Source organism: Syzygium oleosum, unplaced genomic scaffold (genome assembly GCF_021117445.2).
Source record: "Syzygium oleosum isolate NSW1041296 unplaced genomic scaffold, Sole_v2.1 Sole_v2.16, whole genome shotgun sequence".
Classification (NCBI taxonomy): Eukaryota; Viridiplantae; Streptophyta; class Magnoliopsida; order Myrtales; family Myrtaceae; genus Syzygium; species Syzygium oleosum.
The window spans coordinates 2,318,533-2,389,740 of record NW_026607500.1 but is presented as its reverse complement, the minus strand read 5'-3'; the positions used below and the strand labels follow the sequence as shown (position 1 = coordinate 2,389,740).

Genomic DNA, 71,208 nt, shown 5'->3' with positions numbered 1-71,208 from the left:
TGACAGATTTGCTGACATAGTAAACGGTCTTGCATATCAAGGATAATCAGTCCCAGATGCGATGAAAGTCAACAAACTACTGATAAGACTGACAAAGCAGTGGGATAATATCAAAACATCTCTTCGAGAGACATAAAGGATCAAGCCTCTATCAGTGAATGAGTTAATTGGAACTCTTCAATCATATGAGACTGAGCAACGGAATGAGAAAAATGAATCCAGAGGTAATAAGTCAATTGCATTAAAAACTAACATTGATTCTGATGCAGATTCTAAAGATGAAGATGTTGATGATGAAGAACTGGCCCTCTTCATAAAGAAGTATAAGAAGATGAAAATCAAAGGAAGAAACCTCAAAGGGAGGAAGCCTTTTGAGAAGAAGAAGACTATTGATGAAACATAAAAGTCAAAGGAGGTGATTTGCTTTAATTGCAGGAAACGTGGACATATTAAGCCAAATTGTCCACTTCTGAAAAAGAAGACCAAATTTGAGAAAGCAAAGAAAGCCTTAAAAGCAGAAACCTGGAGTGATACAGAGTGTGACGACAGTGATGAAGATATCTCAAATTTATGTCTAATGGCTAAGTCGGACTCAGACTCAGATTCAGATTCTGATCCTAAAGTGGAAATTGAGGTAAAGCATTCTGATATGCCTATTGAAGTATCAAATTACATTGATGAATTATGCTTTGAATTTAAGACTGCTCTTAAAAGAATCTCTTCTTTGAAAAAGGAAAATTCATCACTAAGGCAACAGGATGTTTCTCAAAAACAAAAAATCGATTTCCTTCAAAAAGAATTTCATCAAGTCAAGGAAAGTCGAGATTTTCTTTCCAAAGAAAATGCTGTTTTGAAAAAAGAAGTTTTAGAAATTACTTCCAAGTTCTCAAAAGGTTCAGAAACCTTGAAGCATATCCTTTCTTTCCAAATTCCTTACTACAACAAATCTGGTCTCGAATTTGTGAAGGAAAGTGATAGCTTAATTGATTTTCCAAAGGTCAAGGAGAGACTAAGACAAAGACCTCCTCGACAAGCTTATAAAAATCATTTCAAAAGGAATTTTGTCAAACCTGTTGGCCGAAGTGCTCTTAAGTGCTCAAAATGTGGAGATCCACAACATTTTAAGAATGAATGTCCTAAGGTCTGGAGACCTATTCGAAGAGACTTTGTTAAGACAGCCTATACTAATGCTCAAGGACCCAAACAAATTTGGGTACCAAAGAAAACTTGAGATGTTGTGACTTTTGTAGGTTACCACAAAGAGAAAAAGAAAGTGGTACCTAGACAGTGGATGTTTTAGACACATGACAGGAGATCCAAGCATATTCGTTGAACTACAAAGCCTGAATGGTGGAAAAGTTTCCTTTGGAGGAAATAACAAAGGAAAAATAGTTGGCAAAGGAACGGTTGAAATTGGAGGACTCACAATCAATGATGTTTCATTGGTAAAAGCACTCAACTACAACTTGATAAGCATAAGCCAACTATATGATATTTTCATAATCAACTTTCAAGAAGATACATGCTCAGGAACAAGCAAAGATTCTTCTCAAACATTCACAGGAAGAAGACATGGAAATATTTATCTTCTAGATGTCAATCCAAACTCCACTCATTGCTTGATCTCAATCAAAGAGGATGAAGATCTATGGCACAGAAGATTGGGGCATATCAGTATGAAACAAATCTCGAAAATCTCAAACAAGAATTTGGTTCGAGGTCTGCCAGATTTGAAATACAAGAAAACAGAGTTATGCAATACCTGCACTCTAGGAAAACAAGTAAGAAACTCTTTTAAGTCTATACATCATGTATCCACTAATTTGCTTTGCAGCTTCTTCATATGGATCTATTTGGACCAACCAGAACACAAAGCATTGGTGGCAAGAAATATTGTTTAGTTATTGTTGATGACTTCACAAGATTTACTTGGATGTTCTTCCTTGCTCATAAAAATGAAGCATTTTCATATTTTTCAAAATTTGCAAAAAGAATTCAGAATGAAAAGGGCTATACCATTTCTTGCATTAAAACTGATCATGGGGGAGAATTTGAAAATCAAAGTTTTTCAGAATTCTGTGAGGAAAATGGTTTTCAACACAATTTTTCTACTCCTTATACACTAGAACAAAATGGTGTTGTGAAAAGGAAAAATTGTTCTTTGCAAGAAATGGCAAGAACTTTGTTGATTGAAAGCAAGATTCCTTTTCATTTCTGGGCAGATGCAGTTTTTACAGCATGTTATATCATTAATAGAACTTTTCTCAGACCCATTCTTGAGAAAACCCCCTATGAGCTTTACAAAGGTAGAAAGCCCAATATTTCATATTTTCGTGTGTTTGGTTGTAAATGCTTTATTCTCAAAAATCCAAACGATCGCCCTGGTAAGTTTGATGAGAAAGCAGATGAAGGATTTTTCCTTGGATATTCTACTACAAGTAAGGCATACAGAGTCTTCAATAAGAATTCTCAGGCTGTGGAAGAAACAATGAATGTAAGGTTTGATGAAAATATTCAGACTCACAAAAATGAATCTGAACCATCTCCCAACATTCAAGAGCTATCAGAAGCTCAACAAGAATCTCCAAAGATCGTAGAATCTGTAGAAGAAGCAAAAGAAGATACAATACAGACTCAACCAGAACCTTCAGAGTCTGATGATATTCAGAAGGAAAGATTTGACAGAAACTGGAAACATAAATCCAGTCATCTGAAGAACCTCATCATTGGAGAAATAGAAGATGGCATCAAGACAAGATCTAAACACAAAGAGAACATCAGCAACTTGGCGTTGATATCAGAAATAGAACCAAAAGAAGTTGGTGAAGCATTATCATATGAAAGCAGGATCGAAGCTATGCAGGAGGAACTTCAGCAGTTCAGAATCAACAAAGTATGGGAACTTGTGCCAAGACTCAAAAATCATCCAGTAATTGGAACAAAATAGGTATTCAGAAACAAACTGGATGACAAAGGAAAAGTCACAAGAAACAAAGCAAGACTGGTTGCAAAAGGCTATTCTCAAGAAGAAGGCATAGATTATGATGAAACATATGCACCAGTTGCAAGGTTAGAAGCCATTAGGCTACTATTAGCTTATGCTTGTTTCCATAACTTTAAATTATTACAGATGGACGTGAAAAGTGCCTTCCTGAATGGATATATCAAAGAAGAAGTATATGTGGAATAACCACCTGGCTTTGAAGAACCAAGGAAGACTGATGATGTCTATAAACTCAAAAAGGCCCTTTATGGTCTGAAACAAGCACCCCGTGCTTGGTATGAGAGGTTAAGTAACTTCCTTATACAAAATGACTTCATAAAAGGTAAGGTTGATACAACGTTATTCATTAAGAGAAAAGGTAAGGATTTTTTACTTGTTCAAATTTATGTTGATGATATCATTTTTGGATCATCTAACGAACTGCTTTGCAAAGAATTTACTAAGAATATGCAGAATGAGTTCGAAATGAGTATGATAGGCGAATTGATATTCTTTCTCGGCCTACAAGTGAAACAAACCAAAGGTGGTACATTCATTTGCCAAGAGAAGTATGCAAAGGAGATTGTTAAGAAGTTTGGATTGCAGAATTGCAAGAAAACAGATATTCCTATGTCTCATTCATCCAAACTGGACAAAGATGAAAATGGTAAAAAGGTTTATCAGAAGGTATATAGAAGCATGATAGGATCATTGTTATATCTTACTGCATCTAGACCTGACATATTATTTAGTGTCTGTATGTGTGCAAGATTTCAATCAGACCCAAAAGAATCACATCTTTCTGCAGTTAAAAGGATAATCAAATACATTGGAACTTATCCAATGTTAGGTCTTTGGTATTCCAAAGATTCAGATTTTACTCTTACTGGTTATTCTGATGCTGATTTAGCTGGATGTAAAGTGGACAGGAAAAGTACTTCAGGAACATGTCAACTACTTGGGAATATGTTGGTGTCCTGGTACTCAAAGAAGCAAAATACAGTTGCACTTTCTACAGCAGAAGCAGAATATGTGGCTTTGGGAAGTTGCTGTGCACAGATTCTGTGGATGAAGCAACAGTTGCGAGACTTTGCTATTGAAGATTCAAATGTTGCAATCAAATGTGACAACACAAGTGCTATCAATTTGACCAAGAACTCAATTCTTCATTCACGTGCTAAGCATATTGAAATTAAGCATCACTTCATTAGAGATCATGTTCAGAATGGTGATGTGAATATTCAATTCATTGATTCTAAGAATCAATTAGCTGATATATTCACAAAACCTCTTGATAAGTCTTCATTTGAATATATTAGAAATAAATTGTGCATTACTTATCCATTTTCTTGAAATATTTATTAGACAGGAATTTTTCAGACTCAAATGTTCTGAGTCTGAATGTCTATCTCAGACTCACAAAAAAAAAAGGTACGTCCTTAAATTCAAATTTTGGCGGGTATATTTTTTTTTGGCATTTCTGGCAGGATATATTGGTACATATTTTTTTTGGAAGCAAGTCAGGTATGTACTCTAATTTTATTTCATTTATTGAAGTGTGCTCAAAATATCTTCTTTCTCTCCTTCCCAAATTCCTAAATATTATGATCCATTTTTATAATTTCTAAAAGTGTCTTTTCTTTCTAAAAACTGTACTCTACTTTTTCTAAAACCCTAACAGTACGAACCTTTTCACTTCCGACTCATACCTTCTCAGAACGGTCTCCTTCTCCATCTTCCTCCTCACAAAGATCAAAACTTTCTGTTCCAAACATTCTCGCTCGATCATCTATGGCTTCCAAAAGACGTTCATCGAGAATTCAGAACAGAGTTTCACAGTACTCAAGGCCACCAGAGCTCATGGAAATCACTGATTCAGAGACAGAATCGGAGCAGAAGACTTCTTCGAACAATACTCCTCCAGCATCATCACAAAGGACTACTGGTAAAACAGATTTCTTTTTTAAAGATCTGAAACATGTTTGGAAAACTTACCAAAGATTGAAAAGGGGTAATGCTTCAGAATCTGTTTTATGTGCCTGTTTAAAGGACAATGGCTTTAGGTCAGAATTGCAACTTGTGGAAAAATATTCCTCACTTCAGAATGTATCTACTTCTGAACAAAGGAAAAGTTCTTCTGAAAAAGGGAAAGCAAAGATTGGTGAATCTTCTCAAAAGAACACTTCTGTCTCAAGCCCTAAGTCACCGAGCCGATTTTCTAGTTTTTGGAGAATAAGGGAGGATGATAATGCCCGGCTTGTTCATCATTTTGAAAAGAAACTGGGGATTGCTTATGGAGTGAAAGGGAAAGGCAATCTTTTTAGGAATCGACAGCATAATGATTTTTATAAAACGTTGCTGTCAAGAGGAATAATGAACCATCGAAGCGTTGATTTCGATTCTCTAGAAAAGACTGGCATTTTTGTCAAACATTATTTTGACAGGTTGGGATTGACTGAATTCTGTCGTCAATCTGCGCATATGAATGCAGAAGTGACTACATATTTCTACTCTAACTTGTCTATTTTGTCCCCTGATTGCATCCAATTCTCTGTTGGGGATAAGAACTATACACTAACTGCTGCTCAATTGGGTGATATTATTGGAGTTCCACATCGTCAGTTTCTTCCTATAGAGGTCAGTGAAGAAGAAGCTTCTAAAGTTGCCTCAGAAAATCCAAATTTTTCCAGAGATTCAAAAAGGCTGATTTCTTATCCATATTTGACAAAGAAAACAGTGATCTTACATAAGATCATCATCAATTGCCTTCGGCCCAAAGCATCATCAAAGACTGATTTGTCCAAATTTGAAGTCAAACTTATTTGGGCAATTCTGAATGAAGTCTCATTCTCTCTTCCACACACAATTATTCTTCATATGTACAGAACTGTGCTAAAGGACAAAGGTCAGCTTCCATATGGTGCATTAATATCCAGAATATTTGTTTATCTACACATTTCTGTTCCTGATGAGTTGTGCAAGACATTTGTCCCTTTAATGTTTGTTGGAGAGAAAATGTTGGCCAAGATGAATTTTCAGCAGTTTGCTGTCAGAGACAATAGAGAGATTCCAGGACAAAGACCAGTCAAAACCCTTGGATATCATTCTGAAGCATCATCTCCTAGAGGAAGACCAGCAAGGAAGAAAGAAGGAAGTAGCAGAGGAAAAGAGAAAGTCTAGGAAGACTCCATTTCAACAAGACCTGTTCAAGTGTACAGAAAACGTTGAAGACTTGTCCTCATAGATGAAGAGGATGAATCAGAAAATTTTAACCTAGGACAGAATGCTTGTCAGGAATATGTTCAGAGACAACAAGTTTCTTCGGAACCTGCTACTCATATGTTAAAACCAACATCTGAAGACTCTAATCTGCTTCAGATAGTACCATACATTGCTCCTCCACGGACAAATGTAAGTCAGTCTTCTCTTGGCACTGAAGAACATGCTTCTGCAGATCATGCACCTTTTCAGGGGGAGATTCCAACAGAAGCGGAAACTGGGTTCGATCAGATTGAACAAGTCAATGTCCAGGAACAGCCCTCAGAAAATCAGACCATTCTCACTCTTCTGCTCGAAATCAAAGATAAGCACGCTGCACTTGAACAAGATGTAAAGAATCTACAGAAAATTGTTGAGGAAAACAACAAGACTCAACATCTTCAGGCAGCAAAAGACAAAGCAGAACTTGAGGAAGCTATTGCTCTATGCTCAACCAACATGGACAAAGCTATGGGTGAATGTTCTTCGAAGATTGAGGAAGCTGTCTCCATATTGGAAAATTTTCAACTCATTCGAACCTCTTCCAAGAAATAGCCTGCTTTTTTAACATTTTTCTCAAAAACTATCTTTTTCTCACTTGGTCTGTAATATTTTAACAATTCTTATTGTTAGACTGTTTGGTTAATTTATATCAATACTTTATTCTATCTATTATTATTTTTGCTGATGACAAAAAGGGGGAGAAATTATATGCAGATTTGCCATACTAACATTAATATGTAGATCATATGCAGGTTATATACAAAAAAAGAAAAAGACACAGATCTCAATGGAGTTTGCTCTTTCAATTTCAATCTGTGCTTCATGCGCTTAATATGCTTATTTATTTCAAATTAATTTCAAATTGATTCAATCTATAAGGAAGTTTTGTCACCGTCAAAAAGTGGGAGATTGTTGAGGAAAACTCCTATTGATTTTGAAGTTGACAAAATTTTCCATGTTATTGTAAATCTGATACTTATTCTGAACTATTTTATTCTAGGTATGTATATATATATTCTGGAAGCTCAGAAGGAAGTTTTTCAGATTTTACAAGCTGGCAAAATAAAAAGTTCATATCTTATTGAAGACCCACATAATCTTAGTTTTGAGAAGCAGACGCAGAAGTTATTCAGATGCAGATGCAGACGCAGACGCAGAAGTTATTCAGACGCAGACGCAGAATTTCTTTAGACGCAGAACTCAGAACGAAACATAACAGCTAGTAATCTGGTATGGATTTCACAGAAGGAAAGTTTTGATTGTTTCAATCTAAGGCTATAATTGATTGACAATCAAATACTACGACAAGTATGCATTACAACGGATAAAGCTCTACTTATGGAAACCAAGATTCTGATTGTATGGGCGACCAGAATCAGCGGGATTCAGAATCTGTCATCCAACGGTTACTCAATCCTTTTTATACAAATCTGTCCAAGGTGAAAATTGGAAGGTGATCCTCTGAAAGCTGTCCAACGGCTAGTTTGGAAGTAGAGAAGTATTTAAGGAGATCAACGAGCAGCAGAAGGAAGTACATAATCAAGAATCAACAAGTCCAAAGTCTTAGCATACTCCGATCATTTCTCTTGTCTTTCTGAGCCTAAAATTAAGATCTTGAGGGACACTTTGTAAGAGTGATTGTGTGAGATAGAGAGTCCTATCATACACAAGAGTGCTGTCACTCAGAAGCTGTAATTCCTCTTGATTACATAGTGAAATCCAGCCGGTAGGCTGTCAGCGTGGGAGAGTGGACATAGGCTTGCTATAAGCCGAACCACTATAAATTTGTGTGCAGTTTTTCTATCCCTTATCTCTTATTTTACATGCTGTACATCAAGAGCACTGTTTATAAACTGACTTGAATCTGAATTTTATTCAGACTCAAGTGTAATCTTTCATTTCCGCATAAATTGTTTAAGATCATCTATTCAACCCCCCCTCTAGGTGATCCTTGCTAGCTACATCACTCGTCTTCACTTATGGTGGGCTTTACTTGTGAAGCAACAGCTTTCCATCTCTGAGCATAGGCTCTGAACCCTTTATTCTTCTGTTTCTCGATTCTGACGAGATCCTCTCTAGTTGGGAGTACTTCAACATTGAACTTGTACTGGCGAAGAAATTCTCCCGCCAAATGATCCCATTCAGTAAAGTCTTCTATGTCGAGAGCTGTATACCATGCAAGGGCCGCCCCTTTCAAACTATCTTGAAATGTGCTGATAAGAAGTGGCGTGTTGTCCGAATATCTTGCCATCTTACGGAGATAATACTTCAAATGGCTTTTGGGACAACCAGTGCCATCATACTTGCTCACGAACTCTGGTTCCTTGTAATTTTCTGGAACAAGCACCTTTGCGTATGGTGAGAACTTGTCGAACCTTTGAAGCTCATAACCTTGACTTGCTAAGCATTCTTCAATTTTGGCCAATCTCTTGGCCTCTTCTTCATCCTTTGTTTTGGATGTCTTTTTGGTTTGATCATCCTCTTTCAAATTCACTACCTCAGGTGTAGTCTTTGGAGGATTTTCTTGAACTAGTTCTTTGTTTCTGACTGGGTCTTCAATTGGTGTTTCGGTAGCGTTTGAAGTTCCTACATTTGGAGTAGTAGGATAAGATCCTCGAGATGCGAGAATAAAAGCCTTCATTTCCGCCATCATTGCAACCATTTGGGTCATTTGATTCTCGACTTCAACTAGTCGAGCACGGGTTTCTTCTTCCGCCATTCTAACTTGTAGGCGAGTTCGAGGTCTTTTACCTTCCGTTGCTAAACAACCTGCTTTATAAAAAGACCCAATATTAGCATAGCAAAATGATCACGAAACCCTACATTCTTTTAATTGTATGGTTTTATGAGATTGTCAAGGATAAGAAATTCTATACAAGTCTTAGCCTTGTATAAAATTTTTCATTAATGTCTTTCTCAAGGAATCATATAATTCAAAGAATTGCAATCCATGGTGATTCCTTTATGTTTTGAAATCGTGTTCTGAAATTATCTATGCATGTTTAGAAAATGATCAATCCATCATTGCATATAAAATTTGAAATTGTTTGACATCATGATCTTAAACTCAAATGGGAATCTAAATCATCCAATCATAGGCTTCTTGCTAGTTAAGATAGCTTCTGCCTTTTGGTATTCTTCCCATTCCTTGGCTCGAGACTCCCATTCTTCCACATCGATCACGACCTCTTCAGGGACGTAGGGTTCCACTCCAAGCATGCTTGGAACAATGTATTCCGAGACATACTCATCTACAGGATCTGGTACTACGCTCAATGGGACATATGGCTCGACATCAATTGGACGCTTATTTTCTATCCATTTGATGTATTCTTTAGAGGCCATGCAAATCTTCATGTCTTCTTCCAAGCTTTTTGGCCACTCGATTATTTGTTCGAGTGGGTTATCCAAAGATAAGATGATCTTGTGAATTTTGGCTTGAAGGACATTCTTCTCCTCTTCGGGTATAATCCCACCTGGGATGTCAAAGGTGAACTCTTCGGACTACCATACCGGTGGTACTTGCTGAAGTATCCCAAATTGTCTAATAACCCTTAGAGGGCAATAAGCTGCTCCTCCACTCAAACCAAGCAATGGTACCGCATTTCCCTCTCGGCTCATGATCTTTACCTTATTAATCTTTGGCCAATTGATCCGCCATTGGATTTTATCAGGAGTTAAGGCTCTAATGAAATTGGCCCAATCTAAGAAAGATTATTTGGATAATTTGCTTTGGAGACGAAGATATCGTTCAATTGGATTTATCCCCAAACAAATTTCGCGAATGTTCATGAAACGACACCACGGTCAAATGTGTGAAATGAACCATAATGACAAAAGACCAGTAGAAGCTTGAAAGATACCCTTCCCATGATTTTGGTATGTGTTTAAGGAGATGACGGTTTGGGCAAGAAGCATATTAGAGAAGTCCCATTTAAGACATGCTTGTCTTGCGATCACAGCTACTAAAGGGTCTAACCTCGTTCTAGACACAGGGAATAGAACAAAGTCGAAGAAAGCTAGAATGAATATCCGGGCTGAAGTGTTTCCCATTTCCTTAGGAAGTTTTGAAAAGTTGTCTACTATGAAGGATAATGGAAATCTACCCGTGTTTGATTTGATTAACTTTTCTATTTTGGAAGTTTTAAGGTTAAGAAATTCAGCTAAAAGGCTCACAGGATTAAGTCCAACAGGTGGCTCTACGACCCTAGGTTTAGAATTAATTCGAATGGCGGCTTGATATTCTTCTAATGTTGGTACCAATTCATGCTCTCCAAGATGGAATGTGGCGGTGGAAACCTCCCAAAATGCACCAAAGCTTGGACTAAACTGACTTGATTTTCCACATGCATAAGTTCGAGAAGGTATCCAAGCCTTTCTTAGACATAAGTTTGATTGTCCTTGGACATGCCTTTCCACCAAGCAACAAGTTCCTTTCAAGGAATGGGAATTTCTTGGATGTCTAGTTTTCCCATTGAGCCTAATCATACAAAAAGATTTGTCATTAATCACCATGGATTGCGAATCAATTTTAATGCCTCCATTTCAATCATATGTCCTTTTGGGGTAAAACGGAGGTAAAGTACGCTTGTATGCCTCGAAAGTAATGCAAATGTCATTTTGAGTTCGTTTAAACCTTAAAAGAGCATATAGTTGAAATTATTGACAAATTCAATGTGTGATGTAAATGCCCATTCTGTCATACTCCATTTAGACCATAAAGTCCTAAACTATGGTTTACAACTTCGAATACATGGAAATGAACAAATAAACATTTGAATTACATGAGAAATCCGCCATGGACCTATACACTTCATCTAAAAACGAAAGAATGGTCAAATGGAGTATGATACCTTAATCATGCATTCTAAAATGAAAGGGCATTTAGACCAAGCATTGAATGTTATTTAGACATTTTTTAAGAATGTGCCAACTAACATACATAATTGTAAAAGAATGGAATGGAACGATACTTGCTTACCATGATATTTTGGTTTGGTTTTAGGTATACCAACCACAAAGACAAGCGAATGCAACTAGTGAAGTTTTGACGCCTAAAAGGGTAGGATATACTAAAGGTTTAAGGTCATCACCTTAATGGACAAGGGATTCCATTCCAATAGGCAATCGGCCTAAAGTTATGAAACATTATTCCACCTCAGTGATCGGCATTGTATTTAAACGATCCCATGAGCAATCGGCCCATAGTTTCGCCTAAACACATACCTCCTAAGGGTAATCCTAAATGTAGCCGGGGTTGGGTCACGGGTGGTGTGTGCTAATGGTATAGTGCTAAAGCAATTTAAAGACATGCATAGCAATTAATGATCAAACAGCACTTCTAAAATTCATTCAAAACACATTCAATCCCAACACCATCTTGCAAAACAAGAGTTAGCAAAGACAACACCCCTTATAACACCCGCCTGCAAAATTATTTAACACTACCATTAGCGGGACGTACCTGGGATCCTTGCAAGCACAAAACACAAGCATATCGTTCTATCTAGGCCTAAGTCCACTTAGAAAAGGTTCTTTGGTCCCTAGTGGAGTCGCCAAGCCTGTCGCGCCGCGCCTTTTATTCTTTTTTTTTTTGGGTTCCGGGATTTGGCGCTAAGGAGGTATTTATGTATAAAGGTCTCTCCCAGACCATACCTCACGTGACAGTAGAAGGTGATTTCTTATTTAGTCTAGGTTTGTGATTTTGGAGTCGCCACTACTTATTATTGGTAGGTAAACTAGAAACCTAATCGAGGTACGGGAGAAATACCACGATTCTACGAATCAGAGATTCTGAGTACAGGGACTTGGTTACATTATTGATCCCAAATCGAGATCCCTAATGCCCTTTCGGTACCTAAGAACGATACGATGTCTAACGTGTCATGCGAATTTTCGAGGCTTACCCACTAATCCTATCCGTTCTAATCGCAGGAAAAACCAAACAAGTATTAAATGCACAATCAAAGTCAATCAAATCAATCAATCCTAAGTGGTCTCTAAAACGAAAATCAATCAAACCACCCAAACCCTAATGAAGCTCTAAAAGCTTGTTCATTTCATAATTTGGAATTTTCTAAAAATGTCACTTGGGCACTTCCAAAAATTCAAATTTCACTTTTTATGGCTGGCCACGATGTTTTTGGACCATTCTGTGAATTTTCAAAAAAAAAAATTTTTTTTTTGGAAATTTTATTAAAAACGAGAATTGATTTTTTATGATTTTCTGAAAATTTTTATGAATTTTCCAATTTTTTCAATTTTTTTATTGATTTTCCAAATTTTGTATATTTTTTATTTTTATTTTCTGAATTTTCTGAATTTTTATGAATTTTTTGAAATTTTTTGAATTTTTATGAATTTTCTATTTTTTTTTTGAATTATCTGTTTTTTTTCTGCATTTTTTATTTTCAAAAAAAATTTATATTTTCTGATTTTTTTATTTTTGCTGTTTTCTAGGTTTTTATTATTTTTTTTTTTTTGAATTTTTTTCCGCCAGAAGGCGAACCGGCCCAGTTCGGCTTGGCTGAATCGGGCGTCGCCGGCGCCGGCGCCGATTGTCCTCTCCGGCGGGCACGACGCCAAATGGAGCCGTTTTGCCCCCTGTTCATTGGGGCATTTCCCCGAACAGGTGATGGGCATGGTCAAGTGTTTATAGTTCTCTATGTCGTCGGTTTGAGCTTGCCGCCAATGACCTTCCGGTGAGTATTTTGCCATTCCTTTTTGCTCTGATTAAAGTCCATGTTATCTAACATCATCATAACCTATTCGGAACACCGCCGGACATTTGCCAGCCGGCGAAAAATCGACCTAAACAACCTAACTTGCAAACTGTTCTTAACTAGCTATTCAAACTTCCAAATCACAATACAGAGCGCCCTAACTGTCTATCTCGATCAAAACAGGTATCAAATCATCACATAAGGTAAGGGAATGCTAACTTGACTGGCCTATGGCCACAGTGACGCTCCGGCGAGGACCTCCGAGCTCCGGCGAAGTGGTTTTCATGCATGGCCGACTCGGTTTATGCAAGTTTAACACCCCAAATGCAATGAGACAACACCAAATGTGATTAGAAGCAAGTTTTTAACACAAAAATGCTTAATATCATCAACGAGATCGCATGAACATTCACTTTGGAACTAAACGCAATTCTAGAAATTCTGCAAAAACAATGACCATGAGCGATATTTACCTGCTTCGTCGGACAGTCAAACGAGGTTTCTGAGTTGATCTGCAGCTGTGGAGAGTTTCTTCGACACCCAGGCTTCAAGTTGGTGGTCTTGGGATCACCGGAAAGGCTCCGGATACGCCGGCCGAGCTCAAGTTTCAGGCCTTCGCGATCATGCTTTCCCGAGGAGGAAATATCCTTGTTTGATCGATTTGCCGTCGCCGTTCAATCAACCGGCGCCGATCACTCGATCCAGGGATCTCTACTCCTCTCACTCTCTCTCAACCTCGCGCTCTTTCTCCCTGTTTCTCTCCCTTCTTTCTCTCTGGCAATCTGTCGAACACCTTCCTTCCAATGTTCAGTTTTTCCTTCATTTTTGTTGATCAAAAATCCCGCCCAAAGTTTGTTGGAACCGACCTTGAATCAGTTAGGGTGATTATCTGGTGCCAGCCGGATATTTTCCGGCTGGCCAAATCGATTAAAACGTGCTAATTTGATCGGGAATGATCGGTGAAGTCGCGGGCACAGGAGTTATTTTCTGGGTTTATTGTGCTTTGGCTGAGTCGGGTAACGAAGATGAGTAACCCGGGTCGGGTCGGGTCGACCTGGCAAACCCGGGTTGGTCTAAATTCGCCAATTAAGCTCAATTTTGATCCAATTTTCAAAATTAAACCCCAAAATTGAATTCCCCATCACATTCCAAATCCAAATATATGATCTGCCCCAATTTTTATTATAATTGTGTCCAAGATTTTCTAATTTTTATATTCGGGTTAATAGGGTTTTGTTCAATTTGATGTCCTAATGACTTGATTAGGTGAAATTGATGCTAAAATTGAATTACCCACATCTGATTAACCCTAGGAATGATGGTCTCATGTTTCAATAATTTCATATTGGGCACGATTCCCAATTTGGGTTCAAAATTCTTAATTTTCAATCTAATTTTGGGGATTTTTTATTTTTTATGCCAAATTGTGCGATTGGACCAACCATTATGAAATTCAAGGTCCCAGAATCATTTGTTGTGAAGACACTATGACTTAAAAATGACCAGAAAACATTGAATTGGATTTTTTGTTCAATTCGGGTTTAATTTTGCCCAATTTTGGGAAAAACATATTCCCGATTGATATTTTTCAAAATTGATGATGTATTCATGAAATTGGATTTAAAATAAGACTAATGACTATTTTTATGGAATTTTCTGATTCCATTTGCTATTTTTCTTGATTTTCTTACTTATTTTGACCAAAAGAAATTAAGGAAAAATGCAGAAAAATGCTAAAAAAACATTTTTTTGGTTTAGAAATAGGTTTCTAAGCTTGGCCAAGATTCCTAGTCCTAATTTTGAAATTTTTGAAAATATGAAAAAAAAAATGAGTTAAAAATTAGGTGTCAACAGTGAGTCATTGACTTAGTAAGTAAATCCTCTAATTTCAAGTGAGGAGAAATCAATCGTCGCCGAATACGCGTCCTACCTTATCGCCCCGGTTGTCGATGGCAGATCAATAGCAAATGTGTTTCTTACCTCACATATGTACTATTCATGGTGCGTGCAATAGCCAAGAGAACATCAAGCATGATATTTACATGATGCATGCTAAATATAACACACGGGATTTATTCATTCATTCTTAATCGAAATCCATCGGTTCTTCCGAAATCCATCGGGCATTTGAAATCCATCGGGCATCCGAAATACACTGGGCATCCGAAATCCATCGAGCAACGTCTCGAAATCAGCAAAAGGACACTATAAATGCCATAACTTATGTACAGCGCTCACTTTAATGCCAAAAATTTTCGCCGACTCACTTAAGTGCCAAAAGTTTTTTTTGGATCACTTCAGTGCTAAAATTTTTGAAAAACGATCACTTAAGTGCTAAATTTTTTGAAAAACGATCACTTAAGTGCCAATCTCCGGCGACCCATGTCAACTTCAGAAATTAATAAAAAAAAATGCCACGTTGGATTTCCGGCGAAAAATTGTGTACAGCACTAGAGTTGGCACTTAAGTGATCGTTTTTCAACAATTTTAGCACTTAAGTGATCGTTTTTCAAAAATTTTAGGACTAAAGTGATTAAAAAAAACTTATGGCACCAAAGTGAGCGCCGTACACAAGTTATGGCACTTGTAGTGTTCTTTTGCCTCTCAAAATCCATCATAGACGGCTTTAGTCCTACGTGTGTTCATGCGTTGCAAGCACCAAGCAAATCGATTTTTATCTTTCTTTTATAGCCATACAAACAATATTGCCTGAAGGCGTGGGTGCAAATGTGAGACTCATGATCCTTGATTCTAAATTTTCTAATATGTCGGCTATGGTCCAAGGCCCGTGACTTGATCCGACATGCCAAGCGATAAACCAAACCGACTTAGTTCGGATCCAATACGCCTCAATAGAGAACCTTTGTCAAGCAAGTTTCGGTCCGTGCACCATAGCGTGCATACAAGACATACGTTCCTTATTTCGTGGCCAAGTCGTGTATCAACTCAAGCTTATAGCATGCAAAGAATGACGCGACCAGCAAGCATCACGCAAAGTCCAAGCACGGATCGAGTATAAACACTAGCCAAAAACACATTTTATCATCCTATCCCATGATTTATCCCATGATTAGAGAATCTACTTACGCTACTTGACAAAAGCGAGATTTAGTGGGGACCAAGATGAGAAAGTGACGTGAGGGAGAAGACGATGATCGGCGTGAGAGAGAGAGAGTGGCGAGAGAAGAGAGCGTATGGCGTAAGCAAGAAGGGAGAGGGGCTGGAAGGTGGGGTAGGCAAGGGAGAGGGAAAGTGGCGTGAATCATGGTGGTGTGAGGAAAAAGGAAACTAAGTGGGGACCAAGCTTATTTATAGTGTGGTCTACTAAAGGTCCTTAATGAAGATGAAGCCAAATGTAATAATGGATGGCCCTAAAAGTCTAAGTTGATAATGAAGAGGTCTTGAAAGTTTTTGGCCTTTTTGGCCATCATTAAGCTTCCTTATCAAGCTTTCAACTTGGACCACTCATTTTCAACTTGGTTTCCAAGTCTCTAATCTAAGGTCATTATGTTCTAGTTTTAGGGCTTGTAACTCATCTTCTTCATTAATGTATAAGAAGACATCTAAGCTCTCCTAATAATGGCTCTTCACTGATTCATTGTCTTATTCTTCCCTTTGGGCGTGAATGACCTAGTCTTGGTCTCCAAGACATAAATTATTGGTGTTTTTCTCTAGACACCTCAATTATTGTCCCTCTCTTCATTATTGGCGCTTTCTTGGATAATCTCCATTATTGACAACTTGCTAAGGCTCCATTATTGACAACTTGCGAAAGAAGTTGTCCATTTGTCTCTTGTTCATGAATATCCTCTCTAGACATGGACCACTCCTTAGGATTCTAACATTATTGGTTCAAGTAAAGACAATACAATTATTGGTACCAAGGTTCCATCATTGGGGTTGGTCTTCATCATTTGTGCCAAGGCCCTATTATTGGTAACTTAGTCTTATCAAGTTGTCTCCTTATGCAAAGGCTCCTAGGCATGAATCATGTGCCCAATTGCAAGGACACTCTATCATTGGGGTCCTTACTAGTGCTAATGACACATTATTTCTTGAACATCCAAATTTTCACTAAAACTTGGCTTAATAAGAAACTAAGGTAATTTAGGGGTTCTAAAATGCCATAATCGATTGGAACCAAAGTTCGGTGTAAAAATGTCCTAATATGCTTGGACACAACCAAGCCAAAGACCGGGCTGAACGGCGAAAAGCTGAACCAGCAAAATTATCCTAGCACATGGCCTAGTTGGTCGAGTTTGACCGGGGCACAAGGTCTAATACAGGGCCGAGCCACACGAGCACAAGGCCAAGCTCATGGCGTGCCACACAAGCGCCGAGCCTGCTACACTGGCTTAGGGCCGAGTGCATGAGCAAGATTACCGGGCTACACGAACGGTACACCGAGCACAAGGCTAGGCCACACGAGCGAGGGGCCGATTCTCGGGCCAAATACACACCTTGGCTCATGGACGTGCACAATGCACGGCCCATAGCCAAGTCCAATGGACACGAAACTAGGTCTGGGCCGGAACTGACGAGCACAAAGCCTGGCACAAGTATCAGGCACAATGACTGGCACACGGACGGGTACAAGGCCGACTCATGGCTTGACTAACGGCCACACTGCTGGTCCATGGCCGGGCGCAAGGCTTAACACATGGCCTATTCATAGTCTACCCAATTCAACGCAACGATCCATGGCCAATTCGCGATCGATCCATGTTCGAGCATCAACGATCCGCGGTCAACCCTCGGTTGTCATGTAGCCGTGTAGAATAGAGTACCACGGGATCGATCCATGGTCACCCGCGACTGGTGCATGGCCGTGCGGAATCACCCACGACTGGCACATGCCCGCACGACACCAATCCACGGTCGTCCCAATTCATCCCACTAACGACCCTTATAGTCGAAAGGTTGTTCCATGGTCGAATCACTCTAATCAATTACGTGACTGGGAAGTCGTTTCATTGTCGAGCCCTTGGCCTATCCATCATGGACGATCTTTCGATCGAGCCATGATCGATCCTCTAAATACTCGTTCCGACCATACTAGCCTATCCATAATCGACCCTCAAATGGTCCTCACACTAAATCGATGGCCATCTTCCCTTGGTCGTTTCGGTCACAATTGAGGATATCACATCTTACTCCTTTGAAGTTTGGCTCATTTGGCATCAACTTCATTATTCTCAAATTCTGATTTTCTAAATCGCTTATGAGATGATTCACCCTGATTTCTTTTTGCAGGATATATATCCTCAAGAAATTCAGCACCCCTTGATTCTAGGATAGTATTGGCATAAACTTCCGCATTTTTATATTTGGGAGCCAAAAATCTATATACAATACTATTTTGAGCATAACTGATGAAAATGCAATCCACCGTTTATTTAGGAGAAGGAATTGCCACCTTGGCTATGCATCCAAACACTTTCAAAAAAATTTAGGATGGTAACTTTCCATTCTACAACTCATACGAGGTATTACCCATCTTCCTGTGGGGCACTTTATTAAGAATATAGTTCACAGTTAGTACTGCCTCCTCCCACAAGTTCTGAGGTAAATCCGAACTTAAAAGCATAGCATTAGCCATTTCCTTTAGAGTTATGCTCTTCCATTCAGCAATTCTGTTTTGCTATAGAGCATAAGGTGCGGTTATTTAAAGAACTATCCCCAAACTAGCACACAATTCCTTTAAATTGGAAGAATTATATTTTCCTCCTCTGTCAGGCCTAAGCACTTTCATTTGTCTATCAAGTTGGTTATCGACCTCATTTTTATACTTAATAAACATGCTCATAGCCTCATCTTTGCTGGTTAACAAATAAACATAGTAAAATCGAGTACAGTCATCTACAAAAGTAATGAAATACTTCTTTCCACCTCTACTTTCTATAAATTTCAAATCACATAGATCACTATGGATTAATTGTAGAGGTTCACTTGTTCTTTCAACTGATTTGAAAGGTTTTTTAGTAAACTTAGCCTCAATACAAGTCTCACACTTGTAACAGGCATCCGACTCAAACATTGGAATTAACCTCAAGTTTGCAATTTTCTTCATTATATCATAATTTACATGTCCTAATGTACCATGCCATAGATAAGGAGACACAACAGTATATACTAAAGGCTTCTCTTTATTAATAGTCTTTGGGTACAAGAATTTCGAGTTTACATCAATGACAGTCCCATTGGCTTTAAACAGGTCATTATACAAGTACACTTTCCCCACATACATACCCCCTTTAGAAAGTACAAACTTGTCAAACTCAAAAACAATTTTGAAACCCTTCTTAACAAGTATGAGACCAAAAATGAGATTCTTACAAATCTCTGATACATGCAGCAAATTTAACAGGGTAATCTCTTTGCCAAAGGTGAACTTCAAGATCACATTTCCTCTCCCAGCAATCTTTGTTGACGTAGAGTTAGCCATGTAGAGCTTCTCTTTTTCCTCGACTTTCTCGTAAAACGAGAACATGTGTTTATCCACACAAATGTGATTTGTGGCGCATGTATCCAACCACCAATCGGTATTATTCAACACCAAGGATACCCCATACACCACCACAGCAGTCAATCTCTCATTATCTTCCTGCTTTATCAGATTCAGCTGCTTGGCTGCATCATTACCCCTGTCTTTGTTTGGGCACTTCTTGAAATCCTTAACCCGATAGCCAAACTTATTACAAACAAAATATTGTCTCTTGGAATTTCTGGGACTGTTTCTTCTGCTTGCCTTTTCCTTGAAAAAAATTCTTCCTCTTCCTATTTTGCTGGGAATTGGAGGACTCAATAATGTTGGCCTTTGGTTCAGTAGAAGGGTTAGCATTCCTCCTATTGTCCTCATCGATTCTGAGGTGCGAAATGAGATCTTCAAAAGCTTATCTTTCCGTTTGTGCTTCAAATAATTTTTTAAATCTGACCAGCCCGGAGGTAGCTTCTCAATAATAGCTGCCACTTGGAATGATTCACTAAGTAACATACCCTTAGCAAAGATGTCGTTATTTGTAATTTCTTAACTTGATTTATGACAGATTTAGAATCCACCATCTTGAAGTCTAGGAATTTGGCAACCACGAATTTCTTGGTGCCTGTGTCCTTAGTTTTGTATTTCTTTTCTAAGGACTCCCATAATTGTTTAGCAATTCAATATTACAGTATATATTATATAAGGAATTCACTAAACAATGAAGGATATAGTTTTGGTATAGAAAGTCCCCATGCTTCCAAGCGTCCATTGCCCCAAGCATCGTGACATCTTGCTCATTTGGACTAATTATCGGGCACATCTCCAATAAGTACTCGACCAGATTCAGCGTGGTCAAATAAAAGAACATCTTCAGTCATCACTGCTTAAAGCCCACACCAGTGAATTTCTCCAGTTTCTCATTCGATGTTACTAGAGGCGGCAACATCAAATTAGGCAAAACCCATTGAACCATCCCTCCAGGAATTGAACCTTATGCCATTTGGCCAATTCTATTTTGAAAAACAATCCCTAGTATATCAGTCAAGCGACTTGTACCCATTCCACCATAGATGGTTTTGGCCCGAAGGCATGCAGCATTTATTACCACAACACCAGATCACGAAGTCCGAACCTCACCGGTCAAAACAACCATAGGAACATCTCCAGCAATTCTGTACATCATTGGGTACTTAATTGTTATTAGCCATCACGAATTTCTAAAGAAAAATAGTAAGTTAATCGCCTTAAGATTGTTAAAAATAACGTAATATTCATAATAAGATATTGTTTGTTGTAATCAGAAAATATAAAAAAAGATAATAGCGACACCAATTTTAATATAATAATGACCAAGTCAATGTTTATATAATCTTTAATATGTTGAATTGTTTGTTTTTAATAAAATTGACAGGAAATTCAATAGGATGTGAGGTACTGCTAATTGAATCTCCTTAAGGCGATAGTTCCTGCCAATGATGTTAAGCAGTTTTACGAACTATGCCTCCCAAGATACAACACCTCAAACCCATTTGTATTAGTATTATACGAACGGGACTCTATCGAATACTTTTCAAAACAGGCACAATTAGAGGTGTGAATTTCTAAAGAATTCTTGTCCTGAATAACTCTCTCTCATTGGGTATTGAAGAAGACTTCAAACTCATTATCGCGAACTAAAGAAATCCTCTAAAAAAAACTATATCACTAGAGCGGAAGAGATGCGTCCTTTAATGCATCCATTAATTAGTCCAGTATTGCATCCACAAAAATGTTGCACGAGGGAAAGAGTGACGTCCATTAACTCGTTCATTAATTCATCCATTAATGCGTCCATAACACTGCTACATGTGAGTTGAAGAGAGGCTGTGACATTCTGAATTTCGCATGCAACGTCAGATCATCATCTTAGTCATCAGACGCAATCATCTGACAACAACTTACATACAAGTTTGTAATTAGCACGTGACATTCTGAATTTTGACCCACTTTTGGGATAAATGAAATGTGTACATTCTTCAATGATTTGTAGTTAAATCTCGTTCGAAACCGATCATTCTCGGGATACTAACCTTTAGGGAATGGCTACCTAGGGAAATGTACGTGGACCTAAGAACTCAACCATGAGTCGACCTTCGGTGACGATCGAGGTCGCCATGACTTGAGTAACCGTAGGTCGATACGCGTAAACCCTAAAAAGCCGTCCGTTAGTCAAAGATACACTAAAGTCGCATTTCAATGAAATTGGCCGTCATTTGAATCCGAACTTGGATGTCGAATTTTTCGAAGTGTCACGACTTATTTATTTGGACGATGTCATATAAGAGTGGCCAACCTTAAGGTTTATTAGATTTGTCGGAAATTTGGAATTTGGACTGGGAGTGGAATATGACCGTTTTACCCCTTGGATTATTTGAATTCATTTGAAAGGTTGAAGGGCAATTTGGACTTTTGAACTTTCCCTCCTTTGGCCGAAATTCTTGGACAAGTTTGCCCCTCCCCATCTTGCTTATTTATTTTTGTTGCCATTTGTAATTTTGGGAAAATAATGTGAGGAATTATGTGACCCTTGGATCTTGACTTGGAGAAGGGGATGGAATGTGAGCCCTTGGATGTGTGAGTTGGGGTGGGTGATGGGGTTTTTAGTGGGGTTAGTAGAGAAAAATCTAATGAAGTCTTCTCTCTCTCTCTCTCTCTCTCTCTCTCTCTCTCTCTCTCTCTCTCTCTCTCTCTCTCTCTCTCTCTTCTTCTTCTTCTTCTTCTTCTTCTTGGCTTCTGCTGCTGCTTCCTCCGCTGGTTTCTGCTGCTGCTTCCCCCACCGGCTTCTGCTCCGCTGCTACTGTTCTAAACCTTGTGTTGCCCTTCTTGCTTGGTCTTGCTTGCTTAGGCTTTTCAGTAAGTGACATTCTAAACCTTGTCTAAGCTAAGGGGTTACCAATGGGCATATTAGGGGTTGATTAGTGGCTGTGGTTAGTTGGTTTAAGGGCTAGACAAGTAGATTTGCTTGTTGGTTGTGTTCCCGGATTTCGTTACTGCTATGTCGCCGAGTTTTGTTATTTTTTTGGAGACCTATGTGGGCTGAATCTGGGGTAATGTCATCATTAAAGTTGCTCAAAACGTCTTGAAGTATAACATAATTTAATTTGGGAATTTTTGGAAGTCATTTAAGGCCATTCGGAAGTCCATCTTTGGACCGAAATTAGTCTGCCGGAAATATTGTTCCTCCGACCTTCGGGTCTGTTCGAATTTTTATAAATTTTTCCAGACCTATTTTCAAAATACTTCCTTCACAAAACTTGTTGGGGACATTTTTCGATACGACATATAAAAATTTCAAAGCTTTCTAAGGAGATTTGGTTACTGCTTGAAATGCATTTTGAAAGCCGAATGGCCAGTCCGAATGAAATATTTTATGTCCGACTTGGGATGACAAAAAGAGGTGGTTCTAGACAGAATTGGGTTTTGTGTTCTTCATGAAAAATGTTCATCAGGATATTTTCTAAGACATATTCGAAATTCATAATTTTTGGAGTTGATTTACTATTTATTTTAAAAGTAATTCCAGAACTGTGCACTGGCCCAGATTTGCTCCGAATCTGTGTATTTGGTTTTCCCTTGTTCCTTGTGGCTGAGTTGTGGTGCTTGGTGGCTGAATTGAATGTTGAGATGTGTGGATTTATGTCATTGAGTGTATAGCTTAAATTGTGGATTGAAAGGTGTTGGAATAATTGGGTGATATGGTTGAGCTACATTGCTACCCTTATGAATGGATTGGCTAGGCTGAGTTGTTGATTTGGAATTGAGCATGTTTGTGTGTGATTAGGGCATGTGGATGTTGTGTGAGGGGAATGAGATATGTATCGTGTATGATTGATAGGCCCTGAGGCGTGTTGACGCGAGAAAAGGCATGAAATTAAATGAGAATGTACGTTTGATCCTATAATCCTTGAGGCGTGTTTACGCGAGGAATTGGATTTGTCTTGAGGCATGTTATGCGAGACAATGCCCGGATAAACCGGAGGACCGTCGACTTGATGCGTCTTTACGCGAGTCATGCCGTAGACTTGATGCGTGTTACGCGAACCGTACGATGAGGTGGGCCTGAGGTGTGTTACGCGGGTCGGTATTGATCAGGGTGGATACATGTGCGTGTCGGAAGTTGAAAGATGTGAGCATGTGTAGGGATTGAGATTGGAATAGCTTGGAATGTTATTGTGAATGCATGTGTAGAAAATTGATTGTATCTTGGAGGGCATGTGCATTGAGAAGTTGGCTATGTTTTTGCGATCCAACTAACGTGCAGGGTTATATATGCATCGAGGTAAGGCTAGAGAGTGCCTTTGAATGTTATCGCATGTTGATTAAATGTGTTGGGTGTTATTCTATTTGTTTGGAGGTACACGTTAGCCTAGGTGGGGTTTAGGATGCTTGCTTATTGAAACTCGTTCTCATGATTATTATATAACTATTTCAGACCCCTGACCACGACCATGAATGGTCCGTCACAGCGTTTTGGGATCCCGAGGAAGAGCCAATGGAGCGAGACCCCGAAGAGGAGCCCATGGAGTTGGTGGGCCCTTTTTGTATAGCTAGGCTAGCCTACTCGACCACTTGTCCATTTTTTATGATGGTGGTTTTAACCTTAATGGCCTTTTGTACATAAGGTTGGCTTTTGTAAGTACGTGCCGTTAAATGAAGTATGTGGTTGATTTGTTCAAGTATTCTCCTACTACCCTTGGTCTTTAAAACTTGTATGGGTGTTATAATTGCTTCCGCGTGCGTTCTATGCTTCAAGTTTCGTTTGGGTCGACGACAAGTCCTGGGACGTCGCATTCGAAATACGACCATGGAGGGATGTCGCAGGCTCGATGGGGTCCGGGGTGTGACAGAGGCATCCATTAACGGATCCATTAATTCTATCCATTAACGCGTCCATTAACATGTCCATCAAAACCGCCGCACAAGAGTTAAAGAACGTGAACTAATGTTGAGCCATTAATAACGCATAATTTTCAACACCTTATGGCGAATTTCCGTTTGATATACTTGGCAAATCTTCTTGACATTTGGTGTTGAACTACTCTTTCCAATTTGGGGGATATTGTCAATTTACTACTGAAATGCATCATTCATTTTACTAAAGTGTAGATTCTATGGAACTGCTCCATTTTTCTCATCCTAACTATTACACCTTCCTAAGAAAAACCTCTATATTAGATATTTGACAACTCGATTTTAATCAAAGACTTTATTAAAAGTAAAATTTTCACGAAATTTTTAGTAAGTTGAATTGCTAAAACCCACCTTTCCTTTCTCATCCTCAAGCTGGATTTGTTTGGGAAAATGGCACCGGACATCCCATATCTTATTATATGCAATCGAATCATAAGACTTTCAATTGGTACAAATAGGTCCTAAACCTTTTGTGAAAAGTACAATTGAATCATAAAATCTTATATCAAGTTATGAACTTTTTACAAAAAAGAAAGATACACAATCAAGTCTTAAATCTATGATGAAAAAGTACGACTCAAAACTATTCAAGTGTCGCATAGGCAATTTCAAAAGCTGTACAAGGACTTGATGATCAAATTTTTAGAAAGATTTTGAACTTTTTACATTGATTAAAATGTTTTGGTCTCGATTGCGCATTGTACCAAGAACATGCTGAAGCTTGTGAACCAACATGGTTGATTTCTGTGTTAAAAAAACAAAAACATGGTTGATTTCGGGCGTTTCTCCTATTTAAGTCCAACTCGCGGTGAATCCAAAGGCCAAGCCCCGCTAAAGATGTCTCGTGAACCTTTCGGTCTAGTCATAGATAGCCCACCCATCATTTTGACAAATAACTCTAATAACTGTTGTAATCTCATATACACACCTGGCTATCAATGACTACCCTTAGGAAAATAAAAACGTTGGTACCAAAATTTGGATTTTACTGAAAGAGGTACTTTTGCTATCAGAGTTCTGCTTCTTTCGCGAAAAATGAATAACTTCAAATACGATTTCCTAAAAAGATAATTATTTGTATCGCTTAGGAAAATTAACCGATAGAAGATGTTTTCATTATTATCGACGGTCTTTGTCTAAACATTTTCATTAATTAAGGAAATATTATTTCTATTAATCTTAGCCGGTGACAATAGCCGATTGTCTTTAGGAATATATTTTGAGTAAGGCGGCTTGCTCATACCCCTCTACTTGGTGGTGATCAAGGTTAATTAACCCTCCACCAGTTACTAAATAGAGTTTTATTTATTACATACACGTTGCTGATGTTCAAATTTCATCAACATTTCTTTTTTGAGTCTCTTTAATATTTTTTATATTACTTTGATTATTTCTTTGAATTAAACTCCTTGAGCTTCACAGATGTCCCGAATTCTTCAAAAGTTGAGCTCAAAATACGTGGGATTAGTCAAAGCCTAAAAGGGTGAGAAGATTGAGCTGATTATATTCCCTTCGGCCCGAAATAATCACAAATTAATCAAATCAGCATACTTCTTTTTTCTTTGCCATGGAGATACTTAGTTTACTATTTTGATGTAATACGTCGATTACTATTTATGTATGGAAATAATTATTATATAATTCATAACCATAGATTCGTAGGCAAAATAACAAAGAAATGCACAACATTCAATTACAAATTTAACGTGAAATTTCAAATTTATTATATATTTACTCGATATTTTACCACTAATAGGACTTTTTTATATGTGACCAAAAGAATATGTACAAAAAATATACACAATCTTTTACCATTCCGGCAAAATAGCATAATACACTTTCATCTTAATATTTATTTCATGATTTCTCTCCATCGTTCTCTTTTCCTAAAATCCAGAGTAGGACCTTTCAATTAAAAGTCACTTATATAGAATTGTTTTGATATGTGCAAACTTTTTCGTGATAAAAAAAATGAAGAAATTTCCAAATAAAGGCTTAAAATGTTCTCGTTTTCTCAAATAAGAACATGAAATGAACATTATCTCAAATAAGAGTCTGAAATGTCCTAAATTTTTCAAATAAGGGCCTGAAATTAATTTTATCTTAAAAAAGGGCCGGAAGTGAAGTGGTCACATATTAATATCAAAAAAGGGCACGACCTTACTGGCTAAAGGGCATTTTCGTCCTTTTATTTTTTTGAATTTTTTTCTTTTTCTTTTCCCTCTTTCGAAGGTCACCAAACTCATACGAGGGCCAACCAGGCATCCGACGTCGGCGTGGTCGTGCCGACCCAACCCAGGCGAGGGCGACCCTCTCCCGAACTAGCAAGGCCAAGGGTTACCCAACGCCGGCAAGGGGTGAGTAGTCAGATGTGGCGAGGGCAACTCTCGCCCGACGCCGGCAAAGGCAACCTCACCCTCTCGTCCTTACCTGAGCTAAGTGCGGCTCTTGCCTCGACGCCAGCCTCTCTTGCCTCAACGCGAGCAAGGACAGCCCTCACCTGAGGCAACAAATTAAACAAATATACTTCAAAAGAAATTTGCCGCGCCGACGCTAGCAAGGACAGCCCTCACTTGAGGCAACAAATTAAACAAATATACTTCAAAAGAAATTTGACTAAAATATTCCTTCTCCAATGGCCGGGTGAGCAAGAAGTCCTTTGGCCACTTCAACTTATCCCTTATTTGAAATTTTTGTCAAAAAAAAAATGTATTTTCTTGAAATGTAACCAATAAGAATCTAGTTAAAATACAACAGAATCATCAGAAAATTATATTCGCATAGCAATCGAGGCTAGTCATGGCCACGGTTCGAAATCGGCCGGTTCCGGTTCGAAACCGGCGGTTCTGGTTCCGGTTCGAAACCGGCGGTTCAAGTTCGTGGCCATGTGTGAACCGGAACCGGAACCGACCGGTTCCGGTTCGTAATTTAAAAATTAAAAAAATAAATTATGAAATAAAAAAATAATTAATTATAAAAATATGAAATAATGAATTATTCAATATAAATTATAATCAAAATGAAAATTATAGGGGTGATCGGTTCCCTGTCGGAACCAGGAACCGAACCGATAAGACCGTCCTTTTAATTTTAGAAATAGGAACCGGACCGGCAAACCATAGAACCGGAAACCGGACCAATGGTCCGGTTCTAGGCGGTCCAATGGAACCCTTTGCTCTTAACTAGCAAAGGATCGTAGCCACAAAAAGCATACAACTTCACATGCTCATGACTTGGCTTGGATTTTATAAACATCCCCTTTGATGGTCTCTTCATTCCCATTCGATGTGGGACTCTCTTGACATTTGCATGAAGACAAGGCAAGAGTCTCATATTGAAGGCGTTCAAGACAAACCGAAAGTCCCACATCGAATGAGAATGAAGAGACCATCAAAAAAGTTATTTATAAAACCCAAACCAAGCTTTGTAATTAGAGTTCAATACACCCAAGCCAAGCATTGCAATTGGAGATCAATGCACTTACAATGCATGTCAATTAGAGTTCAATTTGTTTTATAAAAAAATTTATTAATTTTTTTTAAAAAAATTTCATTATTATTTTTTTAAAAAAAATTAATTTGGAACCAGAACCGGAACCGTGCCCATAGGGCACGGGCCGGTTCCGGTTCCGAACCACGGGCCCGGTCAACAGGTCGGGCCCGGGTTTGACCGGGCCGGTTCCGGGCCAAAACCAGCCCGTGGCCATGACTAGTCGAGGCTAATTGAATTGCAAGAGAAGAGAAAATGCAGAGCAAATAATTCAGATGCAAAAGAAGAGAAAATACAGGGCAAATAATTCAGGAATCGCTCGCAGAAAACGCGAAATCCCAAATCGGAAATCACCCTCCATGACAAGATCGGAGATGACCGGAAAACTTTTGCGTCCAGATTTCAGGCCAGGAGAAGAAGCAAGGAAACGACATTTTCTCAAACATGTAGGGGGTCGAAAATTCCCAGGAAAAGACGCGAGAACAGATCCCATTCGATCGGGTAAAACGTTAGCCTCGGGTCCGAGAAACTTGCGGCCAGCTTTTTGTTTGTATCTCCGAGGATGTACTTGGGCTTACTAGACCGGCTTCAGAGACATGGCTGTCTCAGCGAGTCTGAAGAGCGAAAGGCATCGATGTCCGAGCAGTTAAACGCCCCTCTCGGCGCACCGCCGTACCAGAGAGGCTGCCTGAATCACCGCTCGTTTGTTCCCTCCCCAAACAAAAACCCAAAACCCGAAACCCAAAACAAACAAAATACGAAAAATTAAAACGGAGATTTCAGAAGAAGGGAGTGGGTGCGTTTTGCGTGCGAGCATGTCAGCCTTCCTCCCCCCAAGAAATCCGCCAGAGCAAACGAATCGTAGCGAACGACGATCGGGGGGGAGCGAAGGTTGTGTGTATCTTCGGTTTAGGAGCTGTATTCATCTCGAAGGCACTGGCGAATTTTGATTCAGCCCAAGAGGCAAACTTCAGCTCCCCACCCACCACCACCACCATCGATTGTGGAATCACCCGGTGAAAAAGAGAAAAAAGAATCGAACGAACCAGCGAAAAGGCATCGAAGCTCGCGCTCGCAGCCGATCTTGAAGAGGAGGAGGAGGAGTAAATCCGCCGCGCTGCAAAACCCTAGAGCGAGAGACACAGGAGGAGGAGGAGAACGGAGGGCTATTTATACAGGCACTCGGGGGATCCGGACCGGGCCCGAGGTCGGGTCGGGTCGGGTCGGGTCGGGTCGTAAACCGGGACTCGACGTGTCGGGTCAGTTGGTTGGAAAAAGGAGGGAGGGAGGGAGGGAGGGAGGGAGGGGGGGGGGGAGAAAATTGAGTTGAGGAAATTTTACGATGCGAAACAACGAATTTTCCTTTTTCTTTTTAGGGAAAAAACCACCAAAAATCCCAAACTTTGTCATGTGCACATTTATCACGAACTTTTTTATGGCCTCCACTTTCTTTTTGTGACATTTACTCTAATGTATTTAGTCCATGGGCATTTCGTCTTTTCTCTTTTTCTTTTTTTTCTTTTTTTTCCTTTCGTGAGGGGCTCGCCGGATCCGGCGAGGGCGCCCATCGCGGATCCGGCGAGGGGGCCTCGCCGCGTCAGCGAGGGCGGCCCTCGCCGATCCGCGAGGCGGCCCTCGCCGGCGTCGGGCGAGGTTCGCCCTCGCGCGAGCGAGGAGGGCCCTCGCCCGACTCGAGCGAGGTCGACCCTCGCCGGCGTCGGGCGAGGTCGACCTCGCTGAGTCGGCGAGGCCGCCCTCGCTCGCCCGAGCGAGGGCGACCCTCGCCGGCGTCGGCGAGGTCGCGCCTCGCTCGCCGAGGCGAGGCGAACCTCGCCGACGCCGGCGAGCGGCCCCTCGCCGGATCTGGCGAGGGCCGCCCTCGCTCGGGCCGGCGAGGGTCGACCTCGCCGGATCGGGCGGAGCCGCCCTCACTCGCCCGGGCGAGGCGGACCTCGCCCAGACGCCGCGAGAGTCGCCCTCGCTGCGCGAGCGAGGCGGCCCTCGCCCGAGCTCGAGCGAGGTCGACCCTCGCCGACGCCGGCGAGGGTCGACCTCGCTTCGAGTCGGCGAGGGCCGCCCTCGCTCGTCCCAGCGAGGGCGAACCTCGCCGACAGCCGGCGAGGCCGCCCTCGCCGGATCCGGCAAGGGCCGCCCTCGCTCGACGCCGGCGGGGCCCCCTCGCCGGATCCGGCGATGGGCAGCCTTGGCCGAATCCGGCGAGGCCCCCCCTCGCCGGAAAGGAAAAAAAAGAAAAAAGAAAAAGCAAAAAAGACGAAAATGCCCATGGACTAAATACATTGGGGTAAATGTGTCACAAAAAGCAAAGTTCGGGGTTTTTGGTGTCACAAAAAAAAGTTCGGAGTAAATGTGTCACAGATGGCAAAGTTTGGGGTTTTTGGTGGTTTTTTCCCTAAAATTATAAATCACAAACATAATTTTTGCAAAGGCTCCGTTCGTTTTGCAGAAAAAGAATGATTTGCAATGAACTTCTAAACTTGTAAAATTTTTCTAATCAAGTGACGCAAATGCGGAGTCGACGAATAGGTTTTCAGTGATTATGGATCAAATGTTATGAGTGGGGATGGATAAATATAAATACATGATAGGTTTCTATCACTACCAACTCGAGAGTCTCGATTATGAAACTACTGAAAAAGCATATTCAACTCGAGACCCGAATCATATTCTTCAGCTGTCTAAATTTGAGATCTCAGCTTCGAAATATAATCCTCAAGTTGGACACGAGTCTTTTTCAAAAAGTATGTTTCAGAATTTTTTCCAATATCATAAAAAGAAATTTATCTTATTTGCAAACGGATAATAACCAAACCCAAGAAAATCAAATGTTTCAGTGCTTTTTCATTGTTGAAATTGAAAATAATAGTTGAGGTACTAGGATAACAAAACCCGAAACGAGAGAAACCTTCTGTCATGCATGCTCGGTTTTCCTCATCCCCTCTTCCCGCACGGGTCGTCAAGCTTGCGACCCATCCGTAGATTTCGAGAAATGACCCTGAGGATTCTTTAAGATTCGAAAGCAAACGCGCCGGAAATTGAGACTCGGGTTTTCTGTGCAACGGGAAGGAACCAAAGAGGGACTGTTTGGATCCTTCAATTCTTGCTCTTTCCAAGCTGATCGGTTGGTTTGATGGGTGAGTTGCTATTTTGTTCTCCCTTTGAATCATGGGTAATTGTTAAGAAAGCGAAGTAGATTGAAATTCGGAGGCTTTTGTTATGCTTCGGATTCCTAGCGTGTTCTGTGTCGTTCAGTTTGTTTTATGTAGGCTCTGTGAATGGGGTACAATGTTGTGGTTGTGTTCCCATGATGTTGAGTTGTGAGATATTACAAGAAAGTGATTGTGCAGTATTAATTGAACGTCAAGATTGTTGAAGTTGACGTTGGATGGCTATTGGCCTTTCTGTAATAGTTCCTAGGGAGAAAGAAAAGATTGAAAGTCTTTGGATGTTTTGTCTTGAAGCTTCTTTTGAATGATCTTCTTCTGTTCTAATCCTGAAGTCCATATTCTATGTAGCCTGAACATAGTTCAGCTGTTTAGATTGCAGAGGCTAGTGACTTCTTGTTTTATAAGCGAACGTCGTTGGATCGGTACCAGCTGTAATGCCTAATCCCGTTTGTGAGTTGGTTGATGAGTAGGGGTGTGAATGAGTTAATCTACTTGCGGGCTACTTGAACTTTGTTCTCCAAATACTCAAGCTTGACTCACCTATATGTGGAACTCAACTCAACCATTTTCGAGCTGGAGCTACTTGAGTAGCTTCTTGAGCAGAGTTTCGAGCTAATAATTACTTGAGTCGAGTGGCTCGGTAGCATAGTAGAGCTTCCAAAGATCTGTTCCTCATCTTAATTTTGTCTTGGTAGAACCATGACCATGAAATCTAAGAGTTTTTGAAACTTAACCCCTTTCAAGAAGGTTGTTTCTTGCCCTAATGAAAAAAAGTCGTCTCTCTCTCTCTCTCTCTCTCTCTCTCTCTCTCTTCACACTTTCGCCTATTGTTTTTCTTTTGTCTTTCTCAATCTGAAGTTTATTTTGTCTGTGCATCTAATGCATAAGGTAAGTACCCAGTTGAAATCTTGGATCCCTGTCTTGTATATGTTCTTCCACCAACAGTTATAATTTTTTTCCATTCATTTGTTATATCTAACGGCATAGCCCAAAGTATTGCGCAATCCAAGTGGGGAATAGATGTCCAATGTCGTGCCTCAACTTGTTACTTTCTTTCTCTTTGGGAATAATCAAACTTGTTACATTCCTCCATCTTGAAATGTTCAAGATCAAAGCTGCCATTTCTTCCTAAATATACACTTATAAAGAACAGATGTTTGTCCGAATTAAATGAATTTTGTCGTTTTGGTTCATTGTGCATCAATGCTAATTTTGTTCTCCAGTGCGGTGATGCTCTGAAAATGAGAGTGTCTTTCAGTATGTAGAGGCCAAAGAATTCGTATATTTAGGTTTTTTGGATAGAACTATCTTGCAATTTTGGAATGATACTGGCAAGATGATCTGGATTGAAATAATGCATTACGTATTGATGACATCTAATAAGGAACTGTATATGCACTGGGGAGCCATCAATTAATGATATGCAATTGATTATTGATGTAGAAAGGTGCCTTTGGCCCCACTTCTTGATTAATGTTATCTGTAGATAGTCCTTCATTTTGGTACATCAGGGTTTACCATGTATCACTTATATCTGAGTTCAAATTCTGGCCTAATTGCATGCCCTTTGTTATGTATCAGGACCATATGTGCTTGGCTTCTTAAAACACAGTACAACTTCCTTAGTTATATTTTGGCCTTGTAACTAAATATGAATTTGTTTCACAAGATGGACGTAAGATTTAGCTAGCTGTAACTTAACGCTTTTCCTTGCCAAGTTGTATCTTTAATCAAGTTAATTGTACACTTGCAGGATTCTTCAGATCGTTGTTCAGATTGCTGGATTATGTAGAGTCATCAATCTAATAATGGGATCTTTTATTCATGGAAGGGGAAAGTTGGATGGCTGCTCATTTTGCTCAAGGAATGTACTTATCCATATCTTCTAGCGACTGAGTGGAAGAACATAATTTTGTTGTTGGTCAAGAATTCACTGATGTCAAGGCATTTAGGAATGCCATTAAGGAAGCTGCAATTGCACAACACTTCGAGCTTCGCATCATCAAAAGTGATCTGATACGATACTTTGCAAAGTGTGCATCAGAAGGTTGTCCGTGGCGAATACGTGCTGTGAAGCTTTCCAATGCCCCAACCTTCACTATTAGAAGCCTTGAAGGAACCCACACTTGTGGAAGAAATGCTCACGACGGTCACCATCAAGCTTCAATAGATTGGATAGTGAGCTTTATAGATGAAAGGTTGAGGAGTGACATAAATTACAAGCCAAAAGATATATTGCATGACATCTATAAACAGTATGGGATAAAGATATCTTATAAACAAGCTTGGCGTGCAAAGGAAAGAGGGCTTGCAGCGATTTATGGCTCTTCTGAAGACGGATATTGCTTGCTTCCTGCATATTGTGAACAAATAAAGAGGACTAACCCTGGAAGTGTCGCCAAAGTATTTACAACTGGTGCTGATAATCGCTTTCATGGGCTCTTTGTTTCTTTCTATGGATCCATATGTGGATTCCTTAACGGTTGCTTGCCCATTGTTGGACTTGGAGGAATCCAGCTCAAAAGCAAGTACCTTGGGACCTTGCTTTCAGCTACTTCTTTTGATGCTGATGGGGGTTTGTTTCCACTGGCCTTTGGTATCGCTGACGTAGAAAATGATGAAAGTTGGATGTAGTTTCTGTCAGAGTTGTACTCAGCACTAGAGATGAACACTAAGACTATACCTAAGGTCACATTTTTGTCATATGGACAAAAGAGCATTGTGGATGCTGTGAGAGAGAAATTCCCAACTTCAACCCACGCATTTTGTGTGCACTATCTTAGTGAAAAGATTGGGAAAGAGTTTAAGAATATGAGGCTCGTCCATCTTCTTTGGAAAGCTGCATATGCCACAACTACAATAGTTTTCAAGGAAAAGATGGCTGAAATCGAAGATATCTCTTCTGATGCTGCCAATTGGTTGCATCTATTCCCTCCTCAGCACTGGGCTTCAGTATGCTATGAAGGAATACGTTATGGTCATCTCTCTTCAAATATTGAGGAACTGAAAAGGTGGATTCTAGAAGCTCAGGAGTTGCCTCTTATTCAGGTAATCGAACAGATTCATGCTAAACTGATGATTGAGTTTGAGGAAAGGCGATTGAGGAGTAGTTCTTGGTTTTCTGTACTTGCCCCTTCACCGGAAAAGCTCATAGTAGAAGCAATTGCCCTATCCTCTACTTATAAAGTCCTCCGTTCGGATGAAGTAGAATTCGAGGTTTTGTCCACTGAGAGATCAGACATTGTGAATATTGGTATGCGTTCCTGTTCCTGTCGTGATTGGCAACTCTATGGAATTCCCTGCTCACATGCCGTGGCAGCTCTCGTTTCATGTCAAAAGAATGTGTATGCCTTCACAGAAAATTGTCTTACCATTGCTAGTTACCGTGAAACATATGCACAAGAAATGTACCCAATTCCTGGAAAAATTGAGTGGAGAAAACCAGGTGATGCCCCGCAGGCTGATGGCACTCAAGTTGTCCGACCACCCAAGTTCCGTCGACCACCAGGACGTCCAGAAAAGAAAAGATTATGTGTGGAGGAATTCAATTGCAAGAAACATACCGTCCATTGCAATCGGTGTAACCAAACTGGACATTATAATAAGACCACTTGCAAAGAAGGAAGAGTGACTAGTATACAACAGTTTTAGGTTTCTAATTTTGTACTACTCACATGTTTTGTTGTTGTAAAGTAGATAATGTGCCATTCTTATAGGATTGTACTTATAAAAACAAAACAGTGGCTAGGTGAATATTCAACTTCAAGTTCTTGGTTGGTTATTCCATCTTTGAATATAAATTAGTCTTGTTACATTAAGGACCACGATAATGAAATCTAACTTCTTTCACAACTTTACTCCTTTTAAGTAGGATTTTCTTTGGCCTGTGACTTGAGTTAAATTCTTGTATCTTTTGTTTTGACTTATATATCTTCTTCCACTAACCATGATATTCTCTCTCAATTCATTTGTTAGATGCAGCGACATAGCCTATAGTATTCCCCAGTATATACATGAAATAATAAATTCGTTTTGGGAAGATTTTTTAGTCATTTCTTCGTTTTTGGCTCTATTTTTCTGGTTGTCATAGCTCTGCTTTTCCTACGATTTCTTAACAGTAGCACATCGGTTTTCATAGATTTTGAAATTCTACTCTGTTGAATCTCTTTAAGTTCAAAGATTCAGGCTTGAGTTTTTCTTTCCTTTTGTTTTACTCTCAGATTTGTTTTGATTGGACCGTTGGCTATATGTATCAATAGAGAAAGTTTGATTTCTTGTTTGAATGGGGACACAATGAACAAAGCCCAAGACTTTGGAGTTGGGATAGGCACGGTATTGAAGAGAAGACAAGGATATTTTTGTTTTTTTATTTTATATTTATTTTGAGATCAGATTTACTTTTCCTGTCTGAGATTTGAGCATGTTAGTTTGACAGTATTATAGGTCAGTTGAATCTGACTTCGAGCATGCCGGGTATCTTTCCAAAGCCAAGTTGAAGCCTTAAAACTGGTACTTCAGAGTTGTAAGTTTGTTAATCAAGTTGAGTTCGAGCTTTGCATGGTATTTGCTCGACTCGACTCGACTCGATTACACCCCTATTGATGAGCTTATAGGTTAATGTATTACGATGAGGAAACAGAATATCTGAAATCATATATATTTGTGGATCTGAACTTGCATTTTTATTTCTGAGGTATATGATTATGTCACTTAAGAAGCATCCAACTATAGACAGAATGATGAAGTTGTGAATAGAGATGGCTTTTTGCTTCTGGAGCACATGTATTACTATAATCAATTTGTATAGTTGCAACTAATGAATTTGTCAATCTGTTAGTGCAACCAATAAACCAGGAATGTCATTCTTGGAGATCTTTCTCGTTCGTTTTATGGAGGCCCTCTATGCTTGTGTATCATTGCATTGCATGCTCTATAGGTTTTTTAATCTTGATATTGTGCTTTCTTTCCTTTTTTTCTCTCCGAGAATGGTGTCATCTCTTATTGTATCCTACTCAAAGTACAAATGGAACTTTTCTGGACAAGGCAAATGATGCCATTGGTGTGATGTGATTTCTTGCTATGTGGTTCCTTTCCTACCATTTTTTTTTTTTTTGGTTAAGGCAAAGTTAATGGGGAGTGTGCTCTGCCCTGCTCTTTTCATTATGAATTCTCTGGCATTTCTCCTTGGTAACAATTGGCTTTTGTTTAGACTTCTGTTGATGTCTGCTTGAGTTCACGGCGTTTTGTCTGTTAGCCTATAAAGCTGTGGAAGTAAATGAAAGCAACGACTGCAACCGAAGAAGCCGACCCGAAGGAAGATGAAGAGATGAGAGCAGCAGTAGAGGGCACTGGGAGGATACTGGTTCTTCAAGCAGCACAAGCCACAGGTTGTGATGTGGATTATGGTAGTACTGAACCTTAATGTTCTTCAAGTAGACGTACACATGAGAGTAGCCAAACAAAAGTAAATGAAGAGATTGAAGAGTTTCTACACTGAAGGTCACAGAATCTCTCTCTCTCTCTCTCTCTCTCTCTCTCTCTCTCTCTCTCTCTCTCTCTCTCTCTCTCTCTGCTTGTGTGTGTGATTAAGAGTTTCTTTTTGCCATAGTCAAGCGCCGCCGAGGTGCTGTGGGGTTCATTCGATGTTGGTCGAGTAAGACGTAGAACCGTAATACTTCACAGACTACTTCACAAGCTGTCAAGCATGATTTTCATTCAAAACAATCCTTCTCGAGCCCATTTTCAAGGCGCTGATTGCATTAGTAGCATGAGTACAAAGACATGGAGATTAGTTGGCCACAATTGACATGTAACCTAATTCCTTGAATGGTACAAATCCATGCCTTGACGAAATGATGATATGAAAAGGAAAAACCAAAGCTATATAATGAATTCTTTCAAAATTTGTCTAATCTTTTTTTTAAAAATTTATTGGCAAAATGGAAATTTTCTAATCTGGGTCGGTACATGCACCATGATCAGAAGATACAATTCAGATCATTTCCTCATTTGGTACTCTTTTGTCGGTATTGTTTTAGGGACTTGAGAATGTGACTTTATACCTAAATCTTTCAATTATGATGATACTTATCAGTATGATATCCTGCAAATATTTGAGAAAGATTCCTTTCTATATCCCATCAACAATTAAGTAATTAAGCAGAGGATTTTCTTTTACAATCGTTCCTCGCGAGGAATTTATAACTGTCGGATCTCAAAATTATATTTCTTAGCCATAGGTAAATGTTTTTGTGCCGTCACGATATTTTGTATTAGAGTTGCGACGAAATACACATGATTATTATGAGTTACGATTGGAAAATCTGTCTCTTAGATATGATAGAAGTCCCTCACGTAACCAATATCATTTACGGCTTGTGCCGATCTATGCGAATCATGGGTTTCTACCCCTTTAAAAGTTATATAAAAGCCCGATTAAATGCCTTCGCTTAGATAGAACATAACAACATCACAAAATCACGAGCCTAATAATGTCTATGTAATTCGAATGGGGGCTTCATGTGACAACTTTAGCAAAGTGTCAAAGAAGGATGCGATTGCATAAATCGAATAAAGTTGTTTCTCTTTTAAAGAAGTGATTGCATTAATCGAAATTTGTAATGTATTTTCATTTTTTAACCCTTAGAAATCTTTTAACTCACTTAGCAATAAAAAGACGTGAAAGTGCTTTTATTTGAAAAGGTGTTGCGTATCGTCGCAATTCCGACTTTTCCCCATTCCATCAAGGCACGGAAGTGAGTTCCTTAATAGCGGAAGAAGCGTAGGGGTTGTGAGGTGGATGATATAATTGGATTGTGGGAGTAATGCCAGGGAGTTTGTGTTAGAAATCACATAATAAGAGGAATCTATGTAGAAGATGACCGGATAGTGGGGGTAGCCGACCGTCCACAAACTGGTATGGAGTTGATGGTCATTCTCCCGATGATTGCTACCATAAGCCAAACTTGAATTGAAACACATACCATACTCAAAAAACGAGATGCCCTAGTTAAAGGGTGATGTGGGACAATTAGTGACAGTGGGGTGTTTGACAATACAAAAACACGAGTTCCATCTTTGGAAAGGAAGGCTGGCCTGCTGCGTTAGGTGCCGCGCGATCCCATGTCCGAAGCCAATAAGGTCAGATCGCGACACATATGCACTTTCCAACGACCCCTGTTTCTTCCTCGCTCACTCTTAACTCCGTCACTCCCCCTTATGAACCCCTCTCTTTATTCTCACGACATGAACGTGTAAATATGCGCTCAAATTTTACTAGTTCAGAAAAAGGGATACCAACATAAATAATCAATGAACTTTGGTCCAATATGCAATGTTGTCATTGGATTTTTAATTTGTGCAATGTGATCCCTATACCTGTTAAACGGGTGGGTCGGGTCGAGTTTGGGTCGGGTCATAAATGAACGGATCCAAATTGACCCATTAACCCGTTTATGACCCATTTATTCATAGTGTAAATATCCTGACCCATACCCGACCCGACCCATACCCAACCCATACTCGACCCGACCCATATTGCTAAAACACTTTTATATTTAACATAATCTAGGAATACTTGTTTCTTATGATTTTTTTTTAAATTATACTGCTAAAACATTTTATGCAATACAAAGCTAGTGAAAAATTTTTATAATTTTTTTTAAAATTGAGGTTCTGTTTGTTTTACGAAAAATGCAACATTTCTAGAAAATATTTTCCATAAAGTCATTATCCAAGAAAATAAAAAAATTACTAACATTTGGCTGAAACTTGAAAATAAACTAGAAAATATTTTTCTATATTTGGTATATAAAATCTGATTTGATTTTACTTTGTGCATTCATTTTAATAATATTAATATTTTTTTATTTTTAAAATCGAATTTTTAATTCTTTTTTTCTTTTTTTCTTTTTCCTTTATTTTTGGCCGATCACTGGCCGCCGTGGCCGGCGACCGACCACAGGCGAGGACGAGCTCGCCGGAGGCCGGCGAAACTCGTTCTCGCCGATCTGGCGAGGCCGAGGCCTCGCCGGCCTCAGGCGAGGCTCCAGCCTCGCCGATCTGGCGAGACTCGAGTTCGCCGGCCTCGGGCGAGCTCGACCTCGCCGGATCTGGCGAGGTGGAGCCTCGCCCGAGGCCGGCGAAGCTCGAGCTCGCCAGCCTCGGGCGAGGCTCCAAATCGCCAGATCCGGCGAGGTCGAGCGCGCCTGAGGCCGGCGAGCCTCGAGGTCGCCAGAATCAGGCGAGCTCGAGGCTCGCGGATCGGCGAGGCTCGAGCCTCGCCCCGAGGCCGGCGAGCTCGAGCTCGCCGGCCTCCCGGCGAGGTCGTCCCGCCCCGGTGGCCGGTCGCCGTGGCAAACCACCAGCCGAAATAAAAAAAAAAGAAAAACAAAGAAGAGAAAAGAAAAAATAAAAAATAAAAGAAAAAGAGAAAAAAATAATTAAATTTCGATTTTTTTTAAATATTTTTGTAAAGAGGGAGAGAGAGTATGGATGGGTTTAGTGGGTGAGTTGGACATGGATTCCAAACTCAACCCATTTAGACCCATTTATCTTTAAGCTTTAAAATTTAAAACCCATTTAAGGTTGACTCTTTAAAATTAAAGTGACCCATATATGACCCATTTATTTTTAAATGGGTCATATATGGGTTTAAGACCCATTTTGACACTTCTAGTGATCCCTGAACTTTGATCCGATTTGCAATATCGTTCCCGAATTTTTAATTTGTTGAATGCGGTTCCTAAACTATTGGTAAATGTTCAATATAGTCCTTTCATTTGTGTCATTTTCACATAATCTAGGGACTAAATTGAAAATTTATCAATTGTCTAGGATTCACATTGAATAAATTAAAAGTTCAAGGACGATATTGCATAGCGGGCCAATCTTCGTGGATCATATATAAGACTACTTGAGTAACACCAACGTGTGAAATTTGCTTATTCGCCAAGCTATCTCGAGATCAAAACACTTATCTATCTTTGTACCACGCAACAACTATCTTGTACACATATTTTTCATTTTAAAACTCCTTGCGTGATTGAAAAATCTATGATCGGTGTATGATGATTAATAAAAAAGTACATGAGGCCCACATTTGGGGGAAACAATTTCCTTTTTCCCACATTTAGTGGTTATACTTTTTTTTATTGATGAAATTTTGGACTATACATCTACCACATAACTTTTTCTTTACACAAGCACCCTGAAATCAAGATATGTGCCTATTATCATGTTATATAAAAGTTTATGTGTCCATTCGACATCACTTGACGGATTCTTCTATATAAACTTTCAATAATCCTATATAATGTGTATTGCATTTGTTGTTTTATTTTATTTTAGGTATAATTGCTCAAAACATGTAAATCAGGGACTATTTACAACCGTACTAAAGTTCATTGGGTATCCTGTGATTTCTAAAAGTCTGGGATTGATTGTGTGATAGTACCAAAATTCAAGAGAATTTTGAATAGTTATTCCTTCGTTTTGTTTTCTCCGGCCAAGTGATAATAGAGTCATAAAAGTGCAAGAGATGGACTTAATTTACATGATCTATAGTTAGAGTTGGCAATATGGGTTGTAGGCTCACTTTTGAACTCGTTTTCAATGGGTCAGGTGGCCTATCGGTTTCCTGAATTTGTTGTTACGAGTTTGAATGTCTCAAAAAATAATAATAATAATAAAGCCAACCTGAATTTGGGCTAGAATGGGCTTGAAGCAGACCCATTTTCTAACCCATTTCAATAAAAAAGTGCCTCTGGGGTCCATTTGTTATATCATTCAAGAAAGGAAGAAGGCCACCAGACGATTTTGACCGAAAGCAAAGGAAGAAGACCACGATGCCTTCCTTTTCCTTTTTCAATTTTCAATTTGTTAAATTTCCAGAAATTGCTTTTGCAGTGATATATTTGGACAAGATCTTCTAGATTTTCTTTTCCAATATAACTTGTTATTTGCAAAACATGAAGCTAATGTCAATTTAATTAACGAAAAAGATCTGATTGGATTTAGCCTTCAAAACTTAACATAAAAACATATGCCAATAAGTTTAGTGAAGGAGTTCCGATGGGTTAATTGGGCGGATATGGATTATATTGGTCATGTCGAATCAGAGTAAATACAAATATAAATAGTTCCATTTGGATTAAATGCGTTAAAATGAATCGATCGTTTGCAATATGGTCTAAAAACCAATCTTATCCACCCATTTGACTTTCTACTTTTCATGCATAGGTTTGAGCTACTTGATTACATAGAGTTGACTTATTACCTAGAGAAGTTACTGAATTACAAAAAATAGTGATACTTATAAGCCAATAATATAGGGTTAATATCACGAAAAATCTCAAACTGATACACTTCCGACAATTTTATCTTAAATTACTTTTTTGGCCACAAAAAACCTCAAATTGGTACATCTGTGACAATTTTATCCTCAGTTTGTTTCCGTTAAATTTTACTGTCAAATTGCTTTGTTAAATGACACGCGGCAGTTGACTGATGTGCCGATTTTATGTTTTACTCTTCGTTTCTCATAGGTGTACCAGTTTGTGATTTTTTATGGTATTAATCTAATTTAACGGAAATTAATGTAGAGTAAATTTATTGCAAATGTACCAGTTTGGGATTTTTAGTGGTCAAAATATTAGTTTTTGGTAAAATTGTAACGAATGTACCAGTTTGGGGTTTTTTGTGGCCAAAAAATTAATTTGAGGTAAAATTGTCACAAGTATACCAGTTTGAGGTTTTTCGTGGTATTAACCCAATAATATATATGAAGAGTTACTAGTTGCACATTTTAGTTGAAAATTTATTGCTCGTTATCATTCTTCAAAAGAAGTTACATTTTGCATGAATAAAATACTAAATATGCCGATACTTAATGTTCGATAGGGATGCCAAGAAAATATCTTTTTTCCCCAGTGCCCTGGAAGTATTTCAATCTTCAAGTTTCTTTTTTAAATTTTTATTTACGTAACATCTTTATACGTTATTAATGTACCTTTTCAACTTGATATATTTGACCAAAAAAAAAACTTGATATATAATTTTATATTCACGTGAATAAACTTAAAGGGCATCAAATGGCCGAGTACGGCGTATCATAAATTGGATTAAATACGGAAAGGCGTTTAATCTCGTGTCAGCTTTCGGATATGGTATTTAAAGTCGCATCGCATAAAATAAAAAGAGAAACAGATCGAGCCGAATTCGGGGGGTCATGCCAAAGCTCCCTAAAGGCTAAAAAGAAAAAGGAGGAATCAGATGCAACGGAGGCGAGGGTCCCACAACGACGGCGACGGCAACTAAGGGTGCGAATGGTAACCATTCTGCTCCAGAAATCAAATTCTTGCCAGAAATTGATTTCTGGAATTCTTGCCAGAAATTGATTTCTGGAGGAGAAATCTGTTTGGTAAAACATGACTAATTCTGCTCCAGAAATTGATTTCTGGAACAGAAATCTGTTTTAATTTGTTGATTTTTTTTTGCACCTAAAAAAATTTAAATTTTACTCAAAGTGGGTAGCCACATGTATTATAAGCCATTCTGTAAAGTTTTGAAATTTTTGATTTTTTTTAATTTTTTTTGGGCACCTAAAAAAATTTAAATTTCACTCAAAGTGGGTGGCCACAAGTATTTTAAGCCATTTTGTGAAGTTTTGAATTTTTTTATTTTTTTTATTTTTGGGCACCTCAAAAAATTTAAATTTTACTCAAAGTGGGTGGCTACAGATATTCTAAGCCATTCTGTGAAGTTTTGAAATTTTATTATTATTTTTTATTTTTTTGGGCACCTCAAAAAATTTAAATTTCACTCAAAGTGGGTGGCCACAGGTATTTTAAGCTATTTTGTGAAGTTTTGAAAAATTTTATTTTTTTATTATTTTTATTTTTTTTGGGCACCTCAAAAAATTTAAATTTCACTCAAAGTAGGTGGCCACAGGTATTTTAAGCCATTTTGTGAAGTTTTGAAATTTTTGATTTTTTTTGGGCACCTCAAAGAATTTAAATTTCACTCAAAGTGGGTGGCCACATGTGTTTTAAGCTATTCTGTGAAGTTTTGAAATTTTTGATTTTTTTTTTTTTTTTTTTAAAAAAATTCATCAAATTTCATATTTTCCCGAAATCTGACTTTTTTTTATTTTCTGGAAATTTTTATGAATTTTTCTAGAAATTTTCAATTTTTATGCATTTTCTGAAAAAAAAAAATTGTGAGAAAATGGGGAGAATGCATTCCGGAATCAAGAAGCTACAAAAAGTAGCTTCTCTTTTTCTTGCCAAAAGCTCATTCCGGAATCAAGAATGCATTCTGGAATCAAGAATGCATTCTAGAATCAAGTATTTTTAACAAACACATTTTTATTCCAGAATGCAAAAATCGCTCCAGAATGCATTCCGGAAATTTTTTAACAAACGCCATTCTATTCCGGAATGCATTCCGGAACAGAATTTTTATTCCGGAATGCATTCCATGCGCACCCTAATCCGTGGCACCGAGCAGAAAGTCTCCCGAAAAACCCTTCCCCTCCTCTCCGCCGTCCGACGACATCCGAAAACGACTCGTAAAGATCCGACCCGATCCCACGGTACTTTGGAGCAAAACGAAAATTTAATTTTTTTTGTGGGATTTGAATCCTACGTGGTACTTTTGCATCATCTGGTCACGCTGCTGACTCGACTCCAGTGCCACCACCTTCCCTCTTCGTCCTCGTCCCTATCCTCTCTATCTCTCTCTGTGATCGCGACCTTTCTCTCTCGTCGCTTCCCATCCCCTTTCTCTCTCTCTCCCTCTCTCTCTCTCTCCCATCCCGTCTTCAAAACCCCACCTCCCCATCTCCTTCCCCAACGCCCCCCCCCCGCTGACCAAAGGAAGCGCCTTCGCAAGCAAGCAAGAGAGCAGAGAGAGCAGAGGGAGAGCAGAGAGGATGAGGGTGGAGGAGCAGGAGACCAACGGGGTGTCGTCGTCCCGCACCCGCCTCGTGCTCGCCTACTACGTCACCGGCCACGGCTTCGGCCACGCCACCCGCGTCGTCGAGGTCCGTCCGGTTCCTCTCTTCTCTCCTCTCTCTCTCTCTCTCTTCCTCTCTTCCTCTTTCTTTGGGGGAATTCGTTCTCCGGTGAATTCGGATGCCTCTCGCGGTCCCCCCGATCTCGCCCCGCTGTTTGCGGGAGCGTCCCAGATTGTTGGGTCCGAGATGGTGTTCGGAGCGCGTTTTCTTGTTGTTGAAGCTCGTCCGGATCGGTCAGTGCTGGCTTTGACTCTCCCGTCTCTCTTTCGCGCTCTGTGCGGCAGGTGGTTCGGCACCTGATTCTCGCGGGCCACGACGTGCATGTGGTGACCGGCGCTCCCGACTTCGTCTTCACTTCCGAGGTTCAGTCGCCCAGGCTCTTCATCCGCAAGGTTGGCCCCCCCCCGCTCCCGCTCTTTTTACTCGAGTCTTGGGTGTCCGATCTCCGATCAGCTGCGAATTGTTTGGTAGCTTTCCGCTGACGGATGCTGGGGACGTTGTTGGTGGATCCGCATCGTTTTTCTTGGAACGAAAGGATGAAATTTTGTGAAATCAACAGAAGGCCTTCAGCATTCTCACTTTCCTTAATGAATGCAAGATCATGAATTGTCATTTCGCTTTACTTTTTGGGTAGTTGATTTGATGTTGCGGCTTCTTTAACTAAGCAGCCATTGCAAGAAAGATTTTATTTTTTTTCTTTTTTTCGCGTCGTGGGTTGCGATGCCGCGTGAATCTCGGAGTCTAGTTTGCAAGTTCCTGTTCGTTGAACTTGGATTGCGTCTTTCATGTTGTTTCCCTGATCCTTTTGTGCTTAAGTATAGGCAAATTCCATGACTAGGCTAGTGGTCCGGCATTACCTTCATTTCAAAGGAGCTGTCTTCTTGTTGAGCTTATTTTTTGTAATCCGTGAATTTATCAGGTTTTGCTGGACTGTGGGGCAGTTCAAGCAGATGCATTGACAGTAGATCGCCTTGCCTCCTTGGAAAAGGTACAGAAAACTCACTTGAGTCTTTCCTAAGGCGCGATGTTTTCTTAGTTATGATCATCTATTTGCAGTTGATACTAGTGTTTTTTTTGGGGCCACTATACTCATGTAATTTAAGAATCGATGATATATCATTTTTACTTTTTTATATTTACGCCGCTCACTCTTCTATTGTAATGTGACCGCCTAGTACTCCGAGACAGCCGTGGTCCCTCGTGCTTCTATTCTGGCAACCGAAGTAGAGTGGCTGAACTCCATCAAAGCTGACTTAGTGGTAACCTGTTGACTTGTCTTCGTCTATCCTTGAGTGTGAATTCAATCTCTGATCTCTCTACTGATTGCTACAGCTTGAGATGTTGACTGTTCTTGGACTGCTTGTTTTCTCTAGAGATAGTATTTTGTTTGGATCATCCACGTAACATGGAACAGTAATGATGATATTTTTGCTAATGAACAGGTTTCAGATGTTGTTCCAGTCGCATGCCGTGCTGCAGCAGATGCTGGAATTCGCTCTGTTTGTGTCACCAACTTCAGGTATACCCGAATGCTGCCTTCTTTTCCCTGGATATCAGTTCCTTTCTCGATTATCTTTCTACAATCGGTTTTGAATTTTTCACATTTTGGTTCTTTACTCTTTCTATTTTGGGGGCATGCTCATCTCTATCAGCTACTGGCTAATCTTAATGGGTTTGAGGTCACTTCAAATTATTAAGGACTTTCTGGAAAATTAAATGCTTATTTATCGGAGATGATTGGCTTATTTTTGTAATTTACATAGTTTTCCTGTGAAATTTTGTTCTACATGTCTAAATACGCTAATTTATAAAAAAAATATGGATTTTTTTTTTATCTTGGATGTAATTTGATCTTTATCTGATGGGATCTGCGCAGTTGGGACTTCATCTATGCGGAATACGTAATGGCTGCAGGAAATCATCATCGTAAGATAGTTTGGCAGGTATTTATGATATTACAAATGTTTCTTAACACCTCTTTTTTGCCTATTAGGAATTACCAATGTTATGCATGTACAATCAGATTTTTTGCTTTAAACTTGTCTTTTCTGGAAATCCTTGCTGAAAATTCAGTCCTTTTCATATTAGTGAGCTCTTAGTGTTAGGATCTCGCGCGCGTGACCCTCCCCCCCCCTGGCCCCAACACACACACACACACATCTCTCTCTCTCTCTCTCTCTCTCTCTCTCTCTCTCTCTCTCTCTCTCTCTCGAGTGAGAGAGAGGTATTGTTCCATTAATTTTTTAAATTGAATGACAGAATTAGATAAATTATACAGAAGAAAGTAAACATTGGAGGCGTGGGCAGCAATAGATTTTGACCTGTAACTTTGCAGAACCAATCCTGTTTAGTGGTTCAATCATGCTCAGGCAGAATAAAATTTCCCTAGTTAGTTAATTTCATCATTAAGCCTCTAATTACTTAGAAGAGAGAGGGAGATTGCCCTTTCGTTTTTGGGAATTCCTCTTCCTCCTCCTCTTGCTGAACAAAATTCGTACACCATAACCTTTTACTAACAATGATAACTCTATCTTACCAAGTTGAAAAACAAAGTGTACTCAATGTGGACTATATATAGTTCTTTGTGGTTTTCCGTTCTTCAGTTAGAAGGCCCTAATAATATGAAACTGAAGGTGACAATTATGGTTGCTCAACTTTTCTTCACAAAGTTTAATTTTCCCCCTTTGAACTTTTGAGATAGTGAGATAATTTAATTCCGGAACTTGAAATTTTAATCTTCGCTAAATTATGACTTTGTACAGATAGCAGAAGACTATTCACATTGTGAATTCTTAATCCGGCTCCCAGGATATTGCCCAAGTAAGTTATTAAATTGATTAGTCATAGTGATGGGTGTTTATGTTTATTTATCTCAGTTAGAGCTGGACATTGTCCACATTGTGAATTTTTCTTGACATGCCATTTTTTTACAGTGCCCGCTTTCCGCGACGTTATAGATGTACCGTTGGTTGTCAGAAGGTTGCACAAATCCCGTAAGGAGGTTTGATCGCCAAAACTCAAATTGACATCCTTTGTAGTCCAATATTGTGTATAATGCAGTATCTCAATGTAGGTGAGGAAGGAACTTGGAATTGGGGATGATGTGAAGCTAGTTATCCTCAATTTTGGTGGACAGGTGAGCTTAGTTCAAGTGGTTGATAGTTTTGTATACAATAATTGGGTTGCTTTAAGAAGACAGATACATTTATTGGAAACTAAAAAATTTCTTTAGATTAAAGGGTGAAGTATTGATAGTTGTAACTGGTCTGTTTCTTCAACTACGTGACAACAGTACTTCCAACTTGAGGTTTCATGTGATCTTGTTATTATCTTTTCACTGATGATTTTACATATTCTGCATTATGTGTTCATATGATAATAGTGAGAATATATTAGCAATTTGTGCTTTGGACCATGCTGATATGTCACTTATGTTAAGTAGGAATTTTTACTTGTACCAGCAGCATTGTTTGTTTCCTGAACTATTGCTCTCTCATTCATTTGTGTCAAAATCTGCCTTACCTGCAGCCATCAGGCTGGAAGTTGGAGGAAAAGTACTTGCCTCCCGGTTGGTTGGGCTTGGTATGTTCTGTTGCATGTCCTTTAGAGCCCACGTTATGCAAAAGCCACTTACATTGTGGCCCTAGTTCACCTTCTTACGACTGATATAATATTTGATATAGGTTTGTGGTGCATCTGAGAACGAAAACCTTCCACCGAACTTTGTAAAGCTTGCTAAAGATGCATACACACCTGATCTCATTGCGGCCTCTGATTGTATGCTTGGTGAGTAGGGAACTTGTAGTGACATCTGAAGTACATTATTTTGCGTATCTTAGTTATCTTATTTCTGTCATTATATCAGGAAAAATTGGATATGGTACTGTCAGTGAGTCTTTAGCATACAAGCGTCCTTTTGTGTTTGTGCGGCGTGATTACTTCAATGAAGAACCATTCTTGAGGAATATGCTGGAGGTACTTCTCACTGCTTCTCTGTATATGTATATTTATGTGGAGTGGGAGTGCTGTGTCTATGTTCACTTTTTGCATTGATTTCTGCAGTACTATCAAGCTGGAGTAGAGATGATTAGGAGGGACTTACTCACTGGCCATTGGAAACCTTACCTTGAACACGCGATCAGTCTGAAACCATGCTATGAAGGTGGCATTAATGGTGGCGAGGTAACATTTCTAGAACTTACGAGACTATCAGGTAGGACAATACGTCTTTGTAGGGAACTTGAAGGGAATTCACAAGGAACGACCCCTCAAAACATATAAATCTCTTTAGGCATCATACCTAAACCTTTTAAAGCTTCACACTTAGGGTTTCTTAAGCATATCACAGTTAAGAGAAGGATTACATCAATTCAAAGCAAAACTTGCTAATGATCTTCATAAACTCTTTTGATAGAAGAAACATTAAATTCCACTCATAATGAAAACAGGAAATATAATAATATCCTAATAGTTCTCAAATGCTAAATGATAAGACTGTTAATTGAATCAAAAGAAGAATCCTCATATTTTTAGGACTCTTATTTTAGTTATGGATAAATGCAACACCCCTATCCACCAAAGTTTGGTAAAACCAGTCATTTGTTTGAACAAATATCAACTTGTTAGCTGCATCAAAGTATTTGTATTTCTTCCAACTTTTTGTGGCTTCCATCATGCGTCGAGCTAAAAGAGCACATCCATATTGTACAATGCTCAATGCAATGATGCTTTTTGAGCATTTTAATCTGTTCCAGCTGCATGCCAGTGAGATTCATCTAATTGAATTAATTCCTGATATTTTGTGATGCAAAATTCCAGGAAGCAGCTTACATATTGCAGGAGACAGCCACTGGGAGAAATTATGCATCAGATAAAGTAATCATAATTGAACTGTTATTTCTTAACCCTAGGTTATTCTTCTCTAGCACAGTATTAATCTTGTTCTTCTTGCTGACAAAATGTAGTTTAGTGGGGCAAGTAGACTGCGTGACGCTATAGTTCTTGGGTATCAGCTGCAAAGAATGCCTGGAAGAGACCTATGGATCCCAGATTGGTATGCAAATGCTGAAAATGAACTGGGCCTTAGCGCTGAATCACCAAAAGTTGGAATGAGTGAGAAAAGTTCCCAAATGACTTTGTGAGTTGGTTTCACCATTTGCCATATACTCGATCAATTTTGGACTTAGTTGGCAGTTGTTGACACGATTTTTCTACCTTTTATAGATGCTCTGATGATTTTGAAATTCTTCATGGAGATCTTCACGGGCTCTCTGATACAGTGAGTTTCTTGAGGAGTTTGTCAGAAATTGTGAGTGAAGGTGGAAGGGATCCTGAGAAGAGGCAGATGCGGGAGCGTAAAGCAGCTGCCGGACTCTTTAATTGGGAGGTCTGATTATCTTATTTGGATTAGTTTCTGCATTTTTATTCCTCTTCCTGTTTGATGGATCAAACACTTGTTGGAGTTCTTTGGAAATTTCATGGGTGGGATGTGGAGGTAAATGTTTGTGTATCGATTCTTTTAAAAAGGGTTCCAATTGTGGCAAAAGTAATGAATCCTTCTGACTTTTGATTTTTGGCAAAAGTCGGTGAGAGATACTCTGCAAAGGGTCCCGTTTTTAGTTTCAGTAATTTGTTAGTGTTGTTTAGTTGAATTTTTGTGTAGTGAGTGGAGCTGTAAACTGATCGTGGCCATTTTTTAACATTTTTCTTGCTTCTACTGTATATGTGGAGTGGGTTGGTGCTTCAATATGGGACTTGGTGGCAAATGTTGTAATTTTGATTTGACTGTTTTCACAATAATTAAACAGGAAGAAATATTTGTCACAAGAGCACCTGGAAGGTTGGATGTAATGGGTGGAATTGCTGACTATTCAGGAAGCCTTGTGTTGCAGGTTAGAATGTCCTCTTTTTACTACTTTTTATGATCCGACAATGGTTTTAGTCAATTATGTAAGCGGAATCTTACTGGGAAGAGAGCATTAGTCTTTGTTGCCTTCCTTTATTTCAGTAACATTCTATTTCTCACGTGATTTTTTTCACATTACATGTGATCTTTCCACATTGTAAAACTACTTCCGATCTGTCATGGCAATTTAGACATTAATAATAGATAGACAATAGATGATCTAAATTGATGGATGCTGAAGTTTTTTCCGATTATTCAGAATAATTGTGCTTAGTTGACGACTATCAATTGGCTTTCAATGTGGCTGGTGCTTAGATGTTCATGAATGATCAGTTCTCGCCAGTTGTGAGTGCATATACTTGAATTGCTCTAATAATTTTACTTTACCCGTTTCTTTTTCTTTCCCTCTTGCTTGTTTCAATCTTAGAAGGACGTTGTGGATCAGCCCCATGGAGAAAATGCCAATTAGGTCTAGACTTCTTGATGATACATAATTGTTAAAAGGGTTCCAATGGGGTAGGACTTCATGATCTTTCATAATTGTTAAAAGGATTTCCAACGGAAGCATAATTGTTTTATAGAGGGAGAGGCTATATTGTGAATGAATTGCAGATTATCAAATTGGATGAATAACATTTTGTGTAGTGAAGCAGCGATAAAAGGAGATGGTGAGGTGCTAGTTTATGCAAGAAAGCATTTGTGTGTTGCTTATCTGCTTGGCCTTGTAAATATCTTGATGTCCCATGCATTTGCTTTCCATACTGCTAGTGTTTTCTGCTTTGCCTTGCCTTTTCAGGTCATACCCCCTTTCATCACCATAGGGATAGAGTTATGGAAGGCATCCCTTTGCCAGAGTTCCTTTGTTTAAATGCTTTGACTTTCATTTTCTTACGTTCAATTGAGCAGACATGCGTCAAATATAATTGCATTGATCCTTTTACTGCTGTCTTCTTTTCTTATGTTTTCACTGGCTTTCAGTATAGTGTAGTTTTGTCAAACTATACCTGTAATTTGTATCAAAAGTGACTATGTTTCTAAGCTCGTGTGCATATGCATTTAATTGTTTAAGCCTTGTCACTTTTATGTTCTCTATGCCCAGAATATGTTTTCCTTCTGTTCAGTTACAATTTCTCCATCTCCTGTTGACATGTTTACTTACCGGTGCCAGTCTACTTCCCACCTAGAACTTGAAGCACTCTCACTTTTAATTTCACATTCACCAGTTGAAGCTTGTCACGGCATGAATAGTTGGTCATTCTCCAAGTTGGTTGCTTTGTCATGGGTTTTTATCGTATGCCATCTATTTGTGGCTTGGTGGGGAACTTTTTTATTTTGCCTAGGCATGAGTGAACTTGGATGTATTTGTATCCTTTTCTTTTCTCACCTTTTCTTTTTTCTTTGACACTACCATTTGCATTCTCATAATCGTAGCCATTCTGCCATTTGCTATAACAGGTCCCTCCTAGTTTGAGAAGTATTACTTTCAGTTGCTAACCTTTTCTCTATTAATCAACTCCATTAGAAATTATATATCTCTCGGGTCGAATTTCACAAACTTCCAAAATTCTGTATGTCGTGTTTTATGAGACTTTTTCCCCACTTCTGCAAGGTTTACCACTACAGTAGACTAGTGTGAGGTATCTATATGTAATTTAGTCTAATAACATGCTTCAGCACTTACTGCATTCAGATGCCTATTCGAGAAGCCTGTCATGTTGCTGTTCAGAGGAATCATCCAAGCAGGCACAGACTATGGAAACATGCTCTGGCTCGCCAACAAGCCCGAGGACAAGGACCAACTCCTGTTCTTCAGATTGTAGGTTTCCAGTTGACAATAAATACGTTCTTTCAAATTCTACTTGTTGTTTAACTTGTATCTTTTCCTTCTATTTGAGGACCTGAAGGAGACTTATCTTGGATTTTTCTTATATAGGACATTTGTTAGCCTTTTGGGACTTTATCTCTAATTTTGAACAGAACAAGTCTTAGCCTTTCAGGAATTTGTCTATAATTTTTAAGCGAACAACTCTTTAAGTGTTATTGTATTTAGGAAGTACCTGATTTAATCTTCTTCTTTTGAAAATGTTTATCTTAGGTATCATATGGATCAGAATTAAGCAATCGTGGACCAACTTTTGACATGGATTTGTCTGACTTTATGGATGGCGGGAAACCAATTTCATATGTGAAGGCAAAGGAGTTCTTTGCCCGTGATCCATCCCAAAAGTAAGTCTTAGGTCCCATCTGATCTCCTCTTCTTTTTCATCTTCTTTCTTTTTGGGTGTTAATATGCATTGTACTCACATAAATTCCCATTTCAGGTGGGCAGCTTATGTTGCAGGCACTATTCTTGTTCTAATGACAGAGTTGGGTGTATGCTTTAAGGACAGTATCAGTTTGCTTGTAAGGAACCACATCTGTTCAAGATATATTTAGTCACATATGGTTGTTTCACCGTTTGAGTGTTTTCTCAGCTATTTTTCTTTCTTCTACTCTTTATTTGTTCTTGTCCATTTTCTTATTAATTCGGCATAGCTAACTCCTTTATGTTTCTCGTATTAGTTGGTTGGAATCAGCTTATGGTTCTGGACATGATTTATTGTCCATTATGGTTGTTGTCAACTTTCTTGTGAGCTTTCCTTGTTTGGAAGTTCTTTTTTTTAATACTCAATGCCCAAAAGCATTTCATTGGTGTAGCATGGATACTTACCTTTTACTACAGAAGTACAGAGTCTACTGTGATATCGGCTATTACACACTGTATTGTTGCAAATAGTTTTGACTGTAAGAATTGTACATTTGCAATGTGTCAGATTTACATGCATCCCTGCTACGCGGTCTAGACTACTGTAGACTTTTACTACATTTCAACTGTTCTCGACTAACTTAGTATTGCGTACATGGCACATGTCAACTGTTTGTTCAGATTGTTATTAGAGTCATTATTGTGGTAAATTTATCTTATTTCCCTGATTTTCCTGGGGATTTATGATTATGATATCGCTTTTTGTTAGAAATTTTATCATCTATTAAGTATGATATTCTTACACAATGCTGATTTCCCTATCCAGATACTGATTATTAGAATTTTGCACTTTCAGGTTTCCTCTGCTGTTCCAGAGGGCAAAGGTGTATCTTCATCTGCCTCTGTTGAGGTTGCTAGCATGTCTGCTATAGCTGCTGCTCATGGTAAATTTCTTTAGTCAACATGTCATCTATGATTACACTTAAAATGTCGATGTTTTTATGTTTTCTCGATGGATGATAATTATGACTGCATCTCATTAGGATGAGGAATTTTTTTCCCCTTAGGATAGGTAAAGAGAGTAGAGGAACCAAATCCAAGACCTCTTGGATCTTGGATGAAAATATGGATGAAAACAACTCTTAAAAATTTCTTTGAAGTACCCATGTTTGCACATACCAGTTTGGTGAGGAGTTCCACATTTCTTACCTAGGGCTTTATAGCAGGCCTATACACACGTAGTCTCTTCCATTTAATAGATTAATCTTGGGAAAAATGGTATGTCTTTTATGGTAATAGAGTCACAGGTCACATGTTTGAATCCCGTTACTTACCTGTTGAACTATGCTTGTTTTCCTGCCTCCTCTTGTTTGTATAATGTTGTTATGTCCATTTCTTCTTATTTACGTGAAGTTTCCGGCTTACACGCAATTGTTGATAGTTAAGAAGTATGTTATGTATTCTGCTGGAGTGTTACTTGAGGATAAAAGGACAAGGAAAGATGCAATTGTTTTTAAACGCATCAATAAGAAGACAAAACTATATAGAGGATGAAAGGATAAGGGACTATTCAAGGAGACATGGTAGAAAACATTGGGAGAATACTTGAATAATTGGATCTTACTGACATCTGATAGTGATGGAGCAGAATTACATTGAAAATATTTTAGGATTTTGAGGAGAGAGGGAGAGAGAATCAATAAAGAAGGCAAGGGTTTGCACAATCTGTGACATCACTGTTCAGCTTTTCCACAAGTGCACATATAACAGGGGTTGTTGATCATATTTCATGTTGAATTTTGTATGAATTAATGTATTTAATGATCTTCTAAAACATGGCAGGGTTAAACATTAGCCCACGGGATCTTGCTTTGCTTTGCCAGAAGGTGTGACTCACAGAACGATCTTCTAATTAATTTGTTATTCAATTTCTTGATTTTCAGTTGAGTCATTATTTCTATATCTTTTGGTTCCGCTTGTAATTTTGGAAAAGCATATGCAATAGGTAGAGAACCACATTGTTGGAGCTCCGTGCGGTGTAATGGACCAGATGACTTCTGCTTGTGGGGAAGCAAACAAGCTTCTTGCCATGGTCTGCCAGGTAAGATTTTCAGGTTTGAACTAAAGATCTTCCGTGCTTGTTGAATGAAAAGTGATGTGAGAATTGTGCTGTGCAGCCTGCTGAGGTAATTGGACTTGTAGGAATTCCCAGTCATGTCCGATTCTGGGGAATTGATTCAGGAATTCGTCACAGGTATAAGTTGTGTGGTTGTTTGGATTCTCTGATTCTGGTTTATCACTCAGCCACCTTGCTTGATGCAAGCTTGTACTGTTTTTTGGCCGAGCCGCCAGTTGTCTTTTAATTCTGTTCATAATTGTGGGTTTTGACAGAAGATCTGCTTTCTTATCACTGGCTCAGGTTATTTCAAGTCTAGTCTGTTTCTTCTCCAAGTGTTTTTACTTTTTCCTCATTAGATCAGGATTGAAATTTGCATTTAAATCATGCTTTCTCAAGCTAATTCCCCCCACCCCCCAAGCAACAAAAGAAAAACCTCTATAATCGCATTTTCAGTTTCATTTTGGAATCTTTATCCCTGAAAAATGTAATGCTGAACTTAAAAAATGTGTACCTTTTCCCTTCTTGCACGAACCCTTATTTCATAGCTGCTTGAAGGGGTTCCTGTCTATGACTGTGATTAGCTCCTTGGCTTTCCCTGGAGAATGACTTTGGGTCCTCATTTGTTGGCCACTTTTTCCTGTGGCTCACAACCTTTCTACTATGTCCACGGCCCTTTCTTTTGAGGCACCATGTCACCCTTAATCGGTGCTTATGGTTGTCCCTAGCTTGTGCGAGTTTGCTCAGTCTCTATTATGTTTTAGCTTTGGATAAATTGGTCTTTTCTATTGGCAGTATTGGAGGTGCAGATTATGGATCTGTCAGAATTGGTGCCTTTATGGGTCGAAGGATGATAAAGTCCACAGCAAGCACTATGTTGTCTGGGACTCTATCGAATGGAAATGGGACAAATCAAGATGAAGTGGAGGAGGATGGTCTTGAACTTCTTGAATCTGAAGCTTCATTAGATTATCTATGCAACCTGTCACCTCACAGGTGTCCTTTAAATATATGCTTAGAAACTTTGGTCGCCACTTGTGCTTAATGTGATATGTTACCATTGTTCCCTAATTGTCAATCTTCTCTCTAAACTGCAGGTATGAAGCTCTGTACGCTAGTATGCTTCCTGAGTCCATTCTGGGGGAGACATTTGTGGAAAAATATGCTGATCACAATGATCCAGTCACTATTATCGATAACAAGCGTACTTATGGAGTGAGAGCCTCTGCTAGACACCCCATTTATGAAAACTTCCGGGTCAAGGTAAGGAGTTGATCTTTTCTGATGCATCTTTCCTCATTTACGAAGGACAATTGCGCTACTATCTTTCTTCCTGATTTTTGCTATCTGCCCGAAAAAGGTAGAAAAAGGAGATCAGATTATGACCCTCATTAATAAGGCACCACGAAAACCAGTTTCAAGATGATGTAAACTCATATCTGTTACACAAAAATATGAAGTAGAATGATATCTTATGTAAATTGTCACCCGTTTCTCTACTCTGTATCGCCCGTAGCCATTAAACGAATCACTTGAAGAGGTTCTGCTCTCACTTTACATGTACAAATCTGTCCCTAGCCCCTGTATCCCTCCTCCACTCGTTATTACTCCTGAGATTGAAATAGGCATGCTCCATAATTTGGTTGTCCCGGAACAAGGAAAGGATTCTAGCTTCCTCCATAGAAGAAAAATTAGAGCTTAAAGCTGCATCCCCTTAGCAAAATAGAATAAACTCTAAAAACTGAAAATTTAGCGGACTTGACCACCAACTTTCATGCCAAAAGAATTGAGCTTATCAGCCCACTTAACAAGAAATAAAAAAGGTGGTATTTTCCGAAAAGTCAGTCCAAGATCGGGTATTCCATGTACACAAGCTCACTCTATGAGCTCCTTGATCTTTACTTGCTTTGAACCCAGCCGAGATGGTCATCACCATACTTTACAGATTGCCTGAGTGTCTCTTCATGGCATAATTTAGTACATCTCCTAAAAGGATATCCGTGTTTCATATATTGCTGTTGGACACCATAATTTCTACGAGCATATGTAGAGCGCCAACCAACCCTGGGGACACCTGGGCACCTAGACAAACTGAATGCAGATGTACCTTGCTTTTTCCCTTGTGTAAGCTTTTGCTAATGAATGGATCTAAACATGTTTGATGATTCATGTGTAGGCTTTCAAAGCTTTGCTTACATCTGCAAGTTCAGATGAGCAATTGACAGCACTTGGAGAACTACTATATCAGGTACATAAAGAATGTCAAGATTGCATGGCTTGTTGATTATGGCCTTGACTGTTGAATTCCATATAAAAAAACAAAACTTGAAAAAAGAAAGAGAATGCAGTGATGTTTGTCAGGCTAATCAGTTTGTCTCTAAGTGAAGACATTCATACGTGAATCTTCATGATATAATAGATGAGTCTGAATTTTTCTGTCAAGGTACTAAGTAGAATAAGGCATTTTGCTTATTGAACATATATCAAAAAAACAATCACGATGCATATTTCAGAAGATTGTGGTTTATAGCCCACTTTCTCCGCAGCATTAGATTGTTTCTTTTATGATGGAATTTTTCTTCAAGCATGTTATATGAAGCCAGGTTCCTTTACTCTGATTTTTGTTTCTGGTGCATGATCTCACACTTATTTCTAGAGAAATTGAATAGTATTGCTGCTAAAGAAGCAAATAAATCACCATCAATATGGATCCGTTAATTTGGTATGAGTTCCAGATAACAATGGCATGCTCCCTGCTAGAGTTGCGCTTCATTACCCTTGTCAATGTGGTGTATGGTTCTTTATGTGGGGACTGGCGTCAAAGGACTTCACGTCATTTTTGGATCATGGAATTGCTTGATGCTTCCACTTGGTAATTTTTTTTCGTATTCAGCGAGTATGTGGCTAATCCTGGATCTTAATTTTTCTTTTGCAGTGCCACTATAGTTATAGTGCATGTGGACTTGGCTCAGATGGAACAGATAGACTTGTGCGGTTGGTCCAAGAGATGCAGCATAGCAGACGATCCAAACATGATGATGGAACCTTATATGGAGCAAAGATTACTGGTGGTGGTTCTGGTGGTACAGTCTGTGCAGTCGGCAGAAATTCTCTGAGAAGCAGTCAACAAATTCTCGAGGTAGTATTCCTTTCCCACTGTCAATTATTATGATGGAATCTTTTGTTGTGCCAATTAGCAGCATTCCAATGTATCTGTCGGTTGACTTTGCAATTATAGCCATGGTTGGAATCCTTTTTCCTGAACCTTTCACGTGGTCTGGAAATTTATAATAAAGGATCATCTGTTTGGTAGAAAAAGAAGATCAAGGTTATATTTTCACAACCTGAACTGGATTTCTGATCTGTTTCCGCATAAAACAATCCCAGCTTAGGTCCCTTAGTGCTCAATTTTGTTCTCTTTGAAACCGTCTCATTTGTGACATCTTAATCTTTATAAGTTTTCTGCTGCAAGTGCACTTGTACTCCAGCTAATAAGGGAAAGGTTTTCTCTGCTCCCCCAAGATTTAAGCTGGGCAATACTGGCACCAAGCTCCGTTGGCTATTTTTAGTTTAATAATATGGACTTTTTCCATTGAACAATCATGTTTTTCATTTTCTTTTCTATTGCATTTTCCACAACGTGCGTGGAAATTTTAGTGCAAACCTTTCCCTATCTGTCGTGAATTCTATGATGTCTCAAAGCTCAATCGACATGCTAATGTGATTTCGGTTGTCCAGATTCAACAGAGATACAAAAAGGCCACGGGATATCTGCCATTTCTCTTTGAGGGTTCGTCGCCTGGTGCCGGGACGTTTGGGTACCTGAAAATTCGCCGACGCAGCACTGCCAAGTCGGTTGATTCTTGTTAGCCAATGGCTATAGTAAAATTTAGACAGCCTTTACTAAATAGTTATATCCCGGCTGTGCTGGATTTTCCACTGTGAAGGGTCAGCTCGAAGTGGCATCCGTGGACTTGTCCTCTGCCTCTGGACATCTCCACTAGTCAAATCAGTCACTGCTACGAAGTCAATTTGATCGGAACTTAGTGCCCCCCTAATCATATTTCATGTAAGTAAGAAATAAGGTGGGGTTTAGAGATTGAATAGCTTAGCAGAAGCTGCTCTTCAAGCAGGATATGGAATTTACTTAAAGAATACCAGCATCAGAGGGAGACTATACAATTGAGAAAGGAGCGGCAATTTGGATCGCTATTCGCGGTGCCGTTTCCGTTTTTCTTCTTCTCTTTTACTTAGATGCTTCTCTTCGCTGCGCAACTTAACTTTACATTGCGTCCCATTGAGATGGATTTGTCGTACCAGTTCGATGAAAGAAGCGCTCTCTCTTATCTTAGAGCGATGGGAGACGTCTCTTTGTTCTCATCTCTTTTTCTGTTTTAAATTAGCTGCGTCCTCCATCATTTCGTGGGAAAAAAAGTTAAACTCTGTGATTCATTTTGTCATTTCTGAAGTTGCTTACAGCATGGAAGGATTATAGAAGATGGGCTTTCGCTTCTGTTGACATTGATTTGATCAATGGGGCTCAAAGCCAACATGTTAGGGAGGAATATCTTGGTTGAATTCGCAAGTTTACCTAGACATAAGGTGGTTTCAATGATTTACGGTATGTCTTTAGGTAATGAAAAGACTTTACCTTGCTTGACATAAGCTTGAAATCCGGATTGCACGCGATAGGGGTGTTGAAATATTGATGCACACCATTTAATAATGGATTCTAATTGCTCTTTATATTTATAGGTCTTCCTCCATTTATAAATTTAAGTTTTTAGGTTGGATTTTCTAACATATAAAGTTCTGAGTTCAAATCTTTTCAGATATCATTTATCTTTTCAATTAAATATGTTCATGCTTATTATTAAAAAAAAAAAACTAGACTAAGCGTGAGGAGAAGCGATAAAATATAATCAAATATGTTCATGCTTAGTACTAAAAAAAATACTAGACTAAGCATGAGGAGAAGGGATAGAATACAATTAAATATGTTCATGCTTAGTATCAAAAAAAAAACTAGATTATGCGCGAGGAGAAGTGATGGAATAATTAAATATTAAAGCACGTCTTCATATATTAACTTAAGCTTTCAGAACAATTAGCAATGGTCTCATAAAATCTAATATCTTATGCATAATTGCAGTAAAGGTATCTGGGGGAGAAAAAAAAAAGAATTTGGATTAGAGTGCACGTGAGCAAATCTTTTTAGATAGTTTGTTTAGTGAAAATTTGAGGTTTGCCTCACCATCTTCCTCCATTTTTTTTAAACGACATGACACCATTGATTTCCAAAGTTTTCTTTGTCATGCCATTCCTAATATGCTTTTAAATGATACCCATAAACTATGAGTTCGCTATCCATGGTATAATGTGAATCATTATGCTAAAAGAATCGACGAAAGTGGTGATGTCGGTGCCGATGTTTCCATTGCCTAGTTATCGGCAAGAGATTTTAGAGGTACAGTATTGCACCGTACCACCTCATTTCTACGACTCTTATATTCTTGGTTACAATGAATTATCGTAAATGGCTTTTCTCTAAGTGCTAATGTTCTCTCGCAAAATCATCTAATTTGGAACCCACCAGATGATTGGTTGAGTGATCCAAGACTGCGTTTGCAAGTTGAAGGTGACAGAATCAATCACTTAGGCTATTCTCGATCTTGAGAGACCTTGATTAGTTTGCGAAAGATAAGTTTGGACTTAGATGTATTGTTGGTATTGGGCTTCTCCACTTGTGCCCGATGGGATTACAATAACAGCCCCGCCCATTCCAATAGCTGGTAAAGGTAGGTCTCAATCCCATCCAAACCCTTTTTTTTGGGCAAAAGTAGCATCATCTAATGTGAAAAAACTGAGATATCTTTGCAAGATGATCATATATCGAATTGTTGTAATTCAAATTTACATCCAAAAAATCGGTTGGATTATTTTTCAAAAATGCATCACTTAGGAAGAAAATTTTTAGCACATCGGATTATTGAAATTAAGTTTCAGTGACCTGATTGTAAAATCAACTATAATTTAATGACCACAATTGAAGCTTATTCAACGAGAAAAGGAAAAAAAAAAGGACAAGTTTCAAATCTACCAGCAGAAAAAAAATACCTAAAAAAATAGTTAAAGGCTGATTGGCTGGGTTTATAGAAACAATTCCTTTTGTTTTTTAAAAGCAAAAGAACAATTTTTCACATGAAATTACCGTATAGAATTTGATAGAATTTGATAATTTCAAAAATTCAAAAATTACCGTATGGATAGAATTTGATAATTTCAAAAATTCAAAGAATAACATAAACTATTCTCTTGAAAGCAGAATTTTTTTGTTTCTCATAATCAGAAAAGTGATTTGTACATCTATATTAATTGATTAATAGGAAAATTCCAAATAAGGACCTGAAGTGGACTTTGTGTCAAATAAGGGCCCGAAGTGGTTATTTCTATGTCAAACAAGGGCCTAACTTTATGAATGGTGAGGGTATTTATGTCTTTTTAACTTTTTTGAATTCTTTTCCTTTCTTTTCTTTTTTTCCTTTTTTCTTTCTTCTTTTTTCTTTTTCTGGTTTCTCTTTGTGCTTCCCCGGTGGCCGGCCGGCTGGCCACCGACAAAGCCCGAGGAGGGCTAGGCGAGGGTGGCCTCGCCGGCAACAGGCGAGGGACGACCTCGCCTGTTGCAAGGCTGCCCTCACCGCCCATGGGCGAGCCGGCCCTCACCAGATCTGGGCAAGGGCCACCCTTGCCCTGGGCGAGCCAGCCCTCACCAGATCTGGGCAAGGGCCACCCTTGCCCTGGGCGAGGCCACCGTCAAAAGCCATAAGCGAGTGCCAACCTCGCCTGGGTGACGGGTGGGCGGTGAGACCCTTGCTGGTGGCTTTCAAGGGCAGTCTCGCCCCAATTCGGTGAGAGTGGCCCTCACCCAGCCCGTCCCGGGCTTCGCCAGTGGTAGGGCGATCGGCAACCGGCGACCGGCGAAACAAAGAGAAGATCAGAAAAGGAAAAAAAAGAAAAGAAAGGAAAAAAGAAAAAAAAAAAAGAAAGGAAAGGAAAAAGAAAAAAAAATTATTTTTGGACGAAAATGCCCTTGACCTTGCTGGTTGCCAGCCGAAATATTTCGCCGTCCGGTGACCGGCAAAATCAGGCCCTTATTTGAGACTCTCATGATCACTTCAGGGCCCTTATTTAAGATTGGCATGTCACTTCAGATTTTTATTTGACACAAAGTCAACTTCGTGCTTTTATTTGAGAAATGATGGCACCTTATTTGGAACTTTCTCTTGATTAATTGATCATTTTGGCGCCAGAAGATCACAAATCATTTCCATATAGAAACTCTTCCTTTTCATGACAAAATTAACTGAGATTTCTCAAAACTATTTTCAAGATCCCTAAGAACAAGTTGTGTTGCGCTTTTTCATTGAATTTACAAGATCGCTTTGTAAATTTACGGACTTGTGAAATTACCAAAAAATATGGATCTAGAATCTAATATCAGTTGCATTAAAATTCACAAGCTTCCCATAATTCTCTTTTTGATCTTGTCCTTAAAATACCATGAAAAGCATTGTTTAATGAAAACATCGTTAAATAAAAATTTATTATTATGTTTAACCAAACATTGCCTTCAATCAAGAATAGTTTGAATAAACTAAAAGTAAGTTTAATATTTTTATTGTTCCACATATTCAAGTCTAGATATAATGAAACGCGGTCTAGGCGATGCATTTGTCATTCATTTTACTTGATTCACTATAGCTCTCTTTAGTCATCATAGCCCACATAATCAACAAAGCCATCAGCAGCCAAGCAACTCGGATGGAGTTTAATCATCAATGAGACCACACAGGAAAAGATATTTCATGTGCTAAAGACACAGGTTGCTGTATACAGTCTGCAAAGAGTTGCATGGAGATCCTGCTTTAAGAACAACAGGGGAAAAAGAGATTCAACATAAGTTAAGTTGCATCTGGCTCTCGGCCACTTTTAGGTGCTCATTGGCTCAGGGCTCGGAGCACTCAGAATATCCAGCAGTGAGTTGTGCGCTGGCAGCTCCTCGTGCCACAACGGAAGGGTGTCACCAGGGTAGAAGTTTCTCGTCACTCCCTCAGAATTTATCTGAAAGTGCACCCAATGAAACGAAAGGCGCTTTAGCAAATGGGCCGTATTTGCGTTGCAAGAGTTAAGTTTGGTTGGGAATGGTTGAAAGTACGAAGAATAAATCTTACAATAACAGTGCGAACAACACCGCCGCTAGCACCATCTCGTGCAATGGCAAGGGAAACAGCCTTGACCACCAGTTGCTGCAAAAGGGTAGTGCAAGGAACTAAGTGACGATGAGCGCAGAAAATAAGGACAAATCAAAACGGCCTCTTATTCTTTTGCTGACTCTTGTTTATTTATGGGCTACCCGCTTTTCCTTTATCCCTTATCGATTAGGAATATGAATACACAACTAAAAGAACAGCTCTCAATAGCAATCTCAGAAATCATTTGCAAAAAACAGTAGCCAAATTTGCTCTTTAAATATTAGCCTTATGAGAATGTCAGCGACGACACTCTTGTCAACATGCAATTCTGCATATGAAAAGTAACCAAACTTCAAGGCTTATCTATGAAATGGTTCATCATCATCTACATACCTCAGCCTCATCCTTGGTCATCCCTTCCCTCCAAGCTTGATCAAAGAATCCATACAAGTAGCTGGAGCCAGAACCTGAAGAAGTCATCCTGGTTATACATTGCCAAAAGATAATAACTTCCATATAATGTACTCTTGAAATTTGACACTAGAGCATCCAAAATTTTTAAAAGTCTCTGCCACCAACGTAAGCGAGAATCAACGGCGTAATTACAGAAGTAAAAAGCTCACTTCCTGAGAATTGCCAATAAAAGGAAGATGGGAGTCTATGACTAAGCAGCAAAGGATATAACAAAAAGAATCAAACTAGTGGATAAGCCATAAATCCAAAGCAGAATTTAAAGGACTTCCGGAAATGACATTTTTCCAAAACATTGCATTTGAAAACCACAAAACAACCTTCACTCCTGCAACAAAGCAGAAAAGGGTCCACCTTCAACCAAGGGCAAGAGAACTGAATGGTACATTCATAGGAAAATTTCACACTGCTCGTATTCCAAGCTCATTAGACTGACCAACAACGAAAAACTGACAAATTGACTATGCTCTATCAGAAAGGAGAAATACAAGTTGCCAAAATGGTCATGTTACACTCAGTAAAAGATTGTCTGATAGTTTTAGCAAACCAGAGAAATTAGGTCCATGAACCCTGTCGCATTTTCATTAGTGATTTTAAATAAAAAGGAAGCGATTCAATTATAGATATTAAAGTACCTCCAATAGAAAAAGGCTGCTCTATGATTGTACCACCAAGAGGAATTCCATAAATTTTACCACCTTCGTACTGGTCCCATCCGCCAACAATAAGTCCAGTTTGTAACATGTTCTGCAATTGCCCAAAAGTTCAATCTTAGCCAGTGTAGATGCTCATGTTCAAATCAGGAATATTAAAGTCTAATGATAAAATCCACAAAGAAATTAAAACTAGTACAAATTTTGCTGTTGTTTAAATAACTTCCATGTGTATCCATATTCAAAAAATCAAAGAACTTAAAGTCACTCTCTGTTAAATATGTACTATATTTAGGCTTCTAAAGATTTCATCCAAGATAGTCCCCAAACTACATTGGAATCAAGTCAAACAAATTATGTAACGTCTTCACTTAACTACTCCTGTTAAGCAATACCAAAAGATGAGCTTTGTTACTGAAGTAGCTCAAAAGAAGAATAGACTCGAGCATTGAAGCATGTTTTAAGTTTACATTTAGTGGACTGCCAACTACCAATGCACCCTAGATAACTTTTATGAATGATTTATCAGAAGAATGTGCTACTCTAGCATTCTCAAATATAAAATATGAAGAAAATTTATTATTATCAAGCATAAAATATTTCACGGCAGCTTAGCACAAAACTGATCAAAGAATGCACTCATGAGCTGCTGATGTCCTGTATGGCTATATGAAGCTGTGAAACATCTTCCCATCAACAAAATATGACTGCAATCCCATGCAGATGGTAAGATCAGAGGACTTCAATAAGAACTCATGCCTCAAGCTCAGTTTGGCAGAGCCAGTGTCAAACTGAACCGGCTTATTCATCAATAATTCCGAGTTTCTCAAAGCAGCCCATGCAAATCATATTCCAATATGCTAATTTGTGAAAAACCCAAATAAATTAATAGACTGAAACAGTATATGAATCGATAAAAGACGATTTAAAAGAAAAACCAACAACTTTATTGTCCTTGAAATGAAAAATCAAAAAGAATTTTCCCTACAATGCAGTAGGAGGGCAGTAAGAGGGATACAGTAATTAGCAAACTTCTGAGTTACAATTCATCAATTACCAATACCACTGCTTCTGCACCTATATGCATGCTATCAATTTGGCGCCAATGAACAAGCTACAATTGCACTCATAAATTCAAATTTGTCACTGTATTTCGTCAACAACTGCCACCTCTATTGTCTTAGCACAAAATTAACTCCCAACTCTGGACTTTGCGACCAATGCTTGATTCCAACTAAGGTATTCATTCAAGGAAAATGAAAATGGACACTAAGTTTTAGCATGACAATGAACTTAGAAATTACGGTGTATAAGCAAAAATCAATGCTAGTACCAGAAACCTAGAAGATACAATAAGATCTAAAGTATGCACCTTGTTATTGTAAGATATCAGCCTCACAAGATTTGCAGCAACCTTGACAGTTGCAGGCTGACCCAGCTGTATACTGCATGAAAAGAAAAATATCATTACACTGCAAATAACATAAAATCCATATCATAGATCATATACAAGAACTCGAACTGTCAACTAAAGCAAATTTTGATGCATTTGTGGAAAACTCAAATTGATATTCAATGTGTCTGCATTATCAAACAAAACTGAAGGATGTTTATCAACTCGACACGCATAAAAATGGAGCGAATTAACTGCTGGCCACCAAACATATCTCTATATCAGCAGATGAAACTAAAGAGTGTTATTAACTAGACGTAAGCATAAATTGCAAAAAAGTGACAGCTTGCCACCATAAAACAACCATATCTGGCTGGATTACTAAAAAAAAAATAAGGAAAAAATTCCAAGATGCCCATCAGTATCTCAACCACTTCAACATGAATATGTAAGAATGACTTATGACAAAGAGAAGAACTTCCATACTTCTACTATCTGAGGGTTTTTCAACTTAGCCTTATATGCTAGTACTGACTGATGACAATGGTCGTATTTTGTTGATGCCACATAACCAGGAATGCTCATTCGAGAAAAGTTAGCCAACGTTAACAACATGGAAAGACATGCGGGGACTTATCATAGGATGAGTAAACTGAGACAGTACACATAACCAAGTAATCTACAGTTCCACAGAAGCAAAATGAACAGCAAAAGCCCCCCCTTATGAGGCATGCTGAAAACTAAGTTGCACGCTCCACACCACAAACAATATACATCCTTCCGTCCACATTCCAATACTTAATTATATATGCATCAAAGCATATCCGAATGTTCTACAGAAAGCCACACCTTCGAAGTCTTAAAGGCACCAATAACAACTTCTAAGGGATAATATGATGTACAGGAGAGCAAGCACAAAACGATCACTCACGTGTGTTGATGGAGGAAATAACGGACATAGTCAGAGACAATCTGAGAATCCGCCGCCTGCAAAGAACAGAAACTAAATCTTTTTGAGTATCTTCCCGTGAGTGGTCGACAACAGCAACCAAAAAAGATAGTTCGTCATTTCTAAAGAGACTGGAGAGATTATCGGCTTAAATTTCGGACCCATTTGAGAATCAGGGAAACAGGGAACAACGGCAGTTAATTTTCATTCCAAGAGTTCTCAATATCCAATTTTCTCCACAAGAAAGCACTTCAACTCAAGAACGACGAATTGCACGAACACACGCTGCAACACTCCGACATCAAAAGATATCTTCCGACAGCAGACCAACACAAAAGGGTACAATAAATCAACCCAAAAAAAAACAACGTCCAGGAGAAAAAACATAAACGCAGCATAGAAAAGGGGGGGAAAAGAACACACCGATCCAGAGCGGCAAACGTACACATTGTCCGTGAGCTGCGTAATCTTGTCCGACGCTCGGTTGGCAACATACATCCCTACCAGCAAACACAAACCCAACAAAGCAAATCAAACGTGCGTTCACAAGCGCCGCCAGTTCAGCCCGAAGCAGCCGATTCGCATCCAGATCCATCAAAAAAGAGACAGACCCACGCGAATTCGAGGCATCCTGCGAACAACCCATCACCCAAAACTTCCCCCCCCCCCCCCCAAAACCCGCCGCAGTACGGATCGGGGATCGGCGGGCCTTACCGGTGCTGGTGCGAGAGTCGGCGCCGAGGACGACGCCGCCGTTGTAGGTGACTCCGATGATGGTCGTGCCCATCGAGTGGGGCTCGTTCAGGCTGGGCTCCATTGTCGGGTCCCGATCGAAACCCTAGCGGAGGCGCGGCGCGGCGCGGCGGCTTCGAGGTGGTCTCGCCGGTCGCCGGAGTTGGGAGTTCTTGGGGAATGGAGAGAGTCTGTGCGTGTGTGTGTGAGAGAGAGAGAGAGAGAGAGCAAAGGCGGAGGCTTTTTGACCCTTTTTCAACTCGCCCTGGCGTTGAGCGCAAGTCAGATGGTTTTATTGCGAAAATGTATTTTTCTCTTCTGATTTTTCATATTTATTTATTAATTTTCCTTGTTTTAACCTCCTCATCCATATATTAGGTTAATACCACAAAAAACCCCCAACTTATACACCTACGATGAATTTACCCAAAGACACCTCCAAATTGATACATTTATGGCAAATTTACCCTCTGTTAACTTTCGTTAAATTTTACCGTCAAATTACTGAGTTTGGTGACACGTGGCAGCTGACGAATGTACCAGTTTGAGATTTTATCCCTACGTTTGTCATAAGTATACCGATTTGTGATTTTTCGCGGTATTAATCCAATTTTATGGAAACTGACGAAAGGTAAGTTTGTCACAAATGTACCAGTTTGGGATTATTAGTTCGGGGTAAATTTATCAGAGATGTATTAATTTAAGATTTTTCGTGGTATTAACCCTCCTAAATTTCATATTAGGGCTCGAGTGGGATCATTTTCTCAAAAAAGAAAGATTCAAAGTGGCTTGAAATGGCTAAGATAGTCTCAAATAAGGATCTAAACTCGTTGGATGGCTAAATCTTTGCCAGAGAACTTTTTTCCGGTGATTAGAATAGAGGCAATTTTGTCTAAAAATTGTAATTGAGTAGAAATAATTGGATAGAATCCCCAAATTAACTTAGGCAATTTTGGCGTCGAGCGCAAGTCAGATGGTTTTATTGCGAAAATGTATTTTTCTCTTCTGTTTTTTTCTTTTTTTTGGTGGAAAAAAAAAGACTTTCACAATTATTTTATTAATTTTCCTTGTTTTAACCTCTTTATTACCCGTATACTAGGTTAATACCACCAAAAACCCCAAACTGATACATCTATTATAAATTTATCCAAAGACACCCCCAAATTGATACATTTATGATAAATTTACCCTATGTTAACTTTCGTTAAATTTTACCGTCAAATTGTTGAGTTTGGTGACACGCGGCAGCTGACGAATGTACCAGTTTGAGATTTTATCCCTCCGTTTGTCATAAATATACCGATTTGTGATTTTTCGTGGTATTAATCCAATTTTATGGAAACTGACGGAGGGTAAGTTTGTCACAAATGTATCAGTTTGGGATTATTAGTTCGGGGTAAATTTATCAGAGATGTATTAATTTAAGATTTTTCGTAGTATTAACTCTCCTAAATTTCATATTAGGGCTCGAGTGGGATCATTTTCTCAAAAAAAAAAAAAAATTGATTCAAAGTGGCTTGAAATGGCTAAGATAGTCTCAAATAAGGATCTAAACTCGTTGAATGGCTAAATCTTTGCCAGAGAACTTTTTTCCGGTGATTCGAACATAGGCAATTTTGTCTAAAAATTGCAATTGAGTAGAAATAATTGGATAGAATCCCCAAATTAACTTAGGATTAGGGTTCTCCCTTCTTCTTCCTCTCCCACTGCTCAAGTAAATTGCTCTCGGACGCTTCACGCCAATCCTCGTCACTCCTCTCTCGCTTCTCACGATCTTCTATCCGTCATCTGCCGTCGTCTCTCCTTTCTAGTGCTCTGTCGTTGCAAGCTTCAAGTCCGTTGACCTTCAATTTCGTCGCTTTAAGTCCTCATGCTTGATAGATATAGGTAAAATTCTCCCCAAGTTAGATGAGATTTATGTGGGGATATTTCATTCGATGCTTGCCTTGTTTCCCATCAATTTTGGCAGTGGTCAGGCACATATGAAGCAGAGTTCTTCGAGAAACACAAGTAGGAATTGTTTTTTTCTAGTTTCTTCCTAGTGCTAATAATCTGATTATCGGTTATCAGAGATCGTGATCGTTTTATTTTGGGGGAATTTACATTAGGGATAATGGCACAAATAGTTTCTGAACTTTGGTCCAATGTGCAATTTGGTCCCTGAACTTTTAATTTGTTCAATGTCGTCCCCGAACTTTAGCCTAATGTTCAATTTGGTCCCTCAACTTTTAATATGTTCAATGTGGTCCTTGGACTTTTGGTACATGTTCAATTTAGTCCTTAAACTATATGAAAATGTTCAATGTAGTCCCTGAACTTGAATTAATGGAAGGACTACATTGAACATTTTCAAATAGTTCAGAGACTAAATTGAACATGCACTAAAAGTTCAGGGACCACATTGAACAGATTAAAAGTTGAGGGACCAAATTGAACATTAGGCTAAAGTTCAGGGACTACATTGAACAAATTAAAAGTTCAGAGACCGAATTGCATATTGGGTCAAAGTTCGGGGACTAATTGTGTCATTTTCCCTTTACATTAGCTAAGCCACGAAAATAGAAGTTTTCGGTTATTTCTTCCCCTCCTATTTCGGCGATTACGAAACTTGGTTTTGCATGTGATGGCAATTCTTTGGCTCCTCACATTTTTCAATTTTCCCACTATATATGGAATCGTGAGTGCTGGGATGGTCGATGTTGTTTTTGTTGACTGCTGAGTTATGTTGAGAGGAGCTTGCGGGGCAAGACACAAGAAAGTTTTCAATTGAGATATTGAGTGAAATAGTGATAGGAAAATAGGCCGTGTTTGTGAGAGCATTTGGTCAATGTTGCTTTTGTTTGGTGAAATTAATCTACTACTTTGTATGCCGTGAGCGACCATTGAAATAGCTTTGTACTATTATCAAATACAATGTGTTTATTCGCCTCTTATAGTTCTCCCAAGTCTCCACCACCACGCTTGCTTCAAACATGTGTAATGATGAGGTTTAAAGTCGTGTAAATATATTCAATTTATTTGAGAAGATAATAAATAATCATTTTATAAATTTGAAGGAAAAAAATAAAGTAATTTTAATATGTAGAGCAACTTACAAGGAGAGAACTTATATCGATTACTCATTTGGTTTAGCTTCAAAAAGAAAAACGAAAATCTTTTTTTCTATGAAATTTGAAAAAGGAAAAAAATAATTCCTACTTTAGAAAGAACTACGAAAAAAATTTACATCTGATCCTATTAACATGTTTTGAAAAAGTTAATTGTTTTTAAAAGGCAAATTGTGGGAGTCGGAAAATTTAAACAAAAAAAAGCGAATTAAAACAAAGTAAAAACAATATCAAGAAAACATTTAAGTTGCCCTAAGCGACTGTACACGTCCAATCTCAGAATTTTTTTTATTACTTTATTGTACCTGAGGCCCTTAGGATCTTCCCTTACTAGATTAAGCTTGCTGATTAGAATGCCTAAATTTTTAACACTCACGCTAGAGATTCTAGAGGGCAGACTACATCTTGCCACTAGATCTTTGGCACATGTTGCAAGTAGGCCCGACAAATGGGTGTGTTGGGTCAGGTTTAGGACCGGTCAAAAAAGGCCCGACCCAAATTGATCTATTTAACTCGTTTTGACTCATTTCTATGCTATACAAAGATAGTGATCCATACCCGACTAAATTCATACCCAACATATACTCGACCTAACCCATATTACTAAAACACTTTTATATCTAACTCATTCTTGAAAATCTCATACCCAAACTATATAACAGCTTAATCCATAGTTGCAAGTTTACGCGTGACCTTTCAAGTTCCAAATTATCCCCCTTGAAATACTAAAATTCGTTGTGATATCCTGCTAACTTTAGCATTGACTAATTTTTCTTCATAAACCCTGTCGCAAGTTTGTCACGTGACTAATTTCCTCCTCCTTTTGAGGGCAAATCCATCCAGCAATAGAATATAGGGAAAATACCACCAAAAATTTCAAATTATGCAATTTGTGATAAATTTACCTTGAACTTTTTTTGTGACACGAAAAATTTCAAACTATGCCACTTGTGACAAGTTTACTCTGAACTTTTTTTTGTGACACGAAAAACTCCAAATTATGCTATTTTATGATGTATTTACCCTACAATACTTTGCCCCAAAGGCATTGTTGTCTTTTTTTCTTTTTCTGTTTTTTTCCTTTCTTCTCTCTTCCCTCCGCCGACCATGGCGGAGAGAAGTCGGCGAGGGTCGCCCTCGCCCAACCCCAACACTGGCGAGGACCGCCCTTGCCGACTTCCCTCCGCCATGGCCGGCGGAGGGAAGATAGAAGAAAGGAAAAAAAAAAAGGAAAAAAATAGAAAAAGGAAAAAGACGAAAATGCCCTTGGGTCAAAGTATTGTGGAGTAAATGTGTCAC

The 71,208-nt window shown here is 39.0% G+C and overlaps 4 protein-coding genes and 1 non-coding gene across 6 annotated transcripts; 3 read left to right on the top strand and 2 right to left on the bottom strand.

Annotated features, from left to right (window-relative positions):
- Positions 1–28,447: 28,447 nt before the first annotated feature.
- Positions 28,448–28,576, bottom strand: LOC115686576 (small nucleolar RNA snoR77). Its single transcript, XR_004006358.1, has one exon. It is a non-coding gene; the product is annotated as a small nucleolar RNA snoR77 (small nucleolar RNA).
- Positions 28,449–33,705, top strand: LOC115666844 (uncharacterized). Its single transcript, XM_056318654.1, has 3 exons — positions 28,449–28,588; positions 32,825–32,939; positions 33,016–33,705. The coding sequence occupies exons 1-3, from the start codon at positions 28,449–28,451 to the stop codon at positions 33,703–33,705; spliced, it is 945 nt and encodes a 314-aa protein (XP_056174629.1).
- Positions 33,706–33,735: 30 nt separating this feature from the next.
- LOC115666845 (uncharacterized) lies at positions 33,736–34,722 on the top strand. Its single transcript, XM_030588490.2, has one exon. The coding sequence runs from the start codon at positions 33,736–33,738 to the stop codon at positions 34,720–34,722; it is 987 nt and encodes a 328-aa protein (XP_030444350.2).
- A 9,230-nt stretch (positions 34,723–43,952) lies between these two features.
- LOC115686557 (L-arabinokinase-like) lies at positions 43,953–58,732 on the top strand. 2 transcript variants are annotated; one of them, XM_056318771.1, is made up of 30 exons: positions 43,953–44,113; positions 44,371–44,478; positions 45,006–45,074; positions 45,262–45,345; positions 45,529–45,605; positions 45,963–46,029; positions 46,849–46,906; positions 47,020–47,087; positions 47,160–47,222; positions 47,615–47,668; positions 47,770–47,872; positions 47,952–48,061; positions 48,149–48,268; positions 48,905–48,961; positions 49,051–49,223; positions 49,310–49,472; positions 49,894–49,977; positions 51,682–51,807; positions 52,087–52,217; positions 52,313–52,394; positions 53,093–53,180; positions 54,079–54,122; positions 54,242–54,337; positions 54,414–54,490; positions 55,148–55,348; positions 55,450–55,615; positions 56,529–56,600; positions 57,288–57,491; positions 58,091–58,203; positions 58,300–58,732. In XM_056318771.1, exons 1-30 carry the CDS (start codon positions 44,003–44,005, stop codon positions 58,397–58,399), a joined length of 3,069 nt encoding a protein of 1,022 aa, XP_056174746.1. In that variant the 5' UTR covers positions 43,953–44,002; the 3' UTR covers positions 58,400–58,732. The 2 variants fall into 2 exon arrangements, with proteins under 2 accessions (XP_056174746.1, XP_056174748.1); XM_056318773.1 differs by lacking the exons at positions 43,953–44,113; positions 44,371–44,478; positions 45,006–45,074; positions 45,262–45,345; positions 45,529–45,605 and having other exon boundaries at positions 47,020–47,079.
- Positions 58,733–62,141: 3,409 nt separating this feature from the next.
- LOC115686564 (proteasome subunit beta type-6) lies at positions 62,142–67,055 on the bottom strand. Its single transcript, XM_030611906.2, has 8 exons — positions 66,785–67,055; positions 66,494–66,570; positions 66,053–66,108; positions 65,101–65,173; positions 63,711–63,822; positions 62,998–63,071; positions 62,584–62,658; positions 62,142–62,473 (listed from the first exon to the last, which is right to left on the bottom strand). The coding sequence occupies exons 1-8, from the start codon at positions 66,885–66,887 to the stop codon at positions 62,342–62,344; spliced, it is 702 nt and encodes a 233-aa protein (XP_030467766.1). The 5' UTR covers positions 66,888–67,055; the 3' UTR covers positions 62,142–62,341.
- Positions 67,056–71,208: the final 4,153 nt, after the last annotated feature.

Excerpts from the sequence above, each read along its gene's own strand:
- LOC115666844 (XM_056318654.1), top strand. The coding sequence starts at position 28,449 with ATGTACTTGGGCTTACTAGACCGGCTTCAGAGACATGGCTGTCTCAGC. Across the intron at positions 28,589-32,824 it reads GGCTGCCTGAATCACCGCTC|GATTCTTCAGATCGTTGTTC; the intron begins GTTTGTTCCCTC and ends GTACACTTGCAG. Across the intron at positions 32,940-33,015 it reads GCTCATTTTGCTCAAGGAAT|GCATTTAGGAATGCCATTAA; the intron begins GTACTTATCCAT and ends ACTGATGTCAAG.
- LOC115686557 (XM_056318771.1), top strand. The coding sequence starts at position 44,003 with ATGAGGGTGGAGGAGCAGGAGACCAACGGGGTGTCGTCGTCCCGCACC. Across the intron at positions 44,114-44,370 it reads ACGCCACCCGCGTCGTCGAG|GTGGTTCGGCACCTGATTCT; the intron begins GTCCGTCCGGTT and ends TCTGTGCGGCAG. Across the intron at positions 57,492-58,090 it reads GCAGTCAACAAATTCTCGAG|ATTCAACAGAGATACAAAAA; the intron begins GTAGTATTCCTT and ends TCGGTTGTCCAG.
- LOC115686564 (XM_030611906.2), bottom strand. The coding sequence starts at position 66,887 with ATGGAGCCCAGCCTGAACGAGCCCCACTCGATGGGCACGACCATCATC. Across the intron at positions 65,174-66,052 it reads TATTTCCTCCATCAACACAC|TATACAGCTGGGTCAGCCTG; the intron begins GTGAGTGATCGT and ends CTTTTCATGCAG. Across the intron at positions 63,072-63,710 it reads GCAGCCTTTTTCTATTGGAG|GTTCTGGCTCCAGCTACTTG; the intron begins GTACTTTAATAT and ends TGACTTCTTCAG.
- LOC115666845 (XM_030588490.2), top strand. The coding sequence starts at position 33,736 with ATGAACACTAAGACTATACCTAAGGTCACATTTTTGTCATATGGACAA.